The 60948-nt window shown below is 43.6% G+C and overlaps 1 protein-coding gene across 2 annotated transcripts; it reads left to right on the forward strand.

Moving 5' to 3' along the window:
- The first annotated feature begins 20081 nt into the window (after window positions 1–20081).
- ANP32B (acidic nuclear phosphoprotein 32 family member B) lies at window positions 20082–45698 on the forward strand. 2 transcript variants are annotated; one of them, XM_079113399.1, is made up of 7 exons: window positions 20082–20511; window positions 30962–31111; window positions 34980–35102; window positions 39825–40014; window positions 43044–43168; window positions 44155–44224; window positions 45512–45698. In XM_079113399.1, the coding sequence occupies exons 1-7, from the start codon at window positions 20458–20460 to the stop codon at window positions 45577–45579; spliced, it is 780 nt and encodes a 259-aa protein (XP_078969525.1). In that variant the 5' UTR covers window positions 20082–20457; the 3' UTR covers window positions 45580–45698. The 2 variants fall into 2 exon arrangements, with proteins under 2 accessions (XP_078969525.1, XP_078969526.1); XM_079113400.1 differs by lacking the exon at window positions 20082–20511 and adding an exon at window positions 21891–22071.
- Window positions 45699–60948: the final 15250 nt, after the last annotated feature.

The raw sequence follows: 60948 nt of genomic DNA on the forward strand, positions 1-60948 counted from the left end.
CGTGCTGCCTGCCCTTGAGACCTCACAGTTTACTGGGAGAAACAGAGCCAGGGGTGTCACCACACAGAATGCATGACAACCAAAGTCTGCAGTCTCTGGGGGCAGCCGATTAGATTGCTGAAGTCTGTCTGAGGACTCAGGGAAGGCTTTTCAGAAGAGATGAGACTTAACCTGGACCTTCACTGGAGTGTAGAAATTCATCGGAGAGCTAGGCGTGGTGGCACATGCCTATAATCCCAGCTACTTGCAAGTCTGAGGCCAGCCTCAGCAATTTAGTGAGAACCTGTCTCAAAATTAAAAAGAGAGGAAGGAAGAGAAGAAGTGAAGAAGGTCACCAGGGAATAAAGGGGAAGGGGCATTTCAGACAGGGAGAGCTGTACAAAGGCACAGAGACACAGAAGGGCGTCTGATTCTGGAACAAGGGACTAGAGGCCAGAGTGTCTACTACATATCAGGTAGTGCAAAGACCTGGATCAGGAGAGGGGACCAAGGATCCTGGCCTTTATGATGTCATGAGGAGCCCTTGAAAGGTTTAGGGGGAAGACTGTCATGGGCAGGTAAGACTCTTACAGCATTGAGGTAACAGTATGGGGGCTGGGTGGGAAGAGAAAGATGAGAAATGAACTAAGGTCCTTGAAGGAAGGGACAGATTCTAGAGAGATTTAGAAGATCGAATGAGAGATCATATTAGAAATTCTAAGAACTTCTAGGACAGGAAATTAAAAGAGAAAGAAGGCAGACTGGAAATTCAGTGAGGGCCCACAGGTATGATGCCAAGATACCTTGTATCAAACAAATCAGACCTTGATTTTAACTTCTTGACTGCCTGCCCAAGGTCACCCATGTAATGGCTATGGATGGTAGGTCAAAAACTATTATTACAAAGCATTTTACAGCTAAGCAAGGCAGGTGATTTGGCAGATCTGTCTGGCTTGGCCAGTTCCTCCCCAATCTACCACCTCGATCCTACCCTATAGACTTAGCCCCCAAATTAATCACTTTGCTAAGGAGGATGTCATTCCCAAACAGAGGAAGGTTAAGGATGGCCAATGGCTGTGCGAGGATCCCCACAGTAAGTTCTCTCTAGGTCCAAGCATCACCAACAACTGTGTTAATCCAGAATGTTCTGCTCCTGTGGCACATACTATACACCAAGAGTCCCCTGAAGAATTGAGCTCAGTCTTAGAGGAAAGAAAAGGAAAAATAAGTACATTAAAGTGATATCCTACCTGGTTTGGCCTTTTTTCTAGAATACTCGAGAGCAATACTGTCCAATAGAACTTTCTATAATGATAGAAATATTCTGTACTATCCAATATAGTAGACATTAGTCACACATGGCTATTTGGCATTTGGAGGGTGGCTAACGTGACTGAAAACTTCATATCTTATTTTACTTTAAGTTCATTATTTATTACTACCTTGCAGTGCTAGAGATGGAACCCAGGGCCTTCCACATGCCAGGCAAGTGCTCTCTCCCTGAGCTACACCCTCAGCCCTAATTGAAGTTTAAACAGCCATTATAGCTGGTGGCTACCATATTAGACCCTGCAGCTCTAGAGCTCACTTCTCATCTCCAGTTTTGCATGCTCGCTTCTGGCTTTGTTCTCCTGGTGATCCTTGCCTGCCTCTGTCCTCCTCTGCCTCTTCCCTCCACTTTGAAGCACTAATTGGCTACCTTCCAGCTTCCAGCATTGGCTGTATTTCCAGGCTATTGATTTCCTCTCTGAAATCACATCAGAACCCTGAACTAGCTTCCCTTTAACTGAGCTACCTCCCAAAGTGGGCCAGTGTGTAGCCTCAATGAAGTGCCTCCACAGTCTCCTGAGCTGCCATGTTTAGCCATGCAGGAGACTTTATTCACTGTCCCTGCTGTTTTCCTAGCTCTGGTGGCCAACTGGCTAGAAACCTGGACTATTCTTTTATCTCCCTGAGAAAGTGAATTAAAGAATGGGACAATTAAGATGGAGGTGTGTGTGTATTGGGGTGGTGTGTGTGTGTGTGTGTGTGTGTGTGTGTAGCTGGCTGTATGAATACTTTGATTTGAGGTTTCTGGTAGAAGAAGAAAGTTTCCATCCTCTGAGGCCCTTTCTGTCAGGAGTTTTGAACTTTGATTTATATAAAAATGGCAATATTGATGGATGGATTACATTTGTAGATGGAAAAAGATGGATTTGGGATAGGAAAACTTCTTGACAGGCCAAAGCAGTAGGCCAGGTTTAACAGAATGACATGAAGACAAATTTCCAATCCTGGTTTTTGGTCCAAGTGGTGATATATGATTTAGAACACTTAGTGGTGGTTTCAGTTGGACATGAACAAAATTATATGCACTTTCTTTGGGGGGGGGGTTACTGGGGATTGAACTCAGGGGCACTCAACCACTGAGCCACATCCCCAGCCCTATTTTGTATTTTATTTAGAGACAGGGTCTCACTGAGTTGCTTAGCACCTCACTTCTGCTGAGGCTGGCTTTGAACTTGTGATCCTCCTGCCTCAGCCTCCTGAGCTGCTGGGATTACAGATGTGCACCACCACACCTGGCTTTAATACACACTTTGACGCACCAATAGAACAGCATTCAACCAGGGTCTGGTTGGCCTGCTGGCTTCCACACTGAGTAGACCACACCTAGATTCTCATTTCAGATTCTGAGCACCTCTTTTTTTTAAAAGTGGGAGCATTAACAAACTGTGAGGGGACTTCACTGTGGTAAAAGGAATGATACTCTGCTACGTAAGAATTTGAAACACGTGAGCAGAGATACAGTGAAACAGTCCCTGTCCCCTGTCTCTGAAGGGCAGTCACAGGGCTCCAGAAGACAGAACAAAACAAGTGAAAACTTGAGCGGATTTCAGCTCAGTTCCAGAAAAATATTTCCAACAACCAGAATCTCTGATTTCTGGAGACCTCACCTGCAGATGCAGAGTTTAGTAGAGACCCTGGAGGGCCAATGTCAAACATGCCCCAAGCCAGCCTGCTCAAATATGGCTTGTCTCCACAGTGATGGATAGCTAATTCAAAGTGTGGAAACCTATACTTACTGACCCCCTTAGTTTACAGGTTCTATATGAATGTCATGTAGCTCAGCGTCCTAATTAAATAACCTTGGCTCTTGCATGTGGCAAACAGGTTTCAGGCACAGAACCCCTAGCACCAAGCAGAATGGCAACATAATTTTAGCTCCTGAGCAAAATGAGTCTCACAGTAGCATCAGTACAGTGTGCACATTAACATTTGAATATGCTGTATAATAAGCATGCTAATTATAGAAGAGAAGAATACTTGAAGAATAAAATAAGCTGTGTGATCATTAGAGGAGAAAGGGGTTAGCAACTGATGGCATGGGCTGCTGCTTGGTATTCAGAAGTACATGACGGCTCTCATCACAGGGAAAAGGGAATTATTGTGATTATAAAAATGTAATGATGGCAGCAGATAGTGATCAGAATTTTGTTGGAAATAATTTTGTGGTACAACTTTTAAAAAAACATATTCAGATTTGTTACTAAGAATGAGTCACCATTTGGTTGTTCAATTCCTTCGGACAAGTTAAAATTATGGCCCCATTGTATGATTCATCTCAACCAATTGTAGAATTGGTTGCCTTTCTCTGACCAGAGATGAGAGACTGAGATAAGGAGACCTCAGGTTGGACACCGAGACATGAGGAGCCTCAGGCCTTGAATGACCTAGACCAGCAGTTCTCAAGTATAGTCTGTATAGCTCTTGGGGATCTTGATACTCTCAACATGTCTGTATGTTCAAACGTATTTTCATAATAATATTAAGGGAGCTGGGAATGTAGCTCAGGGGCAGAGTGCTTGCCTGGCATAGGCAAGACCCTGGGTTCCATTCCCAGTACTGGAAAATAAAAGATGTTATTTGACCTTTTCAGTGTTCTAAAGAAGAATAATATTATGGCATTTGCAGATAAATGAATGGAACTGAAGAATATCATGCTAAGTGAAGTAAGTCAACCCCCAAAACCCAAAGGCTGAATGTTTTCCCTGATAAGTGGTTGATGATACACAATGCGGGTGGGGTGGGTAGGAGAATGGAGGAACTTTAGATTTCCTAGAGGGAAATGAGAGGGAGGAGGGGACGGGGGTATGAAAGATGGTGGAATGAGACAGACGTCATTACCCTACGTACATGTCTGATTTCACGAATGGTATGAATCTACATTGTGCACAACCATAGAAACAAAATGATGTACCCCATTTGTGTACAATGAATCAAAATGCAGTCCATAAAAATTTTAAAAAAGACTACACATTGTGTAATTCCATTTGTATGAAATGTCCAAAATAAGAAAATTCACAAAGACAGAAACAGATTCATAATTTTGAGAGGGGAGGCCAGACTATAGAGTGACTCTTCCTGGGCCCAGGGATTCCTTCTGTTGTAGTGAAAATGTCCTGGAACAGGTAACATTGGCAAAATACAACATCCTGAAGGTACGTAATGCCACTGAACTGTGTATTTTGAAATGGTTATGTCAATTTTACCACACACGGAAAAAAGCAAAACATTGTATCTCATAAGAGATTCTTCCATCTAGAATAGAAGCTTCTTGAGGGTTCTCTAATTTTGGAAGTCCTGGTCACAGGGCTTTCCACAGCCACACATCTGAAAGGGAGGAAACATTTCTTTGTTTCCTCAATATGCTAGGTTCTTTAAAGCCACTTCTTTGGTGGGGTGGTGGGGAGGGCGCAGCTCAGTAGTAGCACTTACCTTATACACAAGGCCCCAGGTCCCATGCCAGCACCACAAAAACAAACAAACAAACAAAACCCCCTACTCACTCTGCTTTTGTTAGTCTCTCTCCCCTGAGATATTTTTCCTGTTAGTCTGGAATGTTTCTACTTGTCCTTCAAAGCCCATCTCAAATGACAACCCTTTGGTGAAATCTTGGGCTACACCCCAGCCCCAATCACACCTCAGGAAGAACTGAGCCCTTCCCCCTCTCCAGTCCTACAGTACTTCAGTCTTATTCTTCATATCATACCCCTGATGTGAGACTTGGTCACACGGTATCACACGCAGAACATATCACTTTTTGTCAATGTGTCTGTCTCCCCGAGAGGTGACTCTTAAAAGCAGGAGAATTATCTTATTATCCCTAAAGCCCAGCACACACACACAGGCGCACACACATTCCAATTAATAATTATATATTAGGCACTTTTGTAGAGACTGTACAAACATTGATGCATTTAATCCTTATTACATATTAATATAATTGTATTATTAATCATATACATTCTGAATATGATTCAACTGAGGAAACAGAAAATTTCAGGTAACAGAGATGTTAAAATAGCAAAACTGGGCTGGGGATATAGCTCCATGGTTGAATACTGGCCAAGCATCCATGAAGCCCTGGTTTGAACCCCAGCACTGAAAAAGAATCTAAAAGAGCAAACCTAAGACTGAGAGTGTAGCTCAGTGGTATAGCACCTGATTAGCATTCACCAGGTCCTGGGTTCCAACCTCGGCACTATGAGCATGGAGCACACCCTGCCACACACACACGCAAAGCAAAAATACAGCCCCAAACCTGTGAAAGCATTTGGGTGTCAAACTTGACACAGGGCTGATAATCAATAAATGCCTCTTTCTTCTGATGAAGGAACAAATGATTCATAAGAGTGAACAAATGAAAAAGATCCAGCCCCCTTCTCAATAGGTAATATTTAGGAAGACATTTCCATATATATATACTGAACCCAGGGCCTTGTGCATGGGAGGCAAACACTCTACCAACTGAGCTATATCCCCAGCCTGTTCCATATATTTTTCAGACTTCTTGGAGTGTTTGATCTCTTAGGGACCTTGACCATCATCTGTGCAAGGTAGAGAGGGCAGGGAAACCCCAGGGCAATCCTATAGAAGAAATGGGGACCTGCTAGCAAAGGGGAGGCAACAGGAGGAAGGAAAGAAGTTCTCAGAAGTGGAGAAAGTGCCAGAGTTTGTCAAGAGAGAAAGAGCAGCTTCAGAAGATTGTTCAGCTGGCCTGGTGGCACATGCCTGTAGTCCTAGCAACTAGGAGGCAGAGGCAGGAGGATCACAAGTTCAAGACCAGCCTGAGCAACTTAGTGAGGCCCTATGCAACTTAATAAGACCCTGTCTCAAAAAATAAAAAGGGCTGGAATGTGTCTCAGTTGTAAAGTGTCCCTGAGTTCAATCCCCAATTAAAAAAAAAAAAAAAATCACTCAGCTGGCACTTTGGAAACCCCTATCCAGAAAAAAGACCCGAAGAAGGCAGGGAATCTAGAAGATGAGGAGTTCCAGAGCCGGGCGAGATACCCAGAGCATGCATTCTCAACATGAGATACACCCGTTTCCAAGTCCTAGAGCACATAAGGCTTAACCACAAAACCACTCATGGTCCCTTGTCCCACCCACCCTGACAGAACTCCCCAGAAGGCAGCAACTGTGAACCTTGTTAACTTTTCCTTCTGGTGTTTACATACATATTTATAAACACATGCTTCTGTTGCTATTTCTTGGGGTTTTTTGCCCATTGTAGACGTTATCTACTGACCTATTATTACAAGATTAGAACTTAGTTCTCTCCTACTGCCCCTTAAAAGTCAGGTGGGTACCACTGAACTTGAAAACAAGTGACCATCTGAAAGACAGGCAGCTTCTACTCAGCAGATTGTTGTAGGGATTGTAGCTCCATATTGGCAGACTACATCAGTGAAAATATATGTCCACCGGTAGCTGGGTGCAGAAATGAACCTGTCATCCCAGCTACTTGGGAGAAGGCTCACAAGTTCAAGGCCAGCAGGGGCAACTTTGGGAAACCCTGTCTCAAGGTAAAATTAAAAAGGGCTGGGGATGTGGTTCAGAGGTAGACCAACCCTGGATACAATCCTTAGTACAAATTAATTAATTAGGCTTTAACAGATCACCAATGTCATTAAACCTGACTTTGATGTGAGATGGCTGGTAATCATTCCCAAAGCTATATAAATCCTTGTATAAAACTTCCATAGGGCTGGGGAGATAGCTCAGTTGGTAGAGTGTTTGCCTCGCAAGCACAAGGCCCTGGGTTCAATCCCCAGCACTGCAAAAAAAAAAAAAAAAAAAAAAAAAAAAAAACTTCCAGAAGAGAACTTCTAGAAGCTTCTTTCTTAAGAGCTCCTAGTGAACCTCTGTTAACCTAAATTGGGTCTATAGTGGATACTGTGAGTCTGGTCCAGATCCTTTCTTCCCTACAAACAAACCCTCCCCATTAGCTGGAGATACTCTGCTTTCAGTCTCAGGCAACCACTTCAGTCCCACCCAAGGTGCAATTGGAGGCCAGTGACTGGGTGGTAGGGGATCACACTTCACTCTGGGATCTATCCCAGCTTCAAACTCTTTGGTTTTAATTACTCTACAATGACTTCTCTGGTCAACTTCTGAACTCCAGCCTTCCAAAGGTGAATGTCCTGGGTTGGGGATGTGGCTCAGTGGCAGAGTCCTTACCTAGCATGTGTGAGGCACTGGGTTTGATCCTTAGTGCCACATAAACAAATTTATTTGTTTAAAAATAAACAAAGTCATTCTGTCCCTCTACAACTACAAAATTAAAAAAATTAAATTAAATTTTAAGAAGTGTATGTCCTGAGACCATTCCTCAATAAACCTCCTGCCTGTAGCTCCATTTTAAATTCTGTTTCCAGGGAATTCAGTCTAAAACTCAGGTTGGGGGTGTGGTTAGTGGCAGGGTGCAGGCCTGGCATGCACAAGGTTCTGGGTTTGATCCCCAGCACCACAGAAGACTACTAAGCCAGTTCTCACTTCTAAATCAACATATGTGAGGAGAGGTGGACTGTGTGTATGAATGATTACTTTGTTTGGGCCAGCCTAGAATCAGGGTGGACTTAGTCTCTCCCAAGGCATAGCCTGAGCCTGGGAAAAGGGCAACTAGAACAAAACCGAATTGTTAATAAAAAAGAAAAGAAGAAGAAGAATCATATTGAGGAGGTAACTATGAGCTCTTTAGATTTTTCAAGAAAAGACACTTAGTTTATATTTTTTAAAAAAAATCACTTCATCAAGGTGAAGTGGCACATGTCTATAATCCCAGAGACTTGGGAGACTGAGACAGGAGGATTGCAAGTTTAAGGCCGGTCTCAGCAACGTAGCAAGACTCTCAGCAACTTAGTAAGACTGTCTCAAAATAAAAAATAAAAAGAACTGAAGAGGTAGCTCAGTGGTAAAGTGCCCCTGGGTTCAATCCCCAGTGCTAAAAGAAAAAAAAAAAAAAAAAAAAAAAAAAAAAAAATCAAGAAGTTTTAATGTTGGAAACTAGACTGGGAAATTTTTAAACATTTTGAGAAGTTAACAAGATATAGTCCCAATGTGACCTGAAGATCAGCAGTTTACATTCTTGGTCAGGGTGAACATAGATGGAGTTTGAAGCCTCTGAGAGCAAAGCTAGGACTGAAAGTTAGATGAAGCAAAGATTTAGGCTGGGGATGTAGCTCAGTGGTAGAGCACTTGCCTAGCATATGTGAGGCCCTGAGATCAATCCCCAGCACCACAAAACAACAACAAAAACAAAAAAAAAAAAGAAACTCCCTGAGAGGAGGTGAATTTCTTGGTTTTAAATTCGTTTTTACGCCTTGTGACAATTTGCACCATCTTTGAGATCCTAGTTACTGATATCCATGTAGAGTGCTGGATATTTCTAACATAATTGATACACTCTTAACCAGATACCCAATAACCAATAGCAAACAACACTGAGATGCCCGGATGTGCTACTGAAATAGCAGTTCAGCTTCTTCCTTAAGTCCACATCCCCGCACTTGACTCATCACCTCCAGATATCACTCCGTATCAAAGGCAAAAACAGGTGAAAATATAACCATGTTATTCTTTGGCCTCCTCTTGCTTACATGTAAAAATGCCACTAGCAGATACTGTATTGTGGCAACCTCTGCTACCTAGAAACTAGTGTCATATTCTGGCACATCAGAGCTGAAAGAGTCTCAAAGACCGTGCGGTCCTATTTCCTCGGTTGATAAAAGACATGGAGAGAAGGGACACACGTAAGTCACCCAGTCACACCAGGACCTGGACCCAGGTCTCTTTTACTCCCAGAGGGTCTCTTTCCCCGCCCCCCATAAAGCAGAAATAATCCCCCATTGTCCAGTCATCTTGAAGTAAGAGGACCTCTGGCTAATGGCAGCCTAGAATGCCTATCCCTAACCCTTTACAACACATTGTATTTTATTCTGTTCACGAATGGAATCTCACTATGTTGCTCAGGCTGGTCTCAAACTTCTGGATTCAAGTAAGGATACAGGCATATGCCATCATGCCCAGATTCTGCTCAGGTTTTAGACAAAAAAAAAAAAAAAAAATTTTTTTTTGAAAAGGTAATATGTTCATGTGGTTCAAAGGTTTTTAAGTGAGGCTGGGGAGGTAGCACAGTGTGATAAGACACTTGCCTACAACGTGCGAGTCCCTGGGTTCCATTCCCAGGTTGCAAAAAATTTTTTAAAATAAATTTTAAAAATTTAAGTATAAAAAGTTATGCACTGGCTGGGTGCAGTGGCACATGCTTATAATCCCAGGGGCTTGGGAGACTGAGGCAGGAGGAGTTCAAAATTAGTCTCAGAAACTTAGCTAGGTCCTAAGCAATTTAGGGAGACCCTGTCTCAAAATAAAATGTAAAAAGAGCTAGGGATGTGATTCAGTAGTCAAGTGCCCCTGGGTTCAATCCCTGGTACAAAACAACAACAACAAAAAATGTTATGCACTAAAATGCTTCACTCCCACTTCTCCATCCCTCTACCCTCTCCTGTATGTGACTTATTAGTTTTATATGTGTCACTACAATACATTTGAAATCAATTCTGATTCTCAGAACAATCTGATAGAGTGAGGATATAAAGACTTAGCCTCCAAGAGAAAAAATGAAAAATTAACCAAGTTCTGCCAAGTACAGTGGCACACGTCTGTAATCCCAGTGACTTGGGAGGCTGAGGCAGGATAATCACAAGTTCAAGGCCAGCCTCAGCAATTTAGCAAGGTCCTGTCTCAATATAAAAAATTTTAAAAAATGTCTGGGAATATGGCTCAGTAGTAGAGCAGCCCTGGACTCAATCCCTAGTACCACAAAAGAAAAAAAGTTACCAAGTTGCAATTCTGTATTATTCAGATAATGTCACCATACCTTTAAAGAGACTTTCGTGTATGGTTAGAGCTTAGATACTAGAAGCAGAATGAAGACCTGGGTGTGGTGGCACATGCCTATAATCCCAGCAGCTAAGGCAAGCCAGCCTCAGCAATTTAGCAGAGCCCTAAGCAACTCAGTGAGACCCTGTCTCTAAATAAACTATAAAAAAGGACTGGGGATGTGGCTCAGTGGTTAAGAGCCCCTGGGTTCAATCCCTAGTACCAGGAAAAAAAAGAGAGGTGGAGGGGAGGGAGAAAAGAGGACTGAAGCACCCAACCCAAACATCATGCTAAGTGAATGAAGTTGGACACAAGAGAACACATACATGCAATAGGACTCCATTCATGTGAAGTTCAACAGAGGCAAAATAATCTACGGGAATAAAATCTAGAAGAAGGGCCGTCTCTGATGGAGCCCTGGAAGGGATCCAGGGAGTGTATCACCTTTGTCAGAGCTCATAACTGTAGCCTGAGACCCACGCGTTTTGCCTTGGCCATTCCGACATTTAAATGAGAGAGGGACAGGCCTGCTCAGGTTGTTATAGAAAACACCTGGATGTCCAATGACAAACAGTGACTTGCCAGTAGTAGGAGTGGCTTGCTCTCCTCCAGCTTTGCACTTTAAAAAGCATCTGAAGAAATGGAAAAATCAAAAATCCCCCACACCATAAAAAATCAGACAGAGGTCCGATGTTAGAATCTTGGCAGCACCTTCTTTTTCTTAAGTAGTATGTTGTACTGTATTAAGAAAAACTGACCCCATTTTGAGTTTGTACCACATCTACTTTTGTCCCATAAGTGGGCTGCCTGGGAAGAGGTAGGGACGCCCTGCTGCCCTCCTCAATCTATCCCCTGCTGCTGTGAGACACCAGCCCTGCAAGAGCAAATCTCTGAGAGACAGCAGAGCACGTGTCCCAGCATCCATACGCACCGTCAGGGATTCCTTTGCCAGCTGCCTGCTGTTAAACTTAAATTCCATTACTTTATTTTATATATTTAAGTTATTTTACTTATTTATATGTGGTGCTGAAAACCGAACCCCATGCCTCACGCATGCTAGGTGAGCACTCTACTGCTGAGCCACAACCCCAGCCCAAATTCCATTACTTTCAAAGTAATACATGAACATAGTTTCTAAATGTCAAATGGGATTACTACAAAGTCAGTTATCAAAATCATCAGTCTCGAGGGGGGGAAGGAAAAAATAACAGAAGGAATCAAACACCATTACCCTATGTAAATGTATGATTACACAAATGGTATGCCTCTACTTCATGTACAGAGAAACAACAGGTATCCCATTTTTTTACAATAAAGATAAATTAAAAAAATAAATAATAAAGTAGTTCTCCCCTTCACAGAGGAAAAAGAAAAAAAATCATCAGTCTCCTGCCTCAGCGCTTCCCAGCTCACCCCCCATTCTCCACAGACAGTATTTTCAGCTATTTTAGCAGTGGATTCTGGTGTTTGCCTCCTTTTATCTAAACAGCATGATTAGCTGGGAATGGTGGCACGCGCCTATAATTCCAGTGGCTGGGGAGGCTGAGACAGGAGGATTGTGAGTTCAAAACCAGCCTCAGCAACTCAGCAAGACCCCCATCTCTAAATAAAATATAAAAAAGGGCTGGGGATGTGGCTCAGTGGTTAAGGGCCTCTGGGTTCAATTCCCCAGTACCAAAAAACAAACAAAACAAAAAGATAGAAAAAGAAAAAAGAACCTAATTGGCAGAGTTTTTTTTTTTTTTTTTAATACAGATTCATTGAGATACAGTTCACATGCCATAAAGTTCATTCCTTTATAGTCTACAATTCAGTGTTAATACTGTGCAGTGATCACCACTTCCAAATTCCAGAGTATTTCTACTATGGTTAGAAAACCCCATCATCCTTAGCAGTCAGTGCCCATTCCTCCAGCCCCCAAAACCACCCCTCTATTACTGCCTCTGTGCATTTGCCTATTTGGACTTTTCATATAAATGGAATCATACACTATTTGGCCTTTTGTATCAGATGTGTTTCACTTGGCATACTATTTTAAAGGCTCTTCTCTGCTGTATCATGTGTCAGTACTTCATTATTTTTTGTGACCAAATATTCCCTTGTATGGATGCACCACATTTGCTTATCAGTTGATGGGCGTTTGGGTTGTTTCCATTTTATTATTAGAGTTAATGTTGCTATAAGCATTTGTGTACAAATTTTGTGTAGACATAGCTTCATTTCCTTGGGTATATCTCTAGGAGTGAAATTGCTGGCTCATATGGTAAATCTATGCTTAACGTTTTGAGGGACTGCCAAACTCTTCTAAAGCAACTACACCAGTTCACATTCCTGCCAGCAATGCACAAAGGTGCGAGGTGGTATCTCTTTGTGGTTTTGATTTACATTTCCCTAAGGAATAATGATGTTGAGCCTATTTTCATATGTTTATTGACCATTCATGTATCTTACTTTGGAGAAATGTGTATTCAAATCCTTTGCAAATTTCCCTCCCTTCCTCTTTCTTTCTTTTCCTTATTCTTCCTTCCTTCTGGTTCTCAGGGTTTCAGTGTTACCCAGGCTGGTGTTGAGTTCCTGAACTCAAGATCTTCCTTCCTCAGTCTCCTGAGCTAGTGACTGGGTCTAGAGGCATTCACCTCCAGGCTTGTCTTACCCATTCTAAATTGGGTTCTTAGTCTCTTTACTGTTGAGTTGAAATAGTTTTTTATATATTCTGAATAGAAATCCCTTGTCAGATATATGATTTGTAAATATATTTTTTTTCTTCTGTACCAGGGATTGAACCCAGCGGCATTTAACCTCTGAGCCACATCCCCAGCACTGTTATATATTTTATTCAGAGACAGGGTCTCCCTGAGTTGCTTACTGCCTCACTAAGTTGCTGAAGCTGGCTTTGAACTCATGATCCTTCTGCCTCAGCCTCCCTACCTGCTGGGATTACAGGATCACAGTGTGCTCCCCGTCACTGGGCTGTAAACACTTTTTCCCATTCTATGCATTCCTTTTCGCTTTCTTGAGGTTGTCTTGGGGTTTTGTTTGTTTTTGGTACCAGGAGTTGAACCTAGGGACACTTAACCACTGAGGCACATCCCTAGCCCGTTTTTATGTTTTATTTTGAGACAGGGTCTCGATACGTTACCTAGGGCGTCACTAAATTGTGAGACTGGTTTGGAACTTTTGAGCCTCCTGCCTCAGCCTCCTGAGTTGTCGGGATTGCAGGCTTGAGGTTGTCATTTGAAACACAAAAGGCCTCATTTTGATGAAGTTTAATTTATCTATTTTCCTTTGGTTTGTTGTGCTTTTGTTATCTAAGAAGGTTTTGCCTAATCCCAGGTGACAAAGACTTATTCCTGTGTTTTCTTCCTAGTTTAACAGTTTTCACTCTTATATGTAGGTCTATAATCCAATCTGAATAAGTTTTTTTCCTTTGTTTTTTAAGTACTGGGGATTGAGCCCAGAAGTCCTTTACCACTGAGCCATATATCCAGTCCTTTTTATTTTTTATTCTGAGACAGGGTGTCCCTAAATCGCTTAGGGCCACACTAAATTGCTGAGGCCAGCCTTGAACTTGAGATCCTCCTGCCTCAGTTTCCTGAGTCCCTGGGATTGCAGGAATGCACTAGCATGCTAAGCACTTTCTGAGTAAATTTTGTAAGTGGAGTGAGATACAGAATCCAATTTCATTCTTTTGGATGCGGATATCTAATTGTCACCATGATTTGTTTTTTCCAAAGACTTCTTTCCCCTATTAAGTTATCTTTACACCCTTTTTGAAAACTAATTGATAAAAAAGTTTCAAGCTGAGCACTGTGGTGCGCAGCTGTAATTCTAGTGACTTGAGAGGCTGAGGTAGGAGAATTGTGAGTTCAAAGTCAGCCTCAGCAAAAGTGAGGCACTAAGCAACTCAGTGAGACCCTGTCTAAATAAAATCGAGGCCTTAAACAACTCAGTGAGACTCAGTGAGACCCTGTCTCAAAAATAAAAATAGCCTGGTACAGTGGTACACGCCTGTAATCCCAGCCGTTTGGGAGGCTGAGGCTCGAGGATCATGAGTCCAAAGCCAGCCTCAGCAAAAGTGAGGCACTAAGCAACTCAGTGAGACCCTGTCTCTAAATAAAATATAAAAGAGGTCTGGGGATGTGACTCAGTGGTTGAGTGCCCCTGAGTTCAATCCCTGGTAATAAATAAATAAATAAATAAATAAATAAAGCTGGGGATGTGCTCAGTGGTTAAGCACCCCTGAGTTTAATCTCACCAATAAATAAATAATTGAAAAAAATGTCACATGTACAGCATTTTTAATGTACTGTGGTACTTTTTTCTCTTATTACTTATGAAATGAGGATGTCTCATAATTGATATGTCCATTTAATGTAGTGGGTCCCCCCACAACCGCTCTGCTTTCTGAAAGTTGTTATTAACAAGGCTGCTCACAATCTGAGACTTGAGGAAGTGCCATAGGTGTGCAGAAAAAAAGACTAGAGGGATAGACACCAAAATGTGAACAGTGCTTAGTCCAGGACAGTTTTATTTTCTTCCTTTTGTTTAACTATAGTTTCCAATTTTGCAATAGTACATGCACAGATAAGCACAAAAAGAAACAGGGATCCTGGCTGCCCTGGTATTCAGAGAATCAGAATGTGAGGGTATTGAGGAATTTGACCTTTATCAAACAAGAGACTACCAAATTAAGAACCATGTAAGCCACCTCTGTGGCACCTGGGTCCAGAATGAGGGAGGACCAACCTGCATGCCAACCAACGAGCTCCTGGCTGGGCTGGGCAGGGCAGGCGACTGGAGAGCAGATGGCAGACTCAAGTCAGCAGGAGCTAGACTCAGATCAGCCCTCGTTCCCTGGGGACAAGGAAAGCCCTGTAAGGTATGAGAGGGTCCAGATGGTGGGGATGCTGGCTAATTGAGGAGGAGGGGGTACTCATCTATTTTCCAGTCTAGCTCAGGGACATGTTCTGAGTTCCTCACAAGAGACCAAGGAGCTGGGTGTGGTGGCATAAACCTGTAATCCCCGTGACTCAGAAGGCTGAGGCAGGAAGATCACAAGTTCAAGGCTTACCTGGGCAATTTAGCAGAACCCTGCTTCAAAAAAAAAAAAAAAAAAAAAAAAAAAAGTCTGAGATTTAACTCAGGGTTAAGGGTCCCTGGTTTCAATCCCCAGTAACGATAATAATAATAGAATAAAACAACAATGGCTGAGGGTGTGGCTCAGTGTGCTAAGGCCTTGATTCGATCCCTAGTATGGGGCCGGGGGATGCAGGAGCACACAAGGCCCGTGTGAAACAGAAAACAAGACTGATCCTTTTGAGAGTCAAAAACTTACATTGATTTGAGTTGAGCTTTTTCCCCTCCGCCAAAGGGGTAGGGTACCTGGGCAGAGGTGGAGTGCCGATGGCCACAGTGGTTCTTAACCTCAGAGAAAGCTGGCAAGCTCTGGACTGCTCAGGGTAAGGGAGGAACTCCCTGTAGACTGTGGCTGGGTGCAGAGGAGGTTTGCCAGGCACTAGGCCAGGGAGAGGCTTCAACCACATGATCATGGCTAAACCTCATGGCAGTCTTGAAATGAGCAGCCTGGGGCCCAGAGAGGTTATGGGGTTTGTCCAAAAGCACACAGCTGGTGCACAATGGAATGGAATTCTTGTCTCACTGGAGTCCTCCCAAATCAGGAAAACAGATTTATCATAATGGTAGGCAGTATGTTTCTAAAACACTTTGATCTCGTTAATGATCCCCAACATTAAAAAAAAATACTCATGGTATGGGGGTGCAGAGCTGCAAGGATATATATATGTGTGTGTGTATATATATATACACCTTGACAGTGCTACAGTCAGGTGCGGTGGCCCATTCCTGTAATTCCAACAACTCTGGAGGCTGAAGCAGGCGGATCTCAAGTTCAAGGCCAGCCTCAACAACTTAATGAGACCCTGTTTCAAAATAAAAGGGCTGGAGGTGTGGCTCAGTGGTTAAATGTCCATGGGTTCAATTCTCAGTAACACAACCACAAATAAGGTTATATCTCTTAAAAAAAAAAAAAAAAAAAAAAAAAAAAAAAAAAAAAAAAGGTTATATCTCAATGGTGGAAATTTAATTTTTATATTTTATTGTCTGTTCTTTATTGCTCCCCCCACCATACGCACATAATGAGCATGTAAATCTTAGAGCAGAAAAAGTAAAACAAAAAGCCTTATTTCAGAAGCAGCTGTGAGGAGCAGAGGATCAAAGTCACACGGAAAACCCAGCTCCTTACTAGCTATGTGAGTTTCAGCAAAACCTTCTTGGTTTCCTAAACACTAAAAAAAGTGGATCACCGTCCTAAGCCAGGGAGCTGTTGCCACGATGGACTGAGAAACAATATTCTCCAAGTTCCCAAGCATAGTACTTCGCCCAGGCACTGTTAATGACTATCAAACCTCACTCTTGGTAGGCATAGCTCTGCCTTGCTGCCCCAGGAAGGGCTGGCACCCTAGTGGGAGCAACAGGGAACCTGGTTCCCTTGGCAGGGAGCCTTTCAAGCACCCAGAGTTACCTGCATACCTGACCCCTCCATTTGCTGTTTTCACTTTGTGGAGATTCATAGGACCTCATTTTCTCCTGTTTGTCTCTTTCTCTTCTCTCAACAGTCTACACTGCCTATACGATATTGTACATGTGACATTATTTTCAACCTAACACACATTGGCAAAACATCTACTACATTCTAAAGATGACATAAGCTTTTTTTTTTTTTTTTCAGTACTGGCAATTGAATCCAGGATGCTCTACCACTGAGCTACTCCCAGCCCTTTTTTATTTTTAGACATTTGAGACACGGTCTCTCAAAGTTGCTGAGGCTGGACTCAAACATGCAATCCTCCTGCCTCAGCCTCCCCAGTCGCTGCAATTACAGGCGTAGGCCACTGTGCTAACCTTCCTCACTATTCTTATCACCAAGAACTATTTGTATGAGTTCAGTCTGGCTGAAAAGTTAGGTCTTTCAAGGACTACCACTTGTTGCTCAACTGCTATAACAGACACATACAATGTTCTAGAAAGTCGGGGAGAGGGGGCTGGAGTTGTGGCTCAGTGGTAGAGCACTTGCCTAGCATGTGCGAGGCACTGGGTTCAGTTCTCAGCACCACATATAAATAAATAAAATAAAGGTCCACTGAAAACTTAAAAAAACATAAAAAAAAGAAAATCTGGGAAATTCACTCTTACCAGTGGAAGGATATTGTATGGGAAAGGAGGGGAAGAATGAAAGCATTTAGTATTCAAAGAGTAAAGACTTCCATACCTCAGCTTCATATGCTGTCTTTACTGAAGAGAAAATGTGCCCTTTCTGTTCAACTGGTTTTAAGCCAGCTAAGCCAATGACTGAATGGGGCTGGGGCTGTTCCTCTCACCTTCAGCCACAAAGTTTGTGGAAGGTTCTGAATATCTGATGATTTGAGGTGGGAAGCAGGTCCAGGGGGACAAACTAGCTCAGAATGTTCTCAGACATTTAGAGTTTATTGGAACACACACACATTCTGATTAATGGGAAGTTTTAAGATTTAGAGGGGGGAAAAAGATTCAAAAGGATGCCAAAGCTTGGCATTACTTCATATTTTTATTACTTATTGGACAAATATTAATGCCTATGGAAGTAAAAAAGAAATCCAAAGTTCCATCTCCTTAATAAACTGTTTTCACTTTTCTTTCTTCCCTCCCAGCCCTTGTTCAATAATAGTAATTGACAGTATTAGTAATAGTAATGGTTCAGTAATAGTAATTGTAAATAATAGTAAAGATTAGATACAATTATATATATGCATATTATATATATGTATATAATTGTGTGTATATATATACACACACACACACATCTTTCTCACACACAGATGCATACACAGAAAATGTTAAGTACAGCAATATTTAAAAGCTGGGACAACAGCCCCTTCAGGCCTGTGGGACTGACAGTCCCGTAGATGTTGGCAGGGCAATGAGACACACCCTGTTCTGCCTGTGTTATTTATGCCTCTGGCAGTGAAGCCCCTGACAAAGAGGCATGTCACTGGAACACATGCTCTTTGTTCACAAGGTGCACGCCAGCCCCGGCTGTGTGAGAAGGCACAGTACAGTGTCTGTAGTCTCCACTTTGGCTCTTCTGCTTTCTTTTTATTTGCTGCACATTGTGGCTATGTTTATGAATTACTTTGTAGCTTAATCTCATAAAATACACATTTATCCTGTGAGCAATGTACCCTGGGGAAAGAGTCCTTCATACCCTAGAGTTGGCCATAGAGGACAGGGTCTCAAGATTAGCCCTGTTCCTCCGGAACACCCATACCACCTCTCCCACCCCAGGTTATCACTTTCTGTAGAACTGTACCTACCACAGTTCAGGGCTCCTTCAGCAACTCACCTTTACCTGTGAGAGGACACCTGCATGCAGTTTGTAATTAAAGGCTCTTTGCAACCATTCTCAACCTACTGCACCAAAACATTCCCCCCACCCCATGCTATGATTCCAGTCTAGATCCACTGCTGGTGGTGTGGAAGGATGGTGGCCTTTGGAGCCAGATCCACATGGATCTGAACCGTAGCTCCACCTTTTATTGGCACTCCCACTTTGGAAGACTGAGTCTCAGTTCCTCGTCTGTACGATGATTAATACCTATTTCATAGTGCTGTCTGGGCATTAAATGAGAAAGAATATGCCAAGCCTCTAAAAGTAATTGGACAGGTGTTTTGTTTTTTGTAAAAGTCTCAACGTATAGCCCTGTGGTTCCCAAAACTTATAGTTACATACTTCTCAAAACACCATGAAGAGCACACTCTTCTCCTAAGTATGCAACAGGAGCCAGCAAGCAAAAGACAGGGAAGTATCGGCCTTTTCCCATAATCCTTCCAAAACTTATTCTTCTGAATTTATTCAGCATTTAAAAAACTAATATATAATTGGTTTAAAACTAAGTTTGGGCTGTTTGGTTGCCATTGAAGCAAAACAGGAAAGCGGGGGAAGCTTTCCTAACTTCCATAAAACCTTAGGTTAATAAATAGGATTTTAGTTTTTCTCTAATAAATTCGACCTTAGGCTTTGGTGCCTCTTGTCTACACTAGAAATCAGGTGTCTGTTTTGACACACTGCATTTACTTATTTTAAGCAGAACTTAACGTTACTCCCCAGTGGTCTGCAAAACTCTCACCCTGACCTGGTGCTCTAACTCACGGGACCCCGAGCCTGACCATGACAAAGGCTGCCTGCCAGGTTTCACCCAACCGGAGACCATCAGGAATTCACACACTTCACGGAGGTGCCCTAAGGAATGAGATGAATGTCTGCCGAAAAAACTGTGGCCCCATTAGAAATGTTAATTGTTCCTTCGCCAACTCATTAAAATACTGAAAACCAAAACAACCGAGGCAGAATCTCCTGCACCAGGGGACGCTGGGCTGCTCCGTGGCTTCGGCTGTCCCTGTCCCCGCCGACCCCGCCCGGTGCCACGCGGTACAACTCGGGTCGGCCGCGAGTCCTCGATGGCACTTTCGACATCACTTCTCCAAGGAGACCGCGGGGATCAGGCTGTTCTCCCTAGGCTGCGCCGGCGGGGGTGAACCCCGAAGTCCCTGCCCAGGGCTGTCCTCCCAGCTCGCGCCTCCGCGGGCGTCGGGAACCTCCGCAGACGAACTTGTCCTCAGGGTCCCCCGAAGCCGCACTGTGGTCTCCCCTACCCTCTCCCGCACGCGTCCCTGCGCAGGCCCGACACATCACCCGGGCCGGGCGCGGAGGGGCCGCGGGCGGGGAAGCCCCGGGGAAGGTCTTACATCAGCCCGCCCACGTGCGGCCGCTGGGAGAGGGCGAGGAGGGAGGCAGCCGCCGCGCTCCCCGGCTGCGCCTTTCCCGGCCTCCGCCCCGCCCCGCCCTCCCCGCCAGTGCTTGGTGCAGCCGCGGCCGCCGAGCCGAGCGGCGCCGCGCGGGGCCGAGTGGAGCCGAGCAGCAGCCGCGCCGCGTCGCCGGTTTAAGCGCAGTGCGGGGCCGCGGCCGGGGGCGGCGGTAGTGAGGCCAACGCTGCGCTCCAGCCCCCTTTTCCCTCCATGGTTTCTCTCCGCTCCCGCGAGTAACTTGGCTCCGGGGGCTCCGCTCGCCCGCCCGCTCGCACGCCGCACGGGACCGCGCTGCTGGCCGCTGCCGCGAGCAGACCCCCTCCGACGGCCCTCGCCGCGCAGGCCGGGACGCCTCTCCCCCCTCCGCCCCGCCGCGGAAAGTTAAGTTTGAAGAGGGGGGACGAGGGAAACATGGACATGAAGAGGAGGATCCACCTGGAGCTGAGGAACAGGACCCCAGCAGCTGTAAGCAGAGCCCCTTCGGGCGCCCGTGCCCCCCAATGACTTGCACGTAATGGTGGCCACCTGCGGGGCGCGGGCCGCGGGTTCGCTGGCCGCGGCGCGGCGCGGGGAAGGGCGCAGCTCGCGGGCTCGGACGGGGAAGGCGGGCGGGCGCGGAGGGGGGAGCGAGCGCGCGGGCATTAACTCTTTGGCGCCCGCCGGGGAAGGCAGCGGGTGGGGAAAAGCAAACTTGGAGCTGCTCGCTCGCCGCCCAGGTTCTCTCCCGGAGGGAGCGTGTGCGTGTGGCCGGCGGCGAGGGAGGGAGCGGGGGTTGTGTAACGCTGGGAGCCATGTTTGCAGCCTCCCGGGATGCGGGGCCGGGTGGAGGCCCGGCCTGCCGAAGAGCCTTGCCGCCAGCCCCGGCTGGGCCCGCTGCCCGCCAGGCCGGGCTCCTGCGCGACCCGGCTGGTGGGGAGCGGCGCGGGCTGGTCCTCGGGCCGGGCCTCGAGGGCTGCTCCGGCCGGGTAGAAGCAGGGCCGCAGGCGCGAAGGGGACTCGGTTCCTTTGAAGGCGCGGAGCCCCCTCGGGCGCCAGGGGCCTGGGCAGGCGCGGCCTGGCGCTCGGAGCGGGGGAGGGGCGAGTCCGGGCGGCGGAGGTGGCGCAACCGCCGCCCCTCCCGGGGCCAAGTTTGAAAAAAGGACGCGGTTCCCGCCATTTTTCAAGCCTAAAAATAAAACTTTCTTCGCCATTTGCCTCGCTCTCGGTACGCCCGCGGCCTCCCCCAGGCCAGTCTCCTCGGGCGGCGCTGAGCACCGTCGTGGCGGCGGCTCCGCCCTCCCCCTGCGGCGCGGGGTCGCAGCCCGCGGCCCCTGTCCGGGGAGGCTGGCCCCTCGGTGTGGGCGGGCGGCGGCTCCTCGCGCCAGCTCGGGCGCGCCACAGCGCCATGTTGGCGGGCGCCGTCTTCCTCCGCCGGTGAGCCGGCCCTGCCCGCCCGCTCGCGCCGCGGGCGCCCGGGCCGAGCCCTCGGGCCGCCCCCCGCCCCGCTGCGGCTGGGCTTCCACTGGCGGGAGCCGCGCGCTCGGCGGCCGCCGACTCATCCCCTCGCGGGCGCGCTGCCGACCCCCTCCCCCTTCTTAAAAGGGCAACGGCGGCCGCCGCCTCCACCGGCCCGGGGATCGGCGGCCTTCACCCCGCACGTGCTCGGTGCGGCCTGTGCGGCCGGCCGCGAGCCATTCGGCCGCGGAGCTCTTGCCACGGCGGCTCGGGCTCCTGGATCCTCTCCGCCGAGCTGGCGCGGCCGACCCCTCGGCGGTGAGTGGCGTTCTCCAGCCGAGGGGAGCCCGAGAGCCTCCGCCCGCCCGGGGCTGGCGGGCCGCGTCTCGCGCACGCAGGTGGCTGTGGTTAACAAGTGGCCGACTGGTGGGGCGGCCCGCCGGCGTGCTCGAGGCGCTGCAGCCGGGGCTGGGAGGTCGCGGGAGTCGGGTTCCACCGGCACGCGGTCCTTCCGTCCAGCAGCAGACATTTTGTGCCTGCCACGTGCTGGTGGGGTGAATGGTCGAACGTCCTCTGGCACAGCGAGGAGAGGTGTGCGCCCTCCCTGCGGCTTCATCCCAGACCCTTCCATGCACGTTAATCCAATATGGACTAAGGAAATTTAGCCAAAGTTCCCGGAAGGAAAATGCATGCGTGGGTCTGCAGATCGCTTTAAAATCTAGAATTTAAATAATCTTTGAAGTGTGCTTAAAGCTAGAGACCTCTACAGTGCTTGTATTCCCTTTGGGGACTAGAGGTGGCCTGCTCCCACTATGTGGTGTTTTTGTATATGTGAATGAATATATTGTTTAAAAGCGAACGTGTGTGTATGTGTAGGTGCTGATTTTTTTTTTTTTTTTTTTTTTCTCCAATTAAACCTTAGCTTTTGCCAAAAACAGGCCTGCGTCCTGTGACTGTTTAATAGAGATTTTAAAAGTCAGTTTATGGGTTATACTACACACCTTTGGAGAGCGCCAAAGCAACAAGTGGCTAGTGAATACTGCTTGGACGATACTGACTTCCAGAGCCCACTAGTTTATTAAATATGTGACTACCCACAGTGTGCTAGGACCTGGGAAACCATTGTGAACAAGACTGGAAATCACCCTGCCCTCTGGAAGCCTTAGACTCTGGGGGACACACTAATGCCCATGTACTTTGGCGGGTTCTTAGAGGGACCTTGGAAGAGTGCCTTGGGAGGCAGGCAAAATTTGAGGGTAGAAAGGAGTTCCCTAGGCACTTTTACAGGAATACTGAAACCTGTGGCAATTGGGAGAGCTGAAGACTTCTCCAGAAAATCTGTAGATTTTTGAAGAATTTGGGGGGCGGTTGGTACTGGGGATTGAACCCAGTCACTCTCTACCACTGACCTGTATCCCCAGCCCTTTTTTGTTTTGGGATGGGGATCTTGCTAATTTGCTGGAACTGGCCTGAAACTTGGAATCCTTTTGCTTCAGCCTCCTGAGTGGATGGGATTACAGGCATTATCCTTTAGGCAAATGAAAAGTTCCAAAATGACCCCTTTAAAATCAAATAGTCACATGGCACCTCATGTATGATGTGCTAGAACACAGTATTGTCAGCTGTTAGGAAGTTAGGCTTGGCTTCTGGACCCTTGCAGATTCTGGCTGGTCATTTGGAGAAACATGAAGATCCTACTCCAGTATGGAGGGTACTATTATAGTATGGACAGGATGCTCTGAAATATGGAAGTGTTTTCATGGTTGCCTGTAATGATTTCAAAGTCAAGTGAAATCTAACTGAGGGGGGTGAGTGGGGACTTGTTTACTTGATTACAAAAATGTCATGTTAAGACCAGGTGGACTTTGTGTATATGGCATTTTCATTTTAATTTTAGGACTTGAAGGAGACCCAGATAACACACGAGTTAACTTTCCCTTGATTTTGTTTTTTGCCAGGAGTGCACAAGACAGTAAGTTCAGGTCACATATTACTATGTCCCTGTTTCTTATAAACACGGGTATGCTCATTTCTCTGAGGGGAGCTCATATAATTAATTTTTTTTCTAACAAAACAGCTCTTATGTCAGTATGTTCTCATGGTGAGAAAAAATGGCCCAAGGTGATATTTTAAAATAATCTTCATAAGGAACGCTTAACCGTGTTAAAAAAAATATATAGGCAAGAAGAGGAAATATTTTTTGGTGCTGAGGGTCTAAATCCAAGGCCCATTCCCTAGGAAATGTTTTCTATAAAACAGTTCATTAAGAACAAATTGTTTGGACATAACTTTCCTATGTTTATATATGAATACATGACCAATGTAACTTTACATCATGTACAACCACAAGAATGGGAGATTATACTCTGTGTGATATGTCGAAATACACTCTGCTGTCACGTGTATTTTTAAAAGAACAAATAAAGAATAAGTCATAGTGCTAGAGCATGTATGTATATACCACAAAAATTGATAGTATTGTCAATAAGGTGAGAAGATATTGACATGGAATAGCAAGATGTAAACCACATTTAGCTGTGTTTCACACTTTGGAGTACCTGTTTTTGAAAGAGGTTCTTATCCTTCCATTATGTGAACAAGTCACTTATTTGTTATGAGCATCTATTAACCCTGCATCTCTGACGTCAGCTAGACTTTACATTTGCTGTTTAATTTTTTCAGTTAGAAAACCAAGTAGTTCCTTCCTGAGATTTAAAAATCTCTGCCCCTATGAAATTAATGGTGTGCTATATGCTGAACTGTGACTTGCCATAGGCTTCTAGTGAGTAGTCTTATTTGAGTTGGGGGTTTAGATTTTTCCTTAACCTGCATCTTCCTTTTTTGGCCCCCAACATCTTTCGTTGTGTACTACCATGCAGTTTTGAGCTCAATCAAGTATTCTAATTGGTTGTATAACAACTAATTGAACTTTTTTCCTTGTGTAACTAATACATCTTTGTTGAAGAAAAATTAGATACAAATACACCAAAAGATAGTAGATATAGATAAGCAAAAAGAAGAAAACAAATTGCACATGCCCATTCTACCATCTGTATTCATTTTGGTGTAGTCTACAGAATGTTTAATTTTTTTTCCAAATTTAGATCATATTATCAATGTATATACTGTCTTGTTGCCTCAAAAAAAGTACTGCAGTGAATATCTTTATCACTTTTTAATGTTTCACAACCTCTTTATTAATGTCTCAAAAGATCAAAATTTATCCCCTTAGGTTGCTTGCCAAATTTTTCTGCCAAATTGCTTTTCAGAATCCCTCCCTTTACATACCCACCAGGAGGATATGGGTGTTTCTTTCCCTGGAGACAACGGTCCTGCCACTGAAACACCAATGCGAATATGCTATATTGTCATTATGAAAACTTTTTTGGGGGTGGGGGCTCTGGTTATTGTACCCAGGGGCTCTCTACCACTGAGCTACAACCCCCACCCTTTTTAAATTTTTTGAGTCAGGGTCTCCCTAAGTTGCTGAGTTTGGCCTTGAACTTTCCATCATCCTCCCCAGTCACTGCCCAGGCGCGGGGATTACAGGCTTTACACCACCACCTCTCCCTGCTTGAAAACATTCTTTTAAAATAATAGGATAGAAAGTTTGAATATTGGTTAACTCAAAAGGATGGAAACTGGTAAGGGCTGCAGGAATTGCTTTTTCTTTATACGTTTTTGGATTCTTTTACTTAACTGTAATAATTGTGTATTTTCTAATTAGAGGAGAAGATAACTCAGTAGTATTTAATTCCTCCATATCTTCTTCTGTGACGGAAGCATAATGTAATTTAGAAGATCACCAGCCACTTAGTGAGACTGGTCTTTTTTCAGACCGTAGCTGAGGAAGTAGGAAATGAGGGCAGGTTGCACAGGATGAGAGGGAATGCCCATGCCAGTTGGGTGAGTGCTGCTCCTGGGGAGGCTGAGGCAGGAGGATCCCAAGTTGGAGACTGTCTGGCAACTTAGTGAGACCCTAATAATTTTTTTTTTTAAAGGGAACAGAGATGGGCTGGGGATATAGCTCAGTTGGTAGAGTACTTGCCTTGCAAACACGAGGCCCTGGGTTCAATCCCCAGCACTGCAAAAAAGTGGGGGGCAGACAGAGATGCAGCTCATGGTAGGTAGAACGCTTGCCTAGCATGTGGGAAGCTCTGAATTCAATCCCCAGAATTACAGAAACATTTTAATTTTTTGTGGTATAATGGATCGAACCCTGGGTCACTCTACCACTGAGGTAGTCCCCAGCCCTTTTTATTTTTTATTTTGATACAGGGTCTCCCTGAGTTGCTGAGGCTAGCCTCAAACTTGTGGTCCTCCTGCCTCAGACTCCCAAGTTGCTGAAATGACAGTTGGGCACCATTGTGCCAGCTGCAAAAATAATTTTTTGGAAGACTGTGACTACAATATAGTTGAGGTTTTTCAGTGAAAAAGTAATTATTACTAATAACTGTGGAAAGCAGAATTAAAGTAACATGGTTTGTGTTTAGTTTTTAAATTTCTACTGTAAATTGGTGTTTGAGAAAAAGCAAGTTTAATTGGAGAAGAAGAGATAAGAAGAATTTGGCCCCCAAATTAAACCGTCCTTTGAGCAGAATACCAGCTAAGAGCCTTGGACCAAATAGCTCCCTAACTTGTATGCATAGATGTACAAGTGCCTGCCCAACCCTTCCTCCTTAAATAATAGCCCTGAGAGAATTTGGGACACTATAAGGAGAAAGGTAGGCCCTTTTCTCCTTGGATTAGAACCTCTGGTTTATTCTGGATCTAGATTATGCCCCACCCTGTCTCCAGCACCCTCTTCCTTCCCTTGCAAGACAGTCTGAATCACTTTATACCCAAGAAAGAATGAGGGGAAGCTTAGCTGCTTTTGTGAGGACCCACTCTGAACCTCAGAGTTTGGTATAAAGATTATTTTAAATTGAAGACATTAGAGATTCAACAGATAAAGAAAGGAACCTACTTGGAGCTTATCTGACTTCAAACACTTCTGAGAAATAACAGCATAAATTTTCTCTTTGGGGTGCCTTCTCCCTGGGGAGACCAAGAGCAAGCTACAATGAAAACCCCTTTCTAGAGTAGTTTGTGACTCTAAAAAGAGACAGACACAGACCGCTCATACCTGTGTAGATGACATCATAAACTTTTTAATTTCTCTTTTGTTCCCTAAAAGTCGCATTCGCCTTTACTAAGGATTTCTCTTCCTTGTCTTTCCTCTCCTTAGCCAGGTAGATAAGCCCCCAGTTCTCGCCCCTCCGCGTTCTTCATCAGAGTGTGTAGTTGTGTTTGAATGCGTGGTGCATTCATAAGTGTGCCTTATATTCTGTACATTTGTCAGATTAATTTACTGAACATAAGGGTGTTTTTCTCCCTCCACCATAAATGCTGCTTCTCTGTTGCTGGAACAGAATCTGAGAGCAGAACTGTTTTTGCCAGCATTCTGTCTAAAACATCAGACAGACTCACAGGCTGCTGGTGGGGCTTCCAGGCCTGTTACCTTCAACGCAGCCCTAAACGAAGCCCTGCCCTGGTCTCTGCTTTATGCAGCACTTCCTGCTCTTCTCTGCTTATTCCCCAGTGGCTCATCAGCTTACTGCGCCTCTTGAGCTCTGCTCCGGGGGAGGTGCAGTTCTTTACATTCTTAGCCCCACTGAGAGAGTCAAGGCATTTACCACATAACTTCCTGCCCTACTCATCTCAGTAAATTCTGTTTTCTACTGGTGGAGAAAGAGATCTCACTTGTATATTGCCTGAATTTCTCACTCTCCCACTTTGAGACTGACTTGCACATCTGCACTCATTCTGGCCTTCTCTGTTTTCAAGGAGAAGTACAGCGTAGTGTCCAGCAGCATCGCGTTGTTAATGTGCATTTATTTATTTTTGGTACCAGGGATTGAATCCAAGGTCACGTAACCTCTGAACCGCATTCCCAGCCTTTTCTTGTATCTTATTCAGAGAGAGGGTCTTGCTCAGTTGCTTATTGCCTTAGTAAGTTGCTGAGGCTGGCTTTGAACTCCGTGATCCTGCTCTGTCTCAGGCATGTGCCACTGCGCCCAGCTAATGCAGGGTTTTTTTTTTTTTTTTTTTTTTTTTTTTTTAAACTTGTAGCTGAACAATTTTTATGTTTATTGCCTATGTATATATTTTTTTAATGGAAGAGAAATTTGCAATAAGTGTTAGGGCTGGGGATGTAGCTCAGTTGGTAGTACTTACCTCCAGTGCATAATGCCCTGGGTTCACTCCCCAGCACCACAAAAAAGTTTTAAAAGAGGGGTTGACATTTTTAAATAAAGAGCTCTTAAGAACACATACCCAAATGCTTATATTCTTTTACCTGTTGATGGATTCTGAAGGGAAAAATCCCAAATAGAGAAGGAATTTTATGTAAAAAGATGGCAGGGAAGGTTGGAAGATGATTTATGGTATATTCATACACAGATTTCTTTCATCAGCAAAATATTTGCAGTTTTATTTTTGTGGTACTAGGGGATTAAAACCAGGGTTCACACATGGCTACACAAGAACTTCACCACAGAGCTAGCTACATCGCCTGCCCATTTTTTTATTTTGGCACAGGGCTTAAGTTGCTGAGACTGGCCTTGAACTTGTGATCCTCCTACATCAGCTTCCTGAGTTACTGGGATTATAGGCATAGGTCACCATGCCTGGCTGTAAAGTTATTTTAAAGTACTCCAAGTTATATGATTTTGAATGCACAAAAACTAAAGTAAATATGTATGTGAATGTATTAATGGTAGCATTAATGGGTAGCTTTTGGTGGGGGCAGTGCTGAGGATGGAGGAACTTGGGACCTTGCACATAGAAAGCAGTTGCTCTACACCCCAGCCCAGAGTGACTTTTTAAAAAATTGTACTTTTTGAATAAATTGAAAGTTCATTGTTGAAATTAAGTTATATGGAAAAGTCTTTTCATGTTTTACTTTTCCTATACTGTAGGCATTATTACTGAGAGTTCTTGTATGCATATAAATAAAAATGATGTTTCATACATTTTAATCATGTTATACATGTATTTTATACATTGTTTATCTGAGCATGTGTTCAGAAAATGAGTCCCATTTTGATGAGTATTTTGTTTCCTAATTTTTTTCACCTTTTTTTTTTTTTTTAACCTAGTGACTTCTTGTGCCATATTTTAGTCCTTTGGAGCTACTATAATAAAATGCCTTAGATTGGGTATCTTGTAAATGATAGAAATTTTATTGCTTACAGTTCTGGAGTCTGGGAAATTTATGATCTAGGCACATGGGATTCAGTGTCTAGAGAGGGCTTGTTCTCTTCTTCAAAGATAGTGCCTCTTAGCTGGGCACTGTGGCACATGCCTCTAATCACAGGGCTTCAGGAGGCTGAGGCAGGAGGATTGTGAGTTCAAAGCCAGCCTTAGCAATTTAGTGAGCCCTACGCAGCTTAATGAGACCCTGTCTCAAAACAAATAATGAAAAGGGCTGGGGATGTGGCTCAGTGGCTAAGCACCTGTGGGTTCAATCCTGGTGCAAAAAAAAAAAAAAAAAAAAAGCCCTTTTTTTTGTTATGCAAGAAACAGGGACAGGTGTGCACTCCATTCAGCCTCTTTAATAAGGTCACTAAATCCCATTAATGAGACAGAGCTCTCTGTTTTCATCACTTCCCAAAGACCCCACCACTTAATTCTATAACTTTGGGAATTTTAGGTTTCAACATGAATTTATCCAAACTACATTTGTGTTATAGACTTTTCCAGGTGTTTGAAACTTCTGTGTTAGCTTTGGAGTAACACTCCTGACAGGGTCTCACTAAGTTGCTCAGGGCAACCTCCAACTTGGTGATCCTCCTGTCTCATGCTCCAGTAGCTGGGATTATGGACATGTGTCTTCACACCTGGCTGTCCCCCACAATACATAGATAGTACAAATGAATAAACAGGTCCCTGACATTTTGCCCAGTCCCTTTCCCCAGCAGTTATTTCTGAACATTTCTGTGCTATGCTATGACAGCTTCATGAGGTATAGGTATTATTATCTATAGAAAACTAAGTTACAGAGAGGTTAAGTGACTTGCGCAGAATCACACAGCTTCTAAGGGGCAGAACCAGGATTTGACTCGAGGTATTTATCTCCAGAACCCAGCTCTGGTCACAGTTGACCTTGAGTTTTTAGATGTGCTAATTCCTTGTCAAAGGATAGAAGAATGCAAAGGTATCAAAAGTGGAAGGAAGGAAAGGAAGAAGTAAAAGGTACAATAGGCCTGAGCGCATCCTGAAGTCAAGACTTAAGAAGAGAAAAGTAGTCACGGTATAAAGAGGTGGCAAGGCATTTATGATAATGTGGGAATTGCTGACTCTGAATCTCTTTCCTTTATAAATGAGTGGAATGGAGTGCTTGTACAAAGCATAACAAAAGAATAAGTACTCCATAATTGATAGCAATTAATAGACTAGAGTAGCAGCCTTAGATTTTGTATGGGAAGATAGACATTGTTCCTTGCTCCTCTTCTCTTTAGATTCTCAGCATCTCTCTTCCATGTGCATGCTCATTTAATGCTATTAAACATGGTAGATTCACGCAAGAATGCCTTTGTGGGGCAGTTAAAACTGTAATTTGCATCACTGTAAGTAGACCAAAGGGTGTTAAAGTTGCAAGTTTCCGAGTCAGCCCTAGAGCAAGAATAGCAATAGGGATTATCGGGGTACATTTGGAATTCTGAGAAAAGGAGAATTTAAGGCCTGGAAAAAGGAAACTGATGTAACAAAGTTCTCTACCTGAGAAAGGTAGATCTTCCTCACTTGTAAGCCAGATGGTTCTTTACTTTGAATTCAGGACTTTTCTATCTTAATGTCTTCCAGCACCGAGATAGTGTTGGTAAAGAGTAGTAAGTCCAGAGTTTGAAATGTGCTAATGAAGAAACCTTTAGCCGCAGCTTGTTAGGGATCTTGATAGGAGCAGTAAAGCTCTCCTCTTTCCCTTGTGGTCGGGCCAGGCCAAAAGGAAGACATTCCCTCTGCACTTGGACTTGGAAAAAGCCCTCCTTGAGCATCAGACTTGAGAAAAAAGACATGCTTTCTTTGAGAACTGGAATTTCTGTTTGTAAAAAATGGAGAGTAAGTCAATATACCATGGAATAACTTTCCATCTTTGAACCTATTAGTATATTGCTAATGACGATCTAAGGGTTTTTTCATTCATTTGTAACTGTGATCTTGGTCTAAATAAAACACTGCTCTTAAATACTTTTTTTTTTTTTTTTCTGTATTGGGAATTGAACCAGGGGCACTTAGCCACTGACACTGAGCCACTTAGACATGGTTCACTAAGTTGCTTAGGGTCTACCTGAGTTGGCAATCTTCCCTGCCTCCTCCTCCCAAGTTCCTGGGATTACAGGCATATATGGGTGTTTTTGAGGGTATTATGGTTGGAGTTGTTCTTTGTTATTTTTTATATGATCTTGAAAGCTTGTCCCTCTCCCCCTTTTGTCATTCACAGGTTCGAGAACTTGTCTTGGACAATTGCAAATCAAATGATGGAAAAATCGAGGGCTTAACTGCTGAATTTGTGAACTTAGAGTTCCTCAGTTTAATAAACATAGGCTTGATTTCAGTTTCAAATCTCCCCAAGCTACCTAAATTGAAAAAGGTAAGTATTTTTTCTTTAAGTAAAAGAGAACTGACCTAGGAAGGGGAAACTGTATGATTTTGCCTGTAAGGAAGCAGTGCAGCAGAAAGCACTTGGCCTTTGGGGCCGGGATCGATGGGTGATCTCCTACAGGTTCCTTCATCTCCCAGGCTCAGTTTCTTTAGTTGGAATCTGGGATACCATTTGAACTTGCAGAATTGCAGTGATATTTGGAAGTCATCCATGTTGGATGTTTAATAGTACTTATAAAGAATTATTTTTTAAGTGATTTATTGTTGAGTTTTTTATAATGTAAACTAGGTTTTGTTCTAGTATACTCCAGTTCAAGAACCACAGAGCCTCCATTCTTGGTGTTCTGTGTTGATTAAGGGTGAGCTTAAGTCAAAACTTGCAGGTTTATAGTCCATGGTAATTCAGCCCATTACGTGATTCTTCGTGACTAGGAGGTTTGAAGTGTGTTGATTAGCAGGAATCATTTCCCTATCCTAGTTGATGGCCCATTCATTGTTTGTACTCTACCAATCCGCTTGTCTACTCCCCTCCAGTTCTTCCCCCTTAACTTATAAGCATAGCAACAGGCCCAGAAAGGGACAGCAATTTGCTTAAAGCTTCCCACAAGTGATTAGTGTTGGAGCCAAAATTAGAACCCATTCCTCCTAACCTAGAACCCGTTCCATTAATAGGAAAAGATGTATGGTTATATAAAGTTCTGCAGAATTCACCACTGTTCTAGTATTCACTTTGTTAAAGAACTTTTGTTGAATTTTTATTTTAAACAAAAGCACACACGAAAGAAGTTTTATAGGAGGCCGAGGCAGGAGGATGGCAAATTCAAAACCAGCCTCAACAACTTAGTGGGGCCTGGAGTAACTTGGCAAGACCCTGCTCAAAGATTAAAAAGTGCCAGGGATGTGGCTCAGTGGTAAAGCATCCCTGGGCTCAATTCCTGGAACCAGAAAAAAAGAAGGAAAGAAAGAAAGAAATTTTAAAATCATTTTTAGGTAAAGGACACATAAGCTATTTGGGTTGTTGTTTTCGTTGTTAAATACATGAATTTAAAACACTAGAAGTGTGCACCCCAGCCCCATCTTATTTGCCTTGCTTGTTAGATGTTAGGTCATACACGTTCAGTCTTGTGATTTCTAGGTGACCTATGAGAAAGAATTTCTCCTTCTAAGTATCTACTGCAGAGATTCAAGTATGATCCTGTTGCATTTGCATGGGTTATCAAGAACACCAGAAACTCAGCCTGCTTAAACTTTTGTTTAGCATAACCTTGATGCAAGCAGAGCCTTAGTGTTTTATATTCTGTTCTGTTTTCTTAGCACCCTGGTAAGTTTTCCTGAGTTACTTTGGTCTGTGTATTTTCAGGTATATTAGAAAGTCAACCTACCAGTAATTATTTATACAGGGGCTTTATCAACTCTTTCTGAAATTTTTAAATATTAGTCACTTGTGGAAAATGAGTAGATCTCTTACTTAAAGACAGTTTGAATGTTCTCTCATAGCTAGTAGACACCCCACAGAACAGACTATTATAACAGGAAACAAGTACTAAAGTAAATTATGTCAGATTTCCTAGATTTACATTTATTTCATTTCAAAATTAATACACTAGTAAATGCTGTGGTAGATGGCCTTGTCGTCCTACTCCATAAGATGTTCATGTTGGAAAGATGTGACTAGTACATGAATGTGATGTTCTAACCACATGTCCTAAACACAGACCAAGAAAAGTGATTTGGTTTTTATTTTGCTTTCTTAAAGTCAATAAAGCTCACAATTGTATTTATTACAGACATATGTAATATGAGAGAGAGAGAGAGAGACGTACACATTGGGGATCAAACTCAGGGCCTCATGCCTATTAGTCAAGTGCTCTACATTGAACTACATCTTCAACCTTTTTTTGGATTTTATTTTGAGAAAGGGTCTTGTTAACTTGCCCAGGCTGACCTTGAGCTTGCTATCCTCCTGGCTCAAACTCTCCCAAAAAGCTGAAATATCAGGCATGTATCACTATGCCCAGCTGGACTACTATTTTTAGATCCCAGACCATAGTTGATTTTTAAAAGTTCTCTATACTGCATGATGTATGTATTCCATTGCATGCCGAAGACTTCCTTACATGAAGTTTTCATATGTAGCACACCAGTACAGTAGCATAGTGGGGAGGGCATGGATTCTTAGGAAGCTGGCCTGCCTGACTTTAAATCATGGGGCCACCATTGTAATAGCTGTGTGATTTTTTTTTTTTTTTTTTTTTTTTTTTTAGGCCAGTTACATTTTTATGGTTAATTTTCCCTATCTATAATTGGTGGTAGTAATTCTATCTACTGTTTAGGGTTGTTGTGAGATCAGATGAGTTAATGTATTTCTAGTGCTTTGAAGAGTACCTAGCACCTACATGTACTATGTATGGAAAATAGAGAATTGGAACTAGTTTTGTGCCCCAGTCTTTTCATCTGCAAAAGGAAGATCTTGAATGATGTTCTCCTCAGTACTTTCCAGACTCCAGTTGCTTGTACTCTTAAGATGCTAATCCTCCTTGGTGGATTCTTACTCTTTCGTGGGCACACCACTTGCATGTGATGCTTGACCTGCAGCTGAGAAATGAGAGTAGGTTCTTATAAAGGCTAGTGCCAGGGTTATGCAAGGTTATGCAAGAACTGGCCTCAAGGGAACTGGTTCATAAACCCAAGGCTTTCGCCCCGCTACCTTTCTTTTTCTTCTTGGTGTTGGGAATTGAACCTAGGGCCTCAAGCATGGTAAACACACACTGTACCAATGAGCTACGCCCCAGGCCTCCGCCTCACTCTTTCCTAAGATCTTGGAGCTTTTCTTTTTTTCCCCTTTGTGGTGCTGGCAATTGAATGACTGAGCTAATTCCCTAGCGTTGTTTTGAGACAGTGTGTCACTAAATTGCTGAAGCTGGCCTCAAACTTAGGATCCTCCTGCCTCAGCCTCCTGAGTAGCGAGTGGCATGTGCCAGCCTAGCATCTTGAACGTCTTTATGGGCTCATTTCTGGGGCCTGTCCCGGTGTTTTCCATAATGTGGTTAGTATTGTCCAGAACCATGTTGTTTCAAATAGGCATTGCAAACTTTCCTTGGCACACAAAATAAACTGCTCAGAATGCACAGACCATTACTCTTTCTAACAGGTGTAGAGTATTACAGCTTACAGAATTCTAATTTGTTTCCACCTGCTTTTTAGGCTAGAGCATGTATTCACTGATGTTAGAGGTCAGTTCTTAAGCACACTGTTTGTTATTAGTAGCTTATGAAGAAAACAGCATTTCTTACCTAGTCCAACACCAAATGTTGCTGGGATCTGGACTTATTTGGACTTAAACAAGATGAATAAATATGCCTTAATAGAAATAAGGGTTATTTGTTCTTGACGAATGGGGTGTGGTGCCATGCACCTGTAATCCCAGTTACTCAGGAGGCTGAGGCAGGTGAATCAAAGTTTGAGGCCAGTCTCAGCAACTTAATGAGACCCTGTCTTGAAAACAAAAAGGACTAAAGATGTAGCTTAGTGCTTACCTAACATTTAAAAGCCCTGGGTTCAACCCCCAGCACCATGCTGCCCACCCAGCTGTCCCTGCTACCCCCTCCCCCCCCCGGCCCCCCCTCCCCCAAAAATACCTTAATGATGTGGGGCTTTTTGTTCTGTTTTTTTTTTTTTTTTGTATCAGGGATTGAAACCAGTGGCACTTAACCACTGAGCCACATTCCCAGCTGAGACTGGTTTTGAACTTGCAGTCTTCATGCCTCAGACTCCCAAGTCACTGGGATTACAGGCATGCGTCACCATGCCTGGCTTTGATGTATACTTGTGTGTGCTGTTTGCATTTTCTTTTACAGCTTGAGCTCAGTGACAATAGAATCTTTGGAGGTCTGGATATGTTAGCAGAAAAACTTCCAAATCTCACACATCTAAATTTAAGTGGAAATAAACTGAAAGACATCAGCACCTTGGAACCTTTGGTAAGTAATTGAGAATTTGGAAACTGGGAATTACTAGTCATTTTCATTTTCATATTTATAGTGGGGGAAATGATCGGGAAGAATAATTAATCAAGAAAGTGATGGCATTTTATTTTCTGTAGGATCCCAGTTTTAAAAATCAGAGCTAATTAAGAGTATCCTATGTGGGTTTTATTTTTGTCCTTTTACAAAATCATACTTAGAAGCCTCAAACATGTTTCTTAATATTTTCTCCCAGACTGGCCAAGTTATAATATTATTATATTATGCTTATTATAATAGAAAATAATTAACACTGAGTGGCAGTCTAATTATAGATTTAAACAATTAAGGGCAAACAAGTTTTTAGATCTTCTACTTCTTGATTTTGTGCTATACTGGATCTCTGTTGCCTAAAGTTTTGCGTGGAAACCCTGAGGTCTTCCTTAGTCTTATAGATGGGGATTAAGTTATGGAAAGCTGAGTTTAAGTGCCACATGGGTTATTGAATTGCTGTGTGACCTTGGGCAGATGACCTCTCTCTGGTCCCAGTTTCCTCATTGGTGAAGCAGGGAAGATAGTAATCCCTGCCTTCCTTAGAGGCTGGAGGGATTATGGGTTTATTTCATTTTTTTTGTTTGGAAAACTGTCTAGTTGCAAACTCAGTCTGTGTTGGAGGTTGTGAGGGGCAGCCCCATAGCTGTGCTCTGCCAGCAGGTCAGAGATCTTTCAGGATCCAGAAGAATGAAGCCAAGAGAATAAGACATTGTCTTTTTTTTTCTGATAGAATATTTTTAAGTATGTGAATTTAATATAATTTGTAAGGAATGCTTTATTGATATTTTAGGACAAGACCTTTAAATTGTGGCTTCTTTTAATGGAGCTATTTTAGTGCCACAGTTATAGGGTCTTTCCCCTCCCAATCAATAATTAAGACTGCTGCAAAACAGATTTAATTACCTTTTACTGAATCCCTTAATTTTTACATTTCATTACATAGGATGTATTTTAGAGCTTATATTTCTCATAAATGTTGACAGCCTATTTCTTACCCTTATTCTGCAAATTTTGCCCTTTTTTGTTAGATATGTCCAGACACTCTTATTCCCTTGTTTTTACTAGTTGTTTTTTTTCCCTCCAAAGCAACTACCATTGTTAAACAGATGTTTATTGAATTTCACTGTGTCCAAGGACATTAACATTTGTCCATTGAATCTTTGTGTAACCCAGAGAAGTAGGAATGTCCTTTAGAGAAGAAAAAACTGAGCTTAGAGAGATTAAATAATTCCTAGGTGTAAATGGCAGGGGCACGATTCAAATCTAGGTTCACTGGACATGGTATTGCCCTTGGCACCTGCTGCTCTTTCTACCTTTAAGTTTATTCCATACCCAGATGGGTTGGGGATTCCGACAGGAGCACTAAATTAAGTGCTCCTCAGTGAAATGGGCTACCCTGAGCTTTTGGTTATTGATGAATGATGGACTTCTCAATTCTGGCTCACTGTGAGTGTAGGAACAGCCCCTCCCCCTCTTTCAGCAGAGTACCAGGCAGTACCTCTTCATGCTAGATGACTGGCTGCTGCCTCATTCTCATGGCAACCTGAGTCCTCCGATTATCAGGAGCCTGTGTCAGTGTTCCAGCACACAGATGCAGAGCGGAAGCAAATATTGTGTGGGAGTTATTTGCTTGAGTGTTCTGATCTGGTCTGGAATGTATGAGAGCTTTGTGAAAGTGGCTATGATAGTCTCAGTCACCCAGAACAGTGAAGGATGAGAAAGATCTGCTATGCCCGTACCATGTACTGGACTGGGATGCATGTATTAGTAATTGTCAAAAAGCATTCTGCTGAGTAGACAGAAATAGCCTGGCTCTTGTTTTACATTGAGAGAGCTAAGTCTTGGATGAGGCTGAATCTCTTGTCCAGAGTCACATGCTCTATGACAGAACCATGGTGTTCTATAACAGAACTATTTGGAAAAAACCAAATACTTGGTTCCTACTATACTTGGTATTCAGATTCTTGGGGGTGCTAGGCTGGTCTCCTGAGGTTCTAACTTGTAAAGCCAATCTGTGGAACAACTGAAGCGGGGAGATGTTGGGTTCATTTGGCTTCTGCAGGTGTTCTTCAGTGGGGAAAACACCATCCTCATCCTCATTAACCACATACATTGTGAACACTACGTTGAGCCCAGTTCTTAACAGTCATTGCAATGATTGTGAATGCCTCTGCTTGCTACAGGGACATTAATCGAGAGACAAAGAAGGCATCAATTCAAACGTCCTTGGACACCTTTTTTAAGAGACCTGGGCCATCCAAACCATCCCCCAAAGCCCTTCTAAATTCTAAGAAGGCAAGCAAAATTATTGTTAATAAAATGTTTACTGTTTATTATGGCTAGCCTGTTAGCTTAGGTCAAATTTCTAGTATGGTAGAGTTGTGATTTTTTTTTTTTTTTTTTTTTTTTTTTTAAAGCAATATTTACACATTACATTGGGATCCTGATAATTTGTGTATTTTGTCCGCGTTGGGCCTTAAAGCACAATTTTGCTACTTTTAAACAATTCTAGCTAGAGTTCTATAGTTATTTGGGATTTATTGTTTACTTGCTTTTGTTGCATTTTTCTAGCATACTTTTTGGCATGTCCAGATTATTTGATGACAGGTGCTTTGCCAGGAATAGTCAAAAATCTCGAAACAAGAGCCTTGGTGACCCTTTGTATGAAATAGTCAACAAAGCTAAAAGAGTTTGAACATTGTAAAGCATTAGATCAATATCAAGAGGATGTATGTGTTTTTATGTACCCATTCCTAGGAAATAATTTTGAGATGTAAATGGCTCATTCCTTTAAAGAATTTTTATAATAAACCTCTTCGGGAAAGCTGCCTAAATTTATTTATGGTTGTCTCTTAGTTGATGTAGAGTCACACTGGAAGAAGAGAAAGCTGGTGTATGCTGGTTATTTTCTGGGGTGGCTTTGTAGCAGTTTTTCCCTCTGGCAAGAAGTCATACCTGGCTTCTGGAGGTCAGGGCCTGCCCAGCGTGAAACCTAATCTGCAAGCTACTCAATACAAAAGCAGCTCTCCTGAGGACTAGAAAAGCCAGGGATAGCTTTCTTAAGATAGCAGGGCTAGCTTATATAAGCACATTATTTAATCCATAAACTCTGAAATCGTTGTACCTTTGTATTTGAGGGGTACACCGCTTGCCCGTGGCTGTAACCCTGCTCTGTGTCCTCCCTGGCTTTTAGTTCTTAAGGCCTCTCCAAGACTACGCCCGCATGGGAGTGTCTTCCTGATCAGGGACATCAAAATCCTTGGTGTTCGGGTCAGCAGCTCTGTCCTCTGAGGGGCCGGACAGTCAGTATAGGAGGCTTTGTGGACTGCATAGTCTCTGTCACACTGCTCACCTCTGCCATTGTAGCACAGAAGGAGCCATGCATAATTCATGAACAAATGTGGCTGCATTCCAAGGAAACTTTATTTTACAAAAACAGGTGGTGAGCCAGAATTGGCTGGTGATCTGTGGTTTGCTAACCCTGCTCCAGAGCGGATTTTCAAATCATTTTGTATCTCCCCAGAAATAATCACAAGGATTCCTCAAATCCTGAAGGACAAGGTTTTGTTTTTGTCTGCATTACTTCCCAGGTCCTTGTGAATGTTGTACTAGCTTTTCCAAAGAAAGCATCAGTGTCTTTTAAGTACCAACTTTTTTAGTTTATTTCATGCAGATATCCTCTTAATGTTTGTTTGAGGCTTTTTTAGTGTAAGTTTCTTAGAGAATACCAAGCCTTTTCTCTTGACTCAGAACATTAAAAGTTTATGTTTATGAAACTATACAGTTAAATGCACTGCAGGCTTATTGCCCTGTTATGGAAGCACGGGACTGGGTACCACGATACATTTTTGCATTTGCTTTTTATGTGCTGCTCCCTCTTCTCTCACTTAGGAGGGTTTGCTGTCACTTTCTATTGCTGTCTCCTGACTTGCCTATAATAGCCTTCAATCTCTTAATTCACCCTTAATTGAAATTTAACAGACCTGGGATTGAAACACTTGTGCAATGTTATAATATAACACATGAAGACTAAGTAAGATGCATGGGATATTTTTCTTACTCACTTTGGCCACTCAGAAAAACTTTCCTTGGGCCAAATTTTTAGATCTTTGCTGTTTTAGATAGATGAAATGGATGGTTCCAAAAAAATGTAAAGTACTGCAGCAAAATTTCAAGGTATGGCAAAATCAAGAATTTACATCAGAAAAGTCTGATTATTGTGTCAGTCTTTCCCCCAGAACTTTTAAAGAAGAAAGGTATAATGTTTCTCTGTATTTCTGAAATTTGAACTCCTCAATTCCCTTCCTTTTCCTCCCACCCTGTATTAACCCGTCTTCCCTGACAATTCTGCTTTGCTAAACCTCATATGTCACATCTCTGTCCCCAAGTAGAATTTAAGCACTTTGAGATTGAGGACTTTGTTATACAAATCTCTGAATGTTTCCCTGTGCTAAGGTTTGAACTAAGTGTATATTTCTTTAGACTAAAGGCTGCCAGAAAAAGACAGTTCTGAGAAAATAGTTGTAGGAAAGGAGGGATTGAGCCTAGTATGCTAATATAAAGGCACGGGGCTTGATAATTTTTTTCTTGTGTAGAAGACTGAGTGGGTAGCAGCCAATTGAAAACCTAGAATTTTGCCTCTTCAGGTAAAGTTTAGGAGTTGTGTTTTTTGATCCTATCCTTCAGAAAAAGTTGGATTGTCTGAAAAGCCTGGATCTATTTAACTGTGAGGTCACTAATCTGAATGACTACCGAGAGAGTGTGTTCAGGCTCCTGCCCCAGCTGACCTACCTGGATGGCTACGATCGAGAAGATGGGGAAGCCCCTGACTCAGATGCGGAGGTGGATGGTGTGGATGAAGAGGAGGAGGATGAAGGTAAGTGGGTTCTGCATCTGGTGACCCTGACTTCTGCCTTTGAAAGGTCCAGATGAAAGCTACTGAATGTTGCAACTGTTGAGGAAAATTATTTATATCTATGCATGTGGGCATGCCATGACATTTGAAGCTTGGATCTCTTTTTTTTGTTTTGTTTTTGCATGGAGGGTGCACAAGGGATTGAACTCAGGGGCACTCGACCACTGAGCCACATCCTCAGCTCTATTTTGTAATTTATTTAGAGACAGGGTCTCACTGAGTTGCTCAGCACCTTGGTTTTGCTGAGGCTGGCTTTGAACTTGAGATCTTCCTGCCTCATCCTCCTGAGCTGCTGGGATTACAGGCATGCACCACCACACCCAGCTCGGACCTCCTTTTTAATTTTTTGTTGTAGATGGACAGAATACTTTTATTTATTTATCTTAATGTGGTGCTGCTGAGGATTGAACCCAGTGCCTCACACATGCTAGGCAAGACTCTGACACAGCTACAACCCCAACTCCTTGGACCTCTTTTTAACTTAAAAAACTTTTAGGACATTGAAGACTTAAAATGACTCAAAATAAAAATGGTTTGTTAGCAAATGGTCTTTTTAAATTTGGAGCCTAGAGATTGTTGACTGCGCCACAAAACTCCCTGATACACTTGTAGTGTACCTCAAGAATCAGTCTCCTTTCTCCATGCCTTCCTCCTGGCTGTCACCTTGGTTACTGTCTGTCTGTCCTTACAAGCTCAGCTTTGTTAGCACCTGCTGAAAGTATTCCTTGACCTACAAGCTAGGTGAGCTTCCTTTGTGCCTGAGACCTCCTCCTGATGACCTCACAGGCTTGCCAGTAGGTAGTATTGTCTTCCTGTTGTGCACCAGCACCTTCTGGAACAGAGACTGTCTTTTCTCCTTTCCTACAGAAGCTGGCGCTAGGTGGGTATTCCATGCCTGTATGTTATAGCCAAATAAAAATAAAATAGCTTTCTTCCCTTTGATACACTGATTGGAGTTTAAGAAGATAATGATTTTAACGTACCCTATGGTAAATCCCACTTTTCATTAATAAGGAAAATAATCTGTGGTCATAATGTAGAATTAAAGCATACTTTGAATATTTTTGGCATCATAGTTTTTTACATTCTAAGTATCTTTAAGAATCTTTTTACATATTTTCTACCCAAAATACCCTCCTGATGAGCTTGTTTTCCTCGTACTCAGACTTGTTGACTCAGAGTTACTCTCAAGAGTAAAAGAAGAGGTAGAGGGATTTGTTTTCACATCAGTCAGCATGAAGAAAATTTGGTCTCAGAATTCTGGTGTTGCTGGAGTTCACACTACTGTTACATTTTGAAGCATTAAAAAAAATACATGTCTTCTTTAAAAATCACAAAGTAGCTGGCACAGTGGCTCATACCTATAATCCCAGTGGCTCAGGAAGCTGAAGCAGGAGGAGCATAAGTTCAAAGCCAGCCTCAGCAACTTAGCAAGACCCTGTTTCAAAATTTAAAAAATAAATAAATAAAAAGGGCTGGGGATGTGGCTCAGAGGTAAAGCACCCCTGGGTTCAGTACCCAATACACCCCCATCCCCAGGGCCGCCGATTCACAAGACAGAAATGGTTAATAAAATGGAGGAGGAGCAGGAGGAAAAACATCAGTGGGTGCCAGTATGGTATAGGATCTGGAAGCATTTTTATAGTTTTGTTTTATAATAGATTGAGACAGGCGAAAGTTAATGGCATACAAGGTGGTAAATGGGTAGAGTAGGACATTTTGCCTAGTTTCAAATGTTTATGTCCTTTCACTGCAGAATTTTCAGTTACTTCTAAAACATTGATGTTTCTTGTTATCTGAGTTTACCTTAAAACTGGTGGGCCGGTCACACATGCAGGTGCTTGTAAAGGAAACTCAGAGTGGAGGTTAATTCCTGAAAGCAAAGATCACTGAGGCTGCAAGTTTCAGAGACGATGGTAGGGCACTGAGGACTGAATTCAGGGCCTCGAGTGTGCTGCTAATAAGGACATGCTCTCCCACCGAGCTGCAGCCCTCACCAAGCAGCAAATACCTTCTTTGTGCCAGACATTGTGGAAATAGTGATTCCAAAGCCAAAAGACATGATTGCCATCCACTTGGATCTTCCTGCCTGCTGAGGAGAATTTTAAAATTGATCATTGACAAATAATAGTTACAAGTGAGCTGTGATAGAGAAGCTCCAGGGAGAGCCTGTAGCCTGGTGTTCAGAGGTCTGACCAGTCTGCGGGAGGAAGTGATGGAACTGAGACGTGGAGGTTGGTCAGAGTCAGGCAAGCAGGGAAGAAAGGGCAGAGCGTGCAGGAGGCAGGGAGGAGCTGCTGCTCTCCTAGAGGTCAGCACAGAGGGGGCAGAGGTACAGGTGACCAGGTTACCCTGTAAACAGGAGACAGGACAGCAAGTGGTTCCTGATTGGAAAGGCTGGCTCTGAGGTATCATTACCCAAGAGGAGATTGCTTTAAAATACAAAAATTGTTTTTATAGTAGGAAATTGTAGATATTAGCTGGGCATGGTGATACACACCTATCCCAGCTACTTGGGAGCTGAGGCAGGAAGATAACAAGTTTGAGGCCAACCTGGGCAACTTAGCAAGGCCCTGTCTCAAAAAGGGTTAGGATGTAGCTTAGTGGAGAACACTCCTAGATTCCATCCCCGTGTTCCTAATGCTCAGCTTTAGCAGTGATTGGTTGTATCTGCCGTTGTCTTACAAACGCATGCCCCAACCCGTGTCCCCCTCCTGTGTTCTATAGCAAATCCTAGACCTATCGTTTCCATCAGAATTGTATATATCAGTTCACCAGGACTTTGAGCCTTTCGACTTGGACCAAAAGACTAAACTGTACCTCCTGGCGGACAGATGGTAACTGCAAGCCTTTTTGGACATTGGTACAATGAACAAATGCTGGGCTACACTGGCATCCTGTGGGCCACCCTGTGGTGCCCATGTGTCTTTACAGGTGCACCCGTGGAGCAGCAAGGGTATCTGATTAACTCTGTTTTGGACTATTTTCAGAAGGAGAAGATGAGGAAGATGAGGAGGACGAGGACGGTGAGGAGGAAGAGTTTGATGAAGAAGAAGACGAAGACGAAGATGAAGATGTAGAAGGAGAAGACGATGAAGATGAAGTCAGTGGAGAGGTCAGTTCATGCACCTATTTCCTGCCCTGCTTTCTGTTTGTAGTGAGGGCAAATGTGTGGGTTAAGAAGAAAGACCAGGAAAAGGCCTCCTGAATAAACTAATAATGTGATTAATTCAGCTCTTGTCCCTCTTTAAATACTAAGTGAAATGCCTACTGATTGCTAGTTAGGCATGGTGTTTGACCCTACAGGGTAAGTTTTGGCCCTTTGACTGAAAAGGGTCGAGTATTCAGTAGAGTAGAAAAATGAATCTGAGAATTCATGGTATATGGTTTCCTTTGTCATATTGCTGGAAGTGTGTTTCCCAAGTCTAAACGCCATACTCGGTCTGATTGTGTCAGCGTGGTGTGTGCCTGCTGTGTTAAGAGTCAGGGTGCTGAGTGAAGCAAGAGTGTGGTCCTGCCCTGAAAGAGCAGGTGGTCTACTGTGTGGGATGCCCAGTAATGCAGTGTCCCCAAGGACCTGGTAGAAGGATAGGACAAAAGAGTGGCTCAGCTGTGACCTTCAAGGAAGTTTGAAAATAGGCAGAGAACATGAGTTGTCCCAGTAAGCATGCTCTTGTGAAAGGAGAGCATTCTATGATGACTTCAGACCTTGGAGCAAGCGTCATGTAAGAATGGGAGTGTTGGTGTGGCTGGGACGGAGGCAGCTCGGTGGTAGAGCACTTGCCTGGCATGTGAGCCCTGCTCTCGTCCCTGGCCCAAAACCTGCTTTGAAATCAAGATTTTAAAACCATTTCTTGAATTTTATGTTTTAAGTTATATACTAATGAAAACCTTTCTGGCAAAGAAACTGCTTATTTCTGACTACTAGTTGTTTTTCAGAAAAGAGTTTTAAATTAAATTAAGCTTATTAAGGAAAATCAACAGCTCTCAGTACAGCAAAGCAGATTTCATCTGGGATGGTTTTCCCTGGGATGTACTGTGTTTATCGCAGTCTCATCAGTTTGTCAATCTAATAATGTCACACTGTTTACCATACTTTAGGAAGAAGAATTTGGGCATGATGGAGAGGTAGATGAAGATGAAGAGGATGAGGATGAGGATGAGGATGAAGGTGGGTTCAAGCATGCATTTTGGTCCTCAACTAAAAATTAGATGAAAACATCCTTTTAAACATTTTCAGACACCATTATTTGGTTTACTGCCAAGCGTAAGATTTTTCTGTGTGGGGAGTTCTTCCATTAAAAAAGGCTTATTTAAATTGGATCATAATTTTTCAGGATGTGTAATTAGCACCTTTTCAGTTTTGTCATTGTTCCTCCTTTCCCCACCACAACCAAGACGAGTGAGGTGGCGGTTACTTATTTAATACTGATCTAAAGTACAGGCTCTCAGCCAGACACAGTGGCGCACACCTGTAATTCCAGATACTGGGAGGCTGAGGCAGAAAATCACAAGTTCAAGGCCAGCCTCAGCAACTGGTTAAAAGTTCAAATTTTTTGAAGAGTGGGGATCTAACTCAGTGACAGAGCACCCTTGGCTTCAGTCCCCAGTACTCCTGGGAGAAAGAAGAGGGGAGGAAGGAAAAGTGGCTGAGGTCTCAGCCAGGTTGTTGCTGTGCTTTCCATTTGTTCAGACTTGCTCAGCACCCTCTCTATGCCAAGCATTGGACTAAACTGAACACTAAGTATGACATTGGGTAGGACCTGCTCCCTGCCTTCAAGGAGCTTTTAGGGACATGATTTAAATAGATTTAATTTCATTAAATTAGCCATGAATTTTTATTAGTTGATAAACCAGGACTCCATATATCTCCGTCTCTGGTATCCTAAGATTTACTTTTATTTACTTTTGAGGCACAATTTCGCCGCTTTGCTCAGGTGGGCCCTGACTCTTGGCTGAAGAGATCCTTGTGTCTCAGGCTCCTGAGTAACTGGGACTAGAGGTGTGTGAAACAGTTGAGCGCGCTCCTGTGATTCCAGTGACTCGGGAGATGGAGGCAAGAGAATTCCGAGTTTGAGGGAAGCCTGGGCAATCTGGTGAGAGCTTGTCTCAAAATAAAACTTAAAGGACTAGAGGTACAGCTCAGTGGACGAGCACCCCTCGGTTCAATCTCCAAAACTGGAAAATAAAAAAACAAATACTCGGAAGAAAACAATTTAAGGTTGAAAAAACTAGGTTAGCTTTGCTGTGTGGTTGAGGTGCTGCTGTGCATTTTGCCCATGTTGGTTCCATAGTCGCTAAATTTCCTTTTAATTAATGCCTTTTAATCAATAATGTGTGAATGCGGTCAAGTTTACATTTTTTTAGTCTTCCAACAAAAAATTGCCTCCATTAGCAGCATCCTAGGGAAATGCCTTTCCAATGATCGGTCTCAAAGTCAATTTTTGTTATTGTACAGAGGAGGAAGAAAGCGGGAAAGGTGAAAAGAGGAAGAGAGAAACAGATGATGAAGGAGAAGATGATTAAGACCCCAGATAAACTGCAAAAACAGAACTGTTCAGTATTGGTTGGACTGCTCATGGATTTGATAGCTGTTTAAAAAAAAAGGTAGCTGTGATACGAACCCCAGGACACCCACCCCCACAGAGCCAAAGAATAGTTCCTGTGACATTCCACCTCCTCCTCTTAGTCCCTCTTGGTATCCACCACCAAGCTGGGGACTTTGCCCCAACAAAATTGTATGTGTCGTTAGGTTTTTTGTGTAAGACTCTTGCTGTAGCGTGGATAGCTGTGATTGGTGAGTCAACTGTCCGTGGCTACCAGTCACACCAAGATTGTAACAGCATTTTTACTTTCTGTACAACAAAAAAGCTTTGTAAATAAAATCTTAACATTTTGGGTCTGTTTTTTTTTTTTTTTTTTTTTTTTTTTTTTTTTTTTTTTTTTTTTTTAATGCTCTTCTTTTTAATGACTCCCCCCTCCCCCAAAGTTAGGTCATTTTGTGTGTGACAACTGCCTGGGGAAAAAAAAAAAAGTATTTTTAAGACTTTAAGTGAAATAAAAACATTACTCTTTGGTAAAGCCTAGTTGTATGCTTACATTTTTAAATCTGGCTATAATTGTAAGCTCGTGTTAAAACACTAAAGAGCAGGGTAATTTTTGACATTGTTCAATGAGTGGTTGTTATGGGAAAGTTCACAAGTGTATATAGGGTCTTTGAGCATCTAATCCTCGTTCTTGTTGACCGCAGGAGTACAAGAGATAGCCTTTAAAAATAAAAATAAAAAACCGGTCAGGGGCCAGGTGTGTAGCTCAGTGATAGAGCACTTACCTAGTACATGCAAGGCCCAGAATTCAGTTCCCAACCCTAGGGTGGGGAATGTTTGGAATTGAATGCTCTGGGGCCCCTGAAATAATGTTAGATTTGAGTAATACATGAATTAAAAAAGGATGATGTAAAGAAAAAAGCCTTCACCAGAGTCCTGAGAGATCTGGATTCTAGTTACGTCTCTCCCACTCGTTTCTGTATGACCTTGTGTTGGCCTCTGGGTTCCTTCCCACTCTAAAATTGAAGGGGTGGGACCAAATGGCTTCTACAGTCTTTTGCAGCACTGAGGTTCTGTGACCCTCACTGACAGGAAAGTCTGGAGGACAAAGTGGCTTCACACCAAGGCTGTGACACAGATGGTTTGACTGACAGGTGAACAGAGCATGGTTTGTTTCCAAGACAGGCGTGCCGAGGAGGCACAGCATGCCGAAAGCCTCTCCCAGGAATGGACGTGGCTGCCCAAGGTCAGCGAGGCTTTGCCAGAAGTGGAAATTCTCTTGCCAATAGAGGGAACTCGGGGGAGAGGAGGTAGTTTGTTGTCTACATCCTGTGGTGGTTCAACCAGTTAGTGAAACTAGATGTATGACTGCAGTGTCACTCATAGTGTTTTATAGTGGAAAATTTGAGAGTTAAAGTTAAGTAAACCATAGCTGTCTGTGTTTACTGGAATGTGTGTGAAGACAGTGTGAAAGATTACAATCTCATTTGAATTTATAATTAAAAAAGGTGACATAGTCTTCATGGAGTCCCCAAATTTTGTACTTGTAAAATTCACATATCTCCCATGTGTTTTAAAAACGTTTAATTTTTGCAAAAGAAATTGAACTTGTTTTCTGGTTTAACCTATATGACTCTTCTCAACCTTGAGGCCTCACTGGCCACTTGGCAAACCTTCAGTGTGTTATAAAATGATTTTTTTTTTTCTGTAGCCCAGGTGCCTCCAAGTTTTGCATTTGTTGTCAAATATCAAACACAGTAAGTCTGGATGACTATTTTTCTTGCTTGTATCAGTTTTCAGAACTTTCCAGTGTCTACTGTGCCCCTAGGATGTGCCAGGCTCGTTGGCTGGGCAGAGGGAGAGGGATTGGATTATAGAGATGACCAGCCTTTGATGCTCATAGCAGGAAGAGAAGACATTAGCACATGAGTGACCCACCCTTCCTTATTAGGACCTAGCTAGGGACAAGAGGTTCAGGTGGGTTAGTGTAGTGCAGTGACCGTAGAGGTGGTGCCTCTAGGTGGCATACTTTCAGGGAAGTTTGTAGAAGAACGAGCAGAGTTGACTAAAGAAGGAAAAAGAATAAGCAAATAGAAGGTGATACTGGAAAAGTAATTTGACCCTTCCAGATGAACTTGTAGGTCAAACCTTTCTTGTGCATTTACTATGTAAAATGTTGGCTTGGTCTTGCACATGTAGCTAGTGAGATGCTTAGGGAATTGCCAACCCTGATTTTATTGCTATTATGTTTTTTCTTTTAGAATTAGACTTACCAGAAGCATTTAACATGATTCTCCCTCAAAGAGAGGCAGGCTGAAGGTTCAGCTGCCCTTGGCTAAAGAATAAAATTCAGAGAAGCAAACTTTTCTGGTGACAAGGGCACAGCACAGACTGTATTTCTACAGTTGTCTACCATGTGAAGAACTTCATTCAGTGGGTTTGCTTTCAACTTTTGCAGCAAATACCTGGGTTACAAAATGTCAAAGCTGGATAGGAGCTGTGATGGGCTGGGGGGGTCTGTGGAGGCATGTTAACAGGCACACCTGTGTATATGAAGTCGGTATGCCACGCTCCAGTGCTCTGAGTGGTCAAAGCCATTGCTCATACAGATGGGAGAAAGGCCAGAGAGAGAGGGGGCCCAGGAGTGGCCCACTGTGACCAGGGAAGAACTGAAGGAACCGAGCCTGGAAACCATGTGGCTTTGTGCTCAACTTCAGTTCATTCTTGCCACAGGGATCCAGGCCCTAAATGTGATGACACTCGTTGACTTTGAAATGCAGGCTGTCTTGTAGAAGGTGCTAGCATCCTGCTCCTGCCCGCATCTCCTCCACCATCCTTCTGCCTGGTGCCCACCCCAGGTTAGGCACAGGAAAGTGCCTGCCTTTCTATGTCTGGCACTCCTGTGAGCTACTGTACCTACCTGCTGCCAGGGCAGAGTGGGACAGGACCACAGAGAAGGTCCCGTCAACCCTTTTCTGTGACCTTCCGCTTTCCCCAGCCCTGTTGTGCTGACATGGATCTTAATGAGGCTGATGATACAGCTGTGTTGACAGTTTAAAAAGGGAGTCGAGTTACTGGCAGATTTCAGCCAGCCAAGCAGTCGTTCTCAGGGAAGCCACCAGACTGCAGCAAGTGTAGAAGCTCTTCCCAGAGCCAGTTAGGCCAGCTCAGTGATCTGAATGGACTGGGTGTTTTATAACTTGTCCAGAGGTGTTGGAAGGACATAGAAGAGGAGAGAGATTTGCCCTTAGAGTTCTGTCTGATTAAGGGGACTTGGCCCCCGGCCAAGAGGAGTTGGGGTGTGTGTTGGTGACGTCACTGCCCTCACTCCAGCCCTGGGGAGCCGGGATGCAGGTGTGATGGGGTAGGCTCAGACAGTCCTGAGCCCTGTGTTCTGGCCACTGGATGTATTGGATCTTCTAAAGCCTCTTCCCCTCTGTGGGCCTCCAGCTGCTCCTCTGGGTGCCAGGGTAGCGAGCTTGCAGGTCGTTGTAGCTGTCCTGTCAGCCTAGAGTGCCAGTCAGTACTTCTCATGGCTCTATTCCCAGCTACCCTCCCTGAGAGCGGGTCAGGGTTCATTCAGTTTGGTGGGAGAGGTCTGATGTGCTCTCAGCTAATGGAGGAGAAAGGGCCCGATGAGGGCTGCATCCCCAGCACTGACCCTGGGTGTGTGAGGGTGTCTTCCAGAAAGGTCAGTGGGAGCACTGGTAAGTTTCTAGTAGCATTAAGAACTTGTATTAGCATGAGCATGGAACATATCTGTCACTAACTAGGGGGCTAGGGGCCACTTCCAGCTGAAGGAGAAAGAGCAGATAACCACTTAATTAAGATTCCCTTTTAGTCCTCAACTTCCCTGTAAAGCAATAAACTAACCCCCTTTTCAGGGTAGGTAACTGAAAGGGTTTAGAGCCCAAGTGCCTTATGCAAATCCACAGAGCAGCTGGCTAGCAGTCGGCAATGGAATTCCAGCCCAGCTCTGCCTGAATCCCAAGCTGCTCCTGTTTTGTCTCTGGTTGCTAGGGTCCCTGACTCGGGGCTGAGTTCTCATGAGGAAGTTAGTGACCGATTTCTTTGTTTGGGAGCAAAGTACACACCAGTCAGCAAGACCTTGTTGGCTCCAAAGGTTCAGGAGGGTGAGAACAGCTAAGTTTTCCGAGTTGGAACTGTAAGACACTTAGGATGCAGGCAGACAGTGGGCAAAACCTGGCCTTGTGGGAGGCAGCCCTGCCATATACCCTTTTGCAAACTTAGAAAAGACCTGTTGCTTCTTGGAACTGTTCCCTCTGTAAATTGGGAGTGCCCTGCCTGCTCTGGTAAGCTAGTGAGTGCCACAGGGCTATACACTCCAGGGGGAACTTGTCAAAAGAGCCAGTCCAGTGAGTGGGTCAGGGCTGATCTGCCATCGGCTGCCTCCTGCAGGACACTGTCCCCCTGCTTATGTAGCCATCTGTGCTTCCATGGCTGCCTGCCCAAATCCTGCCTGCAATCACCCTGCCATGCAGCACCTGCTGCAGTCTGACCTGTCCCAAGCCGCCTTTTCCTGAATTAATTTGTTTTGAGACAGGGCCTCTGTTACCTGGCTGGCTCCAAACTCATGAGCTCAAGCGGTCCTGCTTCAGTCTCGGGAGTAGCGGGGAGTAGGGGCGTAGGCCACCACGCCTGCGTTGAGCCCCACCTCTGATCAAAGTACCAATGGCTCCTGGTGTGTAGGTGGCGCGCTGTGGTTTACATGGCTCTTTCACACTCATCTCTTCAGAGGCAGTGTGAAGAGTCTGGCCCTCATAGATGAGGAAGCAAGAAGGTGATGTGCAAGGTCCCAGCATGCAGAGCAACGGTGACTTCCTGACTTCTGCCCTGAGCCATTCACAGGGAGAACCCTGGCGGGGAGGAAGCTAACAAGACTGCTGGGACAAGTTCACTCAGCCGCCTGGAGGCTCTGAGAACTGCAGCCCGGAGCGCTCTACAGAGCAGGTGGTTTGGCAAGGCTGAGGAAATCCAGGTTCCCAGCGACATCCCCTGGGCCCTCAGGGCCAGCATCCCCATCCCTGCCTCTCCATGTGGCTCTCCTGTGCAGCTCTGCCCGGGAGTATTCAGTGACTTCTGGTGCCCGCAAAGCAAAACACTCCAGGCATCAAGACCCCCTCCCCCAGTAGTCGCTCCCAACCTGCCTTCCCAGCCTTCCTTTCTTCCACTTGCCCCCGTATGCCCTGCGTGGCTCTGTACATTCCTGCACAGTCACATGGACTGTGACTCAGACACTCCCTCCATCCACACAGAATCCATTTGCAAAAATCGGCACAGACACAGAGACATTAACCCCACACATGGCCTGACCCACAGGCTTCCTTCCATGGGTTCCTCACTTGATGACCTCATGACCCTGGCACATGCTGTTCCCTGTCTTATCTCCCCTGGCAGATAGGGCCCTGGGCCATGTGTCTGGCTCCTTCCACGAGTCTCGTACACGGGCACTCTGGAGCCTTTCCTCTGTCCAGATGCAGTGGTTTCCTGGGGCTGCCCTAGTGGACCACCCTGGGAAGCTTCAATGACAGGAGCGTGTTACCTCAGTTCTGGAGGCTGGAAGAGGGAAACCCAGGGTCCAGTCCGGCAGTATTGTCCCCTTCTAAGCTGTTCAAGCCTCTGCCCTTGGCTTGTAGATGGACAACTTGTGTCCCCCTGTGTGTGTGTGTGTGTGTGTGTGTGTGTGTGTGCGCGCACATGCACACCTGCATCCAGACTTCCCAATTTTAAAGGACACCAGTCTTGGTTTGGTGCCCACCCTAATCACCAGGCCTTGACTCTATCTGCCGTGATCCTGTTTCCAAGTAGAGACATTCTGGGGTACTGGGAATCAGAACTTCAACATGAGAATTTTGGAAGGACACAGTTCAACCCCTAACCAAATATGAATTGCAAAAACCTTGGGACAGGGAACAGGAGTCAAGTGCTCAGATTCCCCCACCCCCCAGTTCAGTGTTTGGACATCAACATGCTGTGATGAGGACTTGGGAGCTCGGGTGTGCTGAGTGGGGTCCAGGCCTGGCTTGCTCTGTCAGTTTCGTGAGCTTGTAATTCAATTGTTCCAAACTCTCCTCCTCCAATCTGTATTAACCCACTTTAATGGTCACGTGCCCTTCCCAGCCCCACAAAAGAATTATTTTATTTGATGAGCAGAGGGTTAAAATGGTAGTAGATGATTCAAGGGAGTCCAGAGTCCCTAAAGTCAGAACCCACCAATCTGGAGCTCACAAATTTGGTGTCCCCAGACACCTAGGAAATTTAAACGTGCAGAGTAGCAAGTAGGAAGAACCAACTCACCCCCATTTCTCCTACTATACTTGGAACAGATCCATTCGGACAGCAAATGTGGGTGTTTTCTCTACCTGCCGAGCAACTCAGCGGTGGACACCAGCTGGGGTGTCCTCTAATTCAATTTTCTTCCGATACTAAGTACTTCAGTTGGTCCGCAGGTTGTGATTGTTAAGTTGTTTAACATTGACACTAAATACCTGGAGATCGTGTCAGATCCCTCGATTTGAGGGCTCAGTTCCACAAGATCACCTCAAACTTAGGTGGATTCACCTGGGCTTTGACCATCTGTGATCAATCGAATTTCCCACAGTCCCATCCACAGGTCAGTTGTTTTGCTAGAGCAGCTCACAGGATTCTTGGCAATGCTGCAGATTTACAGTTTACTGTGAAGGATACAGATACAGAAGGAGAGTTGCATAGAGCAGTCTGAGAAGGGGTACGGAGCTTTTGGAGCATATGACCTCTTTTGGGCAAGAGAAATTCTACTTTCTGTGGCCTGCTTTGAGGAGAAAGCTATGAGCCAGGAATGTGGACAAAAAACAAAAAATATATCACAGTTCCACATGGTGAAAGCCAGACTCCTCCAGCTGGAGAAAACCAGATCCCTTTAGTCCCTCTGCTAATGCTAATGTGACACACCTGTCTGATTTTTGTTGGATGCCTTGTGATGGGAAGCTTACTCCCTAGAGCTGTATCCATCTTTGAAAAGTTGTGGCTCAGTGGCACACACCTGTAATCCAAGTGGCTTGGGAGACTGAGGCAGGAGGAGCATGAGTTCAAAGCCAGCCTCAGCAAAGTCCAGGTGCTAAGCAACTCAGGGAGAACCTGTCTCTAAATAAAATACAAAAAAGCTGGAGATGTGGCTCAATGGCTGAGTGCTCCTGAGTTCAATCCCTGATACGAAAAAAAGAAAAACAATTCTTTATGTCTGGAATTGTAAAGCAGCTTTAGCATTTTCTTAATTATCATGGACCCTGCTGTTAATAAACTTTTTAGAAATCTTTTAGGGCTGGGGGTTTAGCTCAGTGGGTGGAGTGCTTGGCTAACAAGCACGAGGTCCCAGTTTCCATCCCTAGCACCCCCAAATAGATAAATTTCCCACAGGACCCTTAGATCTGACTCTGCCCAGTGGAGGCAGGCAAAGGGGTGGGGAGTCCAATGCCATCTTTTAAATGGTGTCCTTCGAGTATTTAATGATATCTATCATGGTGCCTCCAGCCTTCAATGTATCCCTCTTGAATATTCTGGAAGCCTTCAACTATTGAATACTAGTGTTAGGTTCACTTTCCTTATTAGCTCAGTGTCCTTGTTAAAGTGTGAGGCCAAAGGATAGTCTAAAGGACATCAGGAGTATCCTGTCCCTTGTTTTAGACATTATATCCCTATTGATGTGACCCTGGCTTCCAGAACCCTTGACACCATCACCATTCAGTCCACCGACACCTCCTGTGAGTGCCATGTGCCGGCGGGGCTCAGCCTTGTCCCCCACCCTCCCTGCCCTGGACCTGGACTGGTGACATAGACTCCAGCGAGTTTTTTTAGTTTAGTTTTTGTTTGTTTCTTTGTTGTACCAGGGATCAGACCCAGGGGTGCTTGACCACTGAGCCACATCCCTAACCCTTTTATTTTTTATTTAGCTATTTAGAGAGAGGGTCTCTAAGTTTCTGAGGATGGCTTTGAACTCTTGCCTCCTCCTGTCTCAGCACACCAAGATTACAGGTGTGCGCCACCTCGCACAGCAAGTTTTTTCAGTTTTACCTTGGTTTCCCCCGTTAGGACTTCCCTGGAGGCCACTCTGCGCAATAAGTAAGCAGGGCCTGTTTGGATGACCCAGGTCCCATCCCTCACATCTGTTGGGTGTGGGCATCTCTTTGTGAAAGGGAGGACAGCATGTACCCAAAGGTCACACCTGGGATGGCACTGCTTCCTGGTGTAGACGCTGATCCTTGGACCGAACTGTTCCAGAGCAGGGGCCGCCTCTGCAGCTGTGAGAACTGACACTGTCCTCACCCAGGAGCGGCCCCTGCACTCACTCACTCAGATAATTGAGCGTGTGCTTTGTGCACAGTTCTGTGTTACCTGTTGTTTATTTGGATCACGGAAGGGCTCAAATGTCCTCAGGTGAGCAGCCACGTAGGGGAATGGACAGAAACAGTCCTGCCCGCATGGCACTTGCAGGCGAGTGGGCAAAGCAATTACATAAAAATAAACAGTGAAATTGTATGTAGAGCTGTGTAGAGATGGTTTGGGGAGGAACAGGTTGGAGCAGGAGACTTTCGGGACAGCAGACACAGCAGTCGAGATAGGAACAAAGGGGTCTGTTTTGGTTTGGATGTGAGGTGTCCCCCCAAAACTCACGTGTGAGACAATGCAAGAAGGTTTGGAGGAGAAAGGATTGGACCATAACCTTAACTAATCAGTGAATAGATCCCTGACGGATTAACTGGGTGGTGAGTGGAAGCAGGTGGAGTGTGGCTGCAGGAAGTGGTCCTTAGGGGTGTGGCTCTGGGGTACATATTTGAATCTGGAGGGTGGAGTCTCTCCCTGCTTCCTAATCATCCTGTGAGCTGCTTCTCTCTGCACACTCTTCTGCCATGATGTCCTGCCTCACCCCAAGCCCCAAGGGATGGAGCCAGCCTTCTGTAGACTACTAAGACCTCTGGAACCCTGAGCCTTCAAATCAACTTTTCGTCCTCTACACTTGTTCTGGTTGGGTCCTTTTAGTCACAGTGGCAAAAAAAAGCTAATTAAAACAGGGTCTGATCTACAGAAGGAACTGGACAGCAAGAGACAAGTAGTGCCTTTTTGCTTTTTTCAATTTTTATTAAAATTTTTTCATAAATGTATACAGGGTAATAATGTCTATCTCAATCTACCATCCTTCTCATCCCTACCTGTCCACCTCTTCCCTCACCCCTTCATTCTTCCCTACTCACCTCCCACTATGGATCAGCATACGTTTATCAGAGAAAACTCGGCCTTTGATTTTGGGGGACTGGCTTATTTCACTTAACATGATATTCTCCAGTTCCATCCATTTACCTGCAAATGCCATCATTTCATTCGTCTTTAAGGCTGAGTAATATTCCATTGTGTATATGTACCACATTTTCTTTATCCATTCATCTGTTGAAGGGCATCTAGATTGGTTCCATAGTTTTGCTATCATGAATTGAGCTGCTACAAACATTGATGTGGTGTGTCTGCATCACTGTAGTGTACTGATTTTAAAGCCTTTGGGTATAAACTGAGGAGTGGGATAGCTGGGTCAAATGATGATTCTATTCCAAGTTTTCTTAGGAATATCCATATTGTTTTCAAAAGTGGTTGCACCAATCTGCAGTCCCACAACAATGTATGAGTGTACCTTTTCCCCCACATCCTTGCCAACACTATTATTGTTTGTATTTTTGTTTGTTTGTTTTTGTTTTTTACAGTGCTGGGGATTGAACCCAGGGCCTTGTGCTTGCAAGGCCTACTCTACCAACTGAGCTATATCCCCAGCCCAATGTTTGTATTTTTGATAATTGCCATTCTGACTAGAGTGAGATGAAATCTTAGAGCAGTTTTGATTTGCATTTCTCTAATTCCAAGAGATAATGAACATTTTTTTCATGTTTGTTATCAGTTGTATTTCTTCTTCTGTGAAATATCTGTTCAGCTCCTTAGCCCATTTGTTGATTAGGTTATTTGTTTTTTTGGTGTTAAGTTTTTTTAGTTCTTAATATATATTGAGATTAGTGGTCTGTCTGAGGTGAGTGTGGTAAAGATTTTCTCCCATTCTGTAGGCTCTCTCTTCAAATTATTGATTGTTTACTGAGAAGAGGCTTTTTAGTTTGTATCCATCCCATTTATTGATTCTTAATTTTACTTTATGCACTTTTAGGAGTCTTGTTAAGTAAGTCAGGTCCTAAGCCTACATGATGAAGATTTGGGCCTACTTTTTCTTCTAATAGGCACCAGGCTCTCTGTTTTAGTACCTAAGTCTTTGATCCACTTTGAGTTGACTTTTGTGCAGAGCGAGAGATAGAGGTTTAATTTCATTTTGTTACATATGGATTTCCAGTTTTCCCAGCACCATTTGTCAAATAGGCTTTCTTTTCTCCTATGTATATTTTTGGCACCTTTGTCTAGTATGAGATAACTGTATTTATGTGGGTTTGTCTCTGTGTCTTCTATTTTGTACCATAGGTCTACATGTCTATTTTGGTGCAAATACCATGCTGTTTTTGTTACTATTGCTCTGTAGTATAGTTTAAGTTCTGATATTGTGATACCTCCTGCTTCACTCTTCTTGCTAAGGATTGCTTTGGCTATTCTGGGTCTCTTATTTTTCCAAATGAATTTCATGACTGATTTTTCTATTTGTATGAAGAATGTAACTGGGATTTTAATAGGAATTGTATAACACTTTTGGTAGTATGGCCATTTTGACAATATTAGTTCTGCCTATCCAAAAACATGGGAGATCTTTCCATCTTCTAAAATCATCTTCAATTTCTTTCTTTAGTGTTCTGTAGTTTTCATTGTAGAGGTCTTTTAGCTCTTTTGTTAGATTGATTCCCAAGTATTTTATTTTTGTTGAGGCTATTGTGAATGGAGTGGTTTTCATAATTTCACTTTCAGAGGATTCATCACTTATGAATAGAAATGCATTTGATTTATGGGTATTGGTTTTATATCCTGCTACTTCACTGAATTCATTTATGAGTTCTAGAAGTTTTCTGGTGGAATTTTTTGGGTCTTCTACATTTAGAATCATGTTGGCAAATAGTGATAGTTTGAGTTCTTATTTTCCAATTTTTATCCCTTTAATTTCTTTAGTCTGTCTGATTCAAGGAAGATGTTGAATAGAAGTGGTGAAAGGGGGCTTCCCTGTCTTGTTCTGGTTTTTAGAGGGAATGCTTTCAATTTTTCTCCATTTAGAATGATGTTGCCTTGGGCTTAGCATAGATAGCTTTTTCAATGTTGAGGTATGTTCCTAGTTTTTCTAGTGTTTTGAACATGTATTTTGTCAAATGCTTTCTCTGCATCTATTAAGATAATCATATGATTCTTGTCCTTAAGTCTGTTGATGTGGTGTATTATGTTTATTGATTTCCATATGTTGAACCAACTTTGCATTCCAGGGATGAACTCCACTTGATTGTGATGCACTGTCTTTTAAATATGTTTTTATATGCAATTCACCAGAATTTTATTGAGAATTTTTGCATCTATGTTCATAAGGGATATTGGTCTGAAGTTTTCTTTCCTTGATGTGTCTTTGTCTGGTTTTGATATTAAGGTGATACTAGCCTCATGGAATGAATCTGGAAGGGTTCCCTCCTTTTCTATTTCATGGAATAATTTGAGGAGTATTGGTGTTAATTCTTCTTTGAAGGTCTTGTAGAACTTGGCTGAGAATCTATCTGGTCCTGGGCTTTTCTTGGTTGGTAGGATTTTTGATGGCATCTTCTATTTCATTGTTTGAAATTGATCTGATTAAATTGTGTATGTTCTCCTGCATCAGTTTGGGTATAGACATTTGTCAGTGTCTCAAGTTTTTCTGTTTTATTTGAGTACAAATTTTCAAAACAGTTTCTCAGCTGCCTTTTTTTTTTTTTTTTTTTTTTTTTTGCGGTGCTGGGGATTGAACCCAGGGCCTTGTGCATGCAAGGCAAGCACTCTACCAACTGGGCTATCTCCCCAGCCCTCAAAATAGTTTCTAATTATCTTCTGTATTTCAGTAGTATCTGTCATGACATTTCCTTTTTCATCATGAGTTTTAGTAATTGGAGTTTTCCCTCTCTTTTTGTTAGGGTGGTTAATGGTTTATCAATTTTGTTTATTTTTTCAAAGAACCAACTTTTTGTTTTGTCAATTTTTTGAATTGTTTCTTTTGTTTCAATTTCATTGATTTCAGCTCTGATTTAAATTATTTACTGTCTTCTACTGCTTTTGATGTTGATTTGTTCTTTTTCTAAGTCTTTGAGATGTAATTTTAGGTCATTCATTTATTGACTTTTTATTCTTTTAATGTATGAACTCAATGCAATGAACTTTCCTTTTAGCACTACCTTCATAGTGTTCCAGAGATCTTGATATGTTGTACTGGTATTCTCATTTACCTCTAAGTATTTTTTTATTTCCTCCTTGATTTCTTCTTTTATCCATCCATCATTTAGTAGCATGCTATTTAGTCTCCAGGTGTTGGAGTAGCTTCTATTGTTGATATCTAATTTCATTCAATTACGAGCTGATAGAAAGCAGGGTAGGATTTCTGTTTTTTGTATTTGCTGAGAGTTGCTTTGTGGCATAACACATTGTCTATTTTGGAGAAGGATCCATGTGCTGCTGAGAAGAAAGTGTATTCACTCAATTATGGATGAAATACTCTATATGTGTCTGTTAAGTCTAATCATTGATTATATCACTTAATTTTATAATTTCTTTGTTTAGTTTTTGTTTGGAAGATCTATCCAGTGGTGAGAGAGGTGTGTTAAAGTCACCCGGTATTATTGTGTTGTGGTTTATTTGATTCTTGAAATTGAGAAGGGTTTGTTTGATGTACATAGATGCTCCATTGTTTGGGGCATATATATTTACAATTGTTATGTCTTATTGGTGTATGATTCCCTTAAACAGTATGAAATGTCCTCCTTTATCCCTTCTAACTTTGGTTTGAAGTCTATTTTGTCTGATATGAGGATGGAACTCCCTGCTTGTTTATGCAGTCCATGTGAGTGATATGTTTTTCAAACCTTTCACCTTCAGTCTATGGATGTCTTTTCCTAGGAGGTGAGTCTCTTGAAGATAGCATATTGTTGGGCCTTTTTTCTAAATCCAATCTGCCAGTCTGTGTCTTTTGTTTGATGAGTGTAGGCCATTAACATTCAGGGTTATTATTGAGATATGATTTGTATGTCTGGTCATTTTGGTTTATGTTTGGTTTTTGACTTATTTTCTCCTTTGATTGACCTTTTCTTTAGTGCAGTTCCTCCCTTTGATCGTTTTCATTTTTTTTTTTTTTTTCATTTCCTCCTCATGGAATATTTTGCTGAGAATGTTCTATAATGCAGGCTTTCTAGTTGTGAATTCTTTTAACTTTGTTCATCACGGAAGGTTTTTATTTCATCATTAAATCTGAAGCTTAATTTTGCTGAATATAAAATTCTGGGTTGGCATCCATTTTCTTCCAGAGCTTGATGTATATTATTCCAGGACCTCCTGGCGTTGAGGGTCTGAATTATAAAATCAGTGGTTTCCCCCATATGTAATTTAATTTTTTTCTCTTGCAGTCTTTAAAATTCTATTCTTATTCTGTACATTGGGTATTCTCATTATAATGTGACTTGGTGTGGGTCTGCTGTAATTTTGTACACTTGGGGTCCTATAATCCTCTTGTAGTTGATTTTCCATTTCATTCTTTAGATTTGGGAAGTTTTCTGATATTATATCATTGAAAAGATTGTACATTCCTTTGGTTTGTATCTCCATACCTTTGTCTATTCCGATAAATCTTAACTTTGGTCTTTTCATGTTATCCCATATGTCTTGGAAGTTCTGTTTGTGGTTTCTTACCATCTCCTCCATGTAGCCAACTTTATTTTCAAGAGTATACATTTTATCTTCATTGTCTGGGGTTCTGTCTTCTAAGTGGTCTAGTCTATTGGTGATACTCTCCACTGAATTTTTAATTTGGTTTATTGTTTCCTTCATTTCAAGGATTTCTGCTTGATTCCATTTCATAATCTCTGCCTCTCTATTGCAGTGATCTTTCGCTTCCTGTATTTTCTCTCTAATACCATCCTTTATTTGGAAGACCTATGTATTTTCTAAACTCCGTCTCTGACATTTCTTCTACTATGGTTGTCTTTAGATTCTGTCACTGGAACATCTTTGTTCGAGGCACTTTGTTCCCTTGTTTTGTCATGTTGTGTGTCTTCCCATCTGGTGGTGTGGAGCTGAGGCAGTAGAGTCTACCCCGCAGGCTTCCAGTACCTCACCTAAAATGGCTCCTGCAGCAGCCAAAGTACAAACAGCTATAATTTCAGTCGTGTCTTAATCTTAGGGGGAGGGGAAAGTGACAGTGATACTCAGGTCTGGCCCCAGCACCCCCTGCACGAGGACGCAGGACAGAAAACGAGAGGCGGAGCGGCTGCAGACGGGACAGGAGAACAGGGCGAAGCCTGGCTCCTGGGGCGTCTGGGGTTGGCTGGCGTCCCAGGTTCCATCGCTTCCTTACTCCAGAGACACCGACCGAGCACCTCTTCTGTGCCAACTCCTGAATGTGAGTTTGGGATCCATCAGCACAACGTGGCCATGGGGAGGTCAGCAGAGACCACCCAGGGAGGGTGTGTAGAATGAGAAGAAAAACCGTCCTGAACAGAACCCTGAAGCACCCCAGAGTTCAAGGGAGGACAGCAGAGCGGGAACCTGCAGGGCAACCAGACAAGATGGAGCCAGAGCTGTCAGAAGACACCAGGAGAGCCTCGCCACTGAGGGTTCAGGTGACGCGGATGACGATGTCCCCAGAAGGCTGAGGGTCTCGTACACCCACGCTTCCAAGCGAGTAAGGTAAGACTGAGATGCGTCCAAGCTGCTCCATCCAAGAGCAGTGTGAGGGTCCAGGTGGGCAGAGAGGCCAGGCAGAAGAGAACTGGGGACATCCTGGACGTGATGAGCCCAGGTGGGGGCAACCTCACTGCGGGCTTCAGTGCCCACGGAAAATGCCGGCTGAAAAGAGGAGGTTGAATATATGGATACGCAGGAGATAGACCATAGAAGAGTTTTTTCCAAAGCCTCCTGATGCAGAACTAAGACTGAGGCTTGGAAATTGAAAGAGGATTTAGGTTAGATATGAAGAGAGAGGGGGGAAAAAAAGAATAAAAGTGTATAAATGTGAAGCAGTGAAAAGATCTTTCCAGAGCAAGGTGGAATGAATAGTGCTCATGGGAGCCCTGAAGTGGATCCTAGCCCACACGGGGGTGCTGGAAAACATTAGGCTGAGGCACCTTCCAAAGATTTAAATTCTTTTTTTAAAGATATGTACTAT

The sequence above is a fragment of the Sciurus vulgaris genome (assembly GCF_902686455.1).
Source record: "Sciurus vulgaris genome assembly, chromosome: 15".
Classification (NCBI taxonomy): Eukaryota; Metazoa; Chordata; class Mammalia; order Rodentia; family Sciuridae; genus Sciurus; species Sciurus vulgaris.

Coding starts and splice junctions, on each gene's coding strand:
- ANP32B (XM_079113399.1), top strand. CDS start 20,458: ATGGACATGAAGAGGAGGATCCACCTGGAGCTGAGGAACAGGACCCCA. Junction 31,112..34,979: donor AGCTACCTAAATTGAAAAAG/GTAAGTATTTTT, acceptor TTTCTTTTACAG/CTTGAGCTCAGTGACAATAG. Junction 40,015..43,043: donor TGAAGAGGAGGAGGATGAAG/GTAAGTGGGTTC, acceptor GACTATTTTCAG/AAGGAGAAGATGAGGAAGAT.